At 45.2% G+C, this 72089-nt stretch overlaps 2 protein-coding genes and 1 long non-coding RNA gene across 4 annotated transcripts; 1 reads left to right on the top strand and 2 right to left on the bottom strand.

Moving 5' to 3' along the window:
- Nucleotides 30036–34241, bottom strand: LOC8066145 (PRA1 family protein B3). The gene is made up of 2 exons (XM_002464642.2): nt 34185–34241; nt 30036–30491 (listed from the first exon to the last, which is right to left on the bottom strand). Exons 1-2 carry the CDS (start codon nt 34239–34241, stop codon nt 30036–30038), a joined length of 513 nt encoding a protein of 170 aa, XP_002464687.2.
- LOC110431889 lies at nt 35685–36762 on the top strand. 2 transcript variants are annotated; one of them, XR_002449373.1, is made up of 4 exons: nt 35685–35864; nt 35987–36040; nt 36150–36381; nt 36569–36762. It is a non-coding gene; the product is annotated as an uncharacterized LOC110431889 (long non-coding RNA). The 2 variants fall into 2 exon arrangements; XR_002449369.1 differs by lacking the exon at nt 35685–35864 and having other exon boundaries at nt 35871–36040.
- Nucleotides 65193–65938, bottom strand: LOC8062786 (protein TIFY 11b). Its single transcript, XM_002464641.2, has one exon. It carries the CDS (start codon nt 65870–65872, stop codon nt 65366–65368), a length of 507 nt encoding a protein of 168 aa, XP_002464686.1. The 5' UTR covers nt 65873–65938; the 3' UTR covers nt 65193–65365.

The raw sequence follows: 72089 nt of genomic DNA, 5'->3' as shown, positions 1-72089 counted from the left end.
TCGTCAACAATGCGCCCCGTAAAGTTATCAAGTCAGAAGCCCTGGTGGATTTCGTCATGGAATGGACAGACTCCCAGCTCCCTCGGCTCAAGTTTAGGCAGAGCTGTGGACGATGTATTTCGACGGGTCTCTGATGAAGACGGGAGCTGGGGCAGGCCTGCTATTCATCTCGCCCCTGGGTGTTCACATGAGGTATGTCATCAGGATTCATTTTGCCGCATCCAACAACGTCGTGGAGTACGAGGCCCTTATCAACGGTCTGAAGATCGCCATCGAGCTAGGAGTCCGATGCCTCTACGTTCGAGGCTACTCCCAGCTCGTCATCGACCAAGTGATGAAGGCCTCGAACTGCCACGACCCTAAAATGGAGGCGTACTGCAGGGAGGTTCGTCGACTCGAGGATAAGTTCCACGGCCTCGAGCTCGTCCACGTCGCCCAATGCTACAACGAGGCGGCCGACGAACTCGCTAAGATCGCATCGACACGAGGCACGGTCCCACCTGACGCATTCTCGAGAGACCTACAAGAGCCATCCGTCAACTTGGGCTCGGGGGTGGTGTCGGAGCCACCCCCACCCAGCAAACCGACACCATCGAAGCGCTGCTAGTGGCAGTCGACTGGCGCACGCCGTTCCTCGACTGCCTAATTCGTTGCGAGCTACCAGAAGATCGATCCGAGGCCCGCCGTATCGCTCGACGGGCCAAATCATATGTAACCTACAACGAAGGCAACGAGCTATACCGACGAAGCCCGACAGGGATCTTGCAGCGTTGCATCACCATAGAAGAAGGCCGAAAACTCCTCGAGGATCTACACCCGGGGGCTTGTGGCCACCATGCCGCTCCGCGGACCCTCGTAGGGAACGCTTTCTAACAAGGCTTCTACTGGCCAACGGCCGTAGCAGACGCTATCGAGCTCGTGCACTCGTGCCATGGGTGCTAATTCTACGCCAAGCAGACGCATCTGCCCGCCCACGCTCTCTAGATGATCCCCATCACATGGCCGTTTGCGGTGTGGGGGCTCGACTTAGTAGGACCTCTACAGAAGGCAGCAGGGGGGTACACCGATTTGTTGGTAGCCGTCGACAAATTCTCCAAATGGATCGAGGCTCGACCCATCACGAACATCCGCTCCGAGCAGGCCGTCCTTTTCTTCACCGACATCATCCACCGGTTTGGGATTCCCAATGTCATCATCACCGACAACGGCACTCAGTTCACCGGCAAAAAGTTCTTGGACTTCTGCGATCGGCATCACATCCGTGTGAACTGGTCCGCAGTGGCCCACCCTCGAACTAACGGCCAGGTCGAGCGTGCCAATGGCATGATTTTGCAGGGGCTCAAACCGAGAATCTACAACCGTTTGAAGAAATTCGGCAGGAAATGGGTCGAGGAGCTCTCCTTGGTCCTATGGAGCTTAAGGACGACGCCAAGCAGGGCCACAAAATATACCCCTTTCTTCATGGTCTATGGCTCTGAGGCTGTGCTCCCAACGGACCTCGAGTATGGATCCCCTCGACTCAAAGCATACAACGAGCAATCAAATAAGGAGACTCGAGAGAATGCGGTTGACCAACTCGATGAAGCTCGAGACATGGTGTTGACACTAGCTAACACCACTTAGATATTAGGTTGTCATCCCTAGCATGGCGCCAGAGTGTACAAAGGTATTTATAAATGTAAAGGCTCTCTAGAAAATAATCTATTCTATCCACAAGCACACAGATAAAACACCTCATTGTAGCATTTCACCAGGATAAGTATTCTAGGTATCGTTATTTATAATTTTGCTCAAGGGATCTCAAGAGGATGAAATTAAATCAAGGGGGCAAAATCTATCAAGGCATAGACTAGAGATAAACTTGCAAGAACATGATTACTAATGAGAAACTCGTCACACAGTCACTTACTCTAGCAGGGGGTAAACCATAAAGATAATGATAATAAAGTATAAGTTCATGGGTAGATAACACAGCGATTAGAAAATAGACTACTCCTCATATATGTAGGTGATGTCGGATTAGCTAGAGAATGGATTCTAAGTTATCTACTAACTACTAAGTCATAACCTACTCTAGTTATCTACAAGATCATGTATAGCATAAAAGACTCTTCATTCATGTATAAGGAACATTGATAAAGTAAATCAGAGCATCGCATGACTTACTCCACAATACCGGTTCTGCCTGTCCTATCAACGGAGGGTGGACTATATAAGAATCAACGAAGCTGTCACTATCGCGAACTACCACACGACCCGGCCAATAGGATACATTTGCAGATAAATAATATCTAAGCACCACGCTCACATGTGATCTATCACCTAACTCCCTCGCGTCAAGAGCTAAGCGCTTTGCAAACTTATACATAAACTCATTATCAATTAGAACTATATCAAATATAGAACTAGAGCAAACTAAGAACATAATAATTAGAGACATAATGCAATTAGAACAATAGAATTAGAGAAAGATATGAATAATACCAATCTTTATTACCGAAGATCCGAATCCAGAGCGTAGTGCTCTACTTCTCTAATTGCTATCTAATCAAACCTCTAAACTTGAAGGATTAGGGAGTAGCTATTTCTTATTCTCTGTGGGAGAGAAGCTCTAAACCCTAACTTTGATGGCTACCTCTGAATAATGATTTCTCCTCTTCTCCTCCAGGGGCCAGGGGGTCTGGTTTTATAGTCCCCTCAAGTGAACGTGAGCCATTGGATCAAACCGACATAGATTGTATGGTTTAGATTGATCCCTTAGGTCGGTGGAGTCTTGCCCCGAAGCAGAGTCCTGATCCAGCTCCAACCCTGGGCGGGCGCCCAAGGGGGGTGGGCGGGCGCCCTGCCCCCGAGCCCGAATCTCTTCTCGTTCGTTCCCGTGGCTTCTGGACCCTTCTAGATTGAGGAAAATTGCGCGGCACGTAATTATCTCGTTGTAAACATGACATGTGGGCCTTCTCTCCATAATTCCTGATAAACCCCTGCAGAAATAGATAAACACCAAAATTCGTGGAATTCTGTCAGATAAAACCCTAATTCTAGATGCTTGTTTCATATTGATCCTTTTTCATGTTTATTTGATTATTAATTTTAGTACTTAAGGACCGTCAACAAACTCCCCCAAGCTTACCCTTTGCTCGTCCCTGAGCAAATAGCTAAACTCAGATGAATCAGAAGTTGCTTCGATGTTTTCTTTCCTGACAGGCACACATGCTTTTACATAAAAATTCTTCCAGATTAAAGTGAAGTGTTTTGGAGTTTAGTACCTGCACTTAAATCTTAAGTAATCGAAAGACAAAATAGTTAAGTCAAGCACTATCCCTCCTGTCTATACTTCACCTTTGTTCTAAAGTTTTTCATAGGTTTTCAAAATAAAACTCAGAGTTCCCAGCAATGATTCTCTCAAGTCTCTCTATATGTGGTATTTGTGGATCCTTACCATAATGTCACTTACCTATAGCTAATGGAATATTTAAGTGGAGCTCATAGGAGTGGAAAACAGCTCATACATATATTGTCTAATCGAGCCATGGATCCAAAGGAACTCAGCATATAATTAAATCAAGATGTGCATGTGTGGTGGAGTAAATGATAATGATGGTGGAAATATATAAGTGTTAATAAATCTTAGTTCTCATTGCTCCTCATATTGCTATCTCTCCTCTTCTTTGATCTTTGCTTTGGGAGAACATGGGCTCTCTTTTTATTTCTTTTTTTTTTCAGGTGGGTAGTAGATACCCCTAATTCTACTGTCGGACACTTGTCCATTTTTCCCGCTCAAGTGGGCATCTTTGTACGCCTAATTCTACTTCGGACACTTGTCTATTTTTACCTCTCGTCTCACTCTTTTTCTTTCTTTTTCGAGGTTCCGGGCACTTGCCCCTTTTTATTTCCTCGTATATTTTTGCATAACCCATGCCTCTTCTGCATTGAATCTTTTTAGAGAGAATAACAATATTCGGGACAGTGAGTGAAAATATTTTTAGCAATTTTAATGATTGGTGATGAATGATGTGGTAGATGTGTGCAAGTGAATATCTTAATTTAACCACATGAAAAGCTCCTAAGGGTCTACACAGCTCGATCAAACTCAATGTGAATATAGTAAAAGATGTTATAGCGAGTATGGCTGTGGTAGGTAGTTTGTTATGCTAGGAACTCATCATGCGATTTGTAAGTTTTCAAAATAAATCTCCAGAACTTAGTGTAGTAGAAACAGGATAAACAATAGCTCAACTTTATATCATGCCTTTCTCTTACCTAGACTTTAGTTTTATGCTTCCCAAAGATAGTAATTTTAGTTTTAGTAATTCCTGGAAGAATTCTAATATAAAAGCTAGGTACTTGTAAGTAAGCAAACAGAGCAACTGTTCATCATTTCCATCATGCATCTTTTTGGTCTTTTTATTTTTTTTCTAGAGATTAAACTTAGCAGAAAAATAAAGCACACTTATCTACACACTCTTTTTATTTTGTTTTCATGTTTATTAAAGTGCAGTGAATTAAAGCAAGAAAATATTTATTTGGTTTTCTAAGTTTTTCCTTTTAAGATAAATTAAATACTAAGACAGAATAGAATAAATAAGAAGAGCAAATAAAAACTTACTTGATAAATTTGGGAGGAACTCCCCCAAGCTGGATGTTGCCGTCGGTCTTACCCGATGTTCCAGAACCGCATCATGGTTGTAATGTTGTCGTTCATTGTTGTTGTATCTTGTCTCAGCTCTTCTACTGCAGCTGCATGGTCCTGGTTCCATTTTTGTTGTTCTTCCAGGAGTCTTCCATGTTCTGCTTGCGTGTTCTGGATGTTGAGAAGGGTGTTGTCGGTACGAGTGAAGAAAGCACCGGCCTCTTGATAGTAGTCATTCGTGAAAGCGTAGGAGGTGTCGGAGTATCGTCCTGCATCAAATTGGGGCGGAGGTCTGGATCCTGAAGCTCCATATGGATCAGTGGAGTACCTGCCCGTATGAAAAGGTGGGTTTGTCCACTGGTGATCTTGGCTCTCCGGCCATGTCTCTTCTGTTGGCTCTTGTGGTTGCGCATGACGAACCCATGGGTCTCGAAGGTCTCGAGGATTGTAATCGCAATAATGCAGGTGCACTGCTTCTTCTGGTCTAGGGTCAGCTCCATACCAGGTGCGTTCTCGGTGAGTGGTTATCCTTTCAGAAGCCACTCGCTGTGGATTCTCTGGTTCACTGGTGTTGCTGCAATCTCAATCAAAAAGTTTTGCACAACGTAGAGGCCAAGGTTCAGGTTAGGTAACCGAATCTTGCCTTTATCATCATATAGCATATACATTATATTTCCCTCTTTCTTTAACATCCGAGCTTGTCTAAATGTGTCATAGCCATGATAAATTCTTAATTCTTCTATGAAATCCAACGATGAGTTTTCTAGTAAGTGAAGATTAGAAGCTAGACGAGTGATAAGTGAAGTGCATCCTACTGGTCCCTGAAGACTAGGTATACTAAGCCAATGTGAAACTAATAGTGTAACAGGTGAAGTGGGTACTTTATTAATAGCAGCATATAAAAGTTGTAAATCTCCTACTCTTACTTTCCTAATATCATCACGATAGAAAAGATTGTACCCAAGCCATTTGTGGAACATCCTAAGAGTGGGGTGTTCCATGTCACTGGTTCGGGCTTGACTATAAAAATTATCTCTAGATATTTCTCTCCAGAACTGGTGTCTCTCAAAATTGGGTAAATCGGAGTCAATGTTCAGGATGCATCTTGAAGAGAAACCAAGATGGTCGCTCAGCTCTCTCCAAGACAACATAATTTCCTGTTTGAACATCCGAAAAACAATTCCCCCCTCATAGTATTGTAAAGTGCAAAGAAATTCGAGGGTGAGAAGATGAGAACCCAGCTCAGTTATGTTCCAAAAATTTGTCCAACCTAACATCTAGAAAATTATGTCAAATTCAGTGTCCATACCTGTTTCTTGTAGTAAGATTGGATCGATAGTAGGGGTGTGAATGAAATCTTTGTTCTTCAACTGCTGATAGACTTCCTTCTCTCTTCGAGTCTTCAGTCCTAGGTCTCCTATCTTGAGAAGGACCTTAACTTGCTGACCTGATGAAGATGACGGAGCTTGTGTGGGTGTCAGGTCGACGCTCATCTCTGATGGCTGTGAGGAGTGTCGGGATGAACTCCTTGTACCAAGGTTCTTGATAGCCTTCCCTGCATTCTTTACCTTCTTAAACATCCTGCAAACAAAAGTTGGCAAAAACACAACTAGTGGAAAATGTGAGAGAAAATGTTAGTGGTCAGCTGTCCGGAGTGTCAGTAGTCCAGGGGTTAATCGTTCAAGACAAATTTCTATTTTGGTAGAGCCTCCCCCTAAACAACTTTTGCTTCCGCTTAGACAACTACTTACTAGGTGATAATCACTCTCTCAAAAGAACTCCAACCTTCCCTTCCACTCTCCTCTTTCTCTCTACTCTCTTCTCTTCACTACAAGAACTCCTTCTCGGGAAACTGAAACTTGTGTGGTTTTCTGGAGTGTTTGTGTGAAGAGAAGGGGAGCTGGAGGTGGCCTTTTATAGGAGGAAAAGGGGACAGGGCGGGCGCCCTTGCTAGGTGGGCGGGTGCCCACTTGTGATGCCCATCCTGGGTGTGCCTCCTCCACTTGCTTCCTTGCTTTGATCTCACGCAGAATAATGTTGTGTTGGTAGTGGTTGGTCGGTGGAAAGATGTCAGGTGAGTGGAAACATATTGGTGGATGTAATTATGTGATGGGATGTATGTGAGGTGTGGTGTATGACATGTGGGACCCAAGGAGTGTGGGTCATGCTTCTAGAAGATTAATATAGTTAAATATAATGCAGGAAACTCTATTAAAACTTAATTAAAATGATAATGGAAAATATTTTTGTGCCTCCACAATAATTAATAAATATGGGTTGTTACACACCATGAATATTATTTATATGGGGCTTTTCATTATTATAATAATGCTATGAATAAATATGACTAATGCAAGATTTAATTATGCAAGAATTTAAATATGAGAAAATTAATAATGCGGATAAATACCGATTTACCTCTCGGTGAGGGTTTGGGATTTTTAGGTCCCCCAAGCTGGACCTCCAAATCTTTTAATCTTCAATTACCTTCCTCTGGAGATGGTGTCTCCAGTGGTTCTTCATGAACTTCCTTCACTGTAGAGTCTCTCTCTGGTCTGGGTTTGAATGTGAAGTGTTCTTCTTGACCATTTATGTTGAACTTGATTTCTCCTTTCCCGACATCAATGTTGGCATTGGCAGTGCTCAGAAATGGCCTTCCAAGGATGATGGACACTTTCGAGTCAGGACTCATGTCCAGTACTACGAACTCTATTGGCACAAGGAAATCTCTGATCTTGACTGGAACGTTCTCGGCGATACCCAGCGGGTGTCGAACTGATTGATCCGCTAGTTGTAGGCACATTGATGTTGGTTCTAAGGTTGCATGATCAAGCTTTGTGTTGACTGATGCTGGCATCACACTGACACTTGCTCCGAGATCACAAAGTGCATTGTTGAAGTGTTGGTTTCCGATCGAGCAATCAATAGTGGGGCATCTGGGATCTTCCTTCTTCTTTAGTGGTTTATTGAGGATGGTCGCACTACATTCTTCTGTCAGCTTGATAACCTCAGTGGTGGGCAGTGGTCTCTTCTTGTTAAGAATATCTCTGGTTGCTTTGCCTCCTCTAGTAGTTATATTCTTTACCTGCTCAAGGTTAGTAGCAACAGGCAGTGCAGCAGCTAATTTTATTAATTTAAGCTCTACCCTTTTATTAAGAGTGTTTTGCTCATCAAAGGCAGTTAGTAGAAAATCCATTTTATTGTGTATTTCTTTTAGAGATGATTCATTTGTATCTAGCCTTTGTTTAACTTCATCATTAATTTTGGTTTGTTGAGCAATTATATCTTTTAATGAAAGTTGTTTGACAGTATTACCTGAATTCATACCTTTGCTATTGGGTTGACTCGAAGTTGGTTGATATTTGTATGCTGTCTCAATGGCCCTTTGATCTTCTTTGAACTTGGCCCTCTGGTCAATCCAATGGAGCAAATTTTGCATCTTAGTTGATAATGCATTTACTTCTTCTGGTATTTCTTCAGTTTGATGACATTGTTGAGCTTTATCTTGGAACCAGCTTTGGTTTTCTGCTACCTTATCCAAAAGTATCTCTGCTTTTCCAGTTGTAAGCTCCAAGAATGATCCTTTAGCAGATGCATCTAGGCACTCACGAGCCTTCTGGGTTAATCCATGGTAGAAGGTCTGCATAAGTAACCATGTGGCCATTCCATGGTGAGGACAATCTGATATGTATCCTTGAAAACGCTCTCATGCTTCTGAAATGGCTTCTGTCTTCTGTTGTTGGAACCTGACAATATTTCCTCTTAAGGCAGTTGTTTTGCCTATAGGGAAAAACTTTGATAGAAAGGCATCTGACAAGTTCGTCCAGTTGTTGATGTTATCTTGATGAGTGTAGAACCATTTCCTCGCTTTTCCTTCTAGTGAGAATGGAAAAAGACGAAGTAGTATGACGTCTTTGTCAACTCCGTTGATGTGGATTGTTCTTCCAATCTCTAAGAAATTCAGCAAGTGTGCACTAGCATCTTCATGTGCCTTTCCACTGAATTGATGAGGCTTGACTTGAGCTCAAACTCGGGTATTCCTTCTTCTACTGCAAATCTTGGACCGGTTGGAATGTTGTCAAGACTTGGAGCAGAGAATTCTTGCAAGGTCTTTTGTGCCATAGCTTTAGCAATTGGTAGCTAGCTTCTTCTTCTCTTGATTGCTTTGGTTCTGATGATAAAGAGTTGAATGTACCCAAAGTCAATCCTGATATACCCTGTATAGAAATATAAACATAGAAAAACAACAGGGTGAACCTGCCAAAGCAGAGGTGCCTTGTTATAATTTCTCACTTAGTAGCTATTTTATGCAATTATTTCTCTATAGTCTAGTCTAATGTTTTATGTGAATAACCTTGATTGATTTTCTGGCTTTCCTTACCGTTCCTATGTGTTACCCTTTTGTTCCCCGGCAACGGCGCCAGAAATGCTTGTTGACACTAGCTAACACCACTTAGATACTAGGTTGTCATCCCTAGCATGGCGCCAGAGTGTACAAAGGTATTTATAAATGTAAAGGCTCTCTAGAAAATAATCTATTCTATCCGCAAGCGCACAGATAAAACACCTCATTGTAGCATTTCACCAGGATAAGTATTCCAGGTATCGTTATTTATAATTTTGCTCAACGGATCTCAAGAGGATGAAATTAAATCAAGGGGGCAAAATCTATCAAGGCATAGACTAGAGATAAACTTGCAAGAATATGATTACTAATGAGAAACTCGTCACACAGTCACTTACTCTAGCAGGGGGTAAACCATAAAGATAATGATAATAAAGTATAAGTTCATGGGTAGATAACACAACGATTAGAAAATAGACTACTCCTCGTATATGTAGGTGATGTCAGATTAGCTAGAGAATGGATTCTAAGTTATCTACTAACTACTAAGTCATAATCTACTCTAGTTATCTACAAGATCATGTATAGCATAAAAGACTCTTCATTCATGTATAAGGAACATTGATAAAGTAAATCAGAGCATCGCATGACTTACTCCACAATACCGGTTCTGCCTGTCCTATCAACGGAGGGTGGACTATATAAGAATCAACGAAGCTGTCACTATCGCGAACTACCACACGACCCGGCCAATAGGATACATTTGCAGATAAATAACATCTAAGCACCACGCTCACATGTGATCTATCACCTAACTCCCTCGCGTCAAGAGCTAAGCGCTTTGCAAACTTATACATAAACTCATTATCAATTAGAACTATATCAAATATAGAACTAGAGCAAACTAAGAACATAATAATTAGAGACATAATGCAATTAGAACAATAGAATTAGAGAAAGATATGAATAATACCAATCTTTATTACCGAAGATCCGAATCCAGAGCGCAGTGCTCTACTTCTCAAATTGCTATCTAATCAAACCTCTAAACTTGAAGGATTAGGAAGTAGCTATTTCTAATTCTCTGTGGGAGAGAAGCTCTAAACCCTAACTTTGATGGCTACCTCTGAATAATGATTTCTCCTCTTCTCCTCCAGGGGCTAGGTGGTCTGGTTTTATAGTCCCCTCAAGTGAACGTGAGCCATTGGATCAAACCGACATAGATTGTATGGTTTAGATTGATCCCTTAGGTCGGTGGAGTCTTGCCCCGAAGCAGAGTCCTGATCCAGCTCCAACCCTGGGCGGGCGCCCAAGGGGGGTGGGCGGGCGCCCTGCCCCCGAGCCCGAATCTCTTCTCGTTCGTTCCCGTGGCTTCTGGACCCTCTAGATTGAGGAAAATTGCACGGCACGTAATTATCTCGTTGTAAACATGACATGTGGGCCTTCTCTCCATAATTCCTGATAAACCCCTGCAGAAATAGATAAACACCAAAACTCGTGGAATTCTGTCAGATAAAACCCTAATTCTAGATGCTTGTTTCATATTGTTCCTTTTTCATGTTTATTTGATTATTAATTTTAGTACTTAAGGACCGTCAACACATGGCCCTCAACTCCGCCAGGTACCAGCAGAAGCTTCGACGCTACTACAATAAGCACGTGCGCAAGAGAGATCTGAACATGGGCGATCTTGTCCTACGGCGGCGGCAAAGCAACCAAGGACGCCACAAACTGACTCCGCCCTGGGAGGGCCCATACGCGGTGGCCGAGGTCCTGAAGCTAGGAACGTACAAGCTTGCGGACGAAAAGGGGGCAATCTTCACCAACGCATGGAACATCGAACAGCTATGTCGATTCTACCCCTAGAATTTCAAAGCTTTATGTTCCCATGTACATTCTGTACCAAGGCCTTATGAATGAATGCATGAATGAATAAGATCTTTCCCTCGAGTAATTTACTTTTTCACAAGTCAAAATCTCGACGTTAGAAGGGAGTACCAACTATGACACATCATAGTCGATACCCCCTCGGGGGCTAGCAGGGGGATCCCCACCAAGCACCGAAAGAACAAAGCAATTATTTCGTCCCTACTTAGTAAACCTCGCACGGTCGAGAAGTAGAGGCACCTCGAGCCCCTTAAGGGCTGAGAGACAACGAGCCTGAGAACTCCTACGCCCCCGGGCTGCGGAAACTCTACTCGCTTCCTCACCCTTGAGGCGACCGAGATTGCCTTAAACAAAAGACCAAACGAGGAATACAAACATAGGCGCAAAAGGAAACAAAGGAGCCTCTAGTGGAAAGACAGACAAACATTCAGAAATCTTACAAACCATTTAAAGACACAGTATTACTTAAGATAGAATAGCAAGTACTGTACAAGGGGCCTTAGCACCCAGAGCTGGCTCATAGGCCTCAGTCTGCATCTCGGCCCTCACCACCGTCGTCCGCACCCGAGCTAGTCTCGGGAGGAAGCACTTCCGGCTCGAACAGCTTGGCCAACCTTTCCCCAGGGACCTCCGCGTCGTCGATCAAGGCGTGGAGCCTCTCCTCATTCTCCGCATCAGTCTTGGAGATGTCGGTGACGAAGCCGTGGGACACCACCTCCATGTCGTAAGAAAAGCCTGAGCAGACTACCGCCATCTCCCGCTTCACTCCGACATGAAGAGCATCCCACACTCGATCCCTCAACATTGCGCCTAGGTAGCACAGCTGATCGACCAGTGCGTTGCCTCGAGCCTCCTCCCTTGACTCATCAACAGGCTCGAGCTCCCAGGAGGCCGAGAGGTCGCTTATTGCGATCCGTAGCCGACCATTCAAAGCAACCTCCCCCTCAAGCTGAGCCTTGGCGGAACGGGCCTCGACTTGGGCGGCCAGCAGCTCGTCTCTAAGTCCTGCAAAGACCAACACAAAGAAATTAGATAACACCAAGCACACCTCAGAGAAGAAACTCAATAGTAGAAAAGTACCATGAATGCTCTCCTCCAGGGTTGTATTCATGCCAACCAAGTTAGTATTGGCCCTCTCGATCTCTTTATTGGAGCGCACCAGCTCGGTGTTGGCGACGCGCAGATCCTCGATCACCTTGCCAGCCTGCGCGATGGCTCCATTTTTCTCCAGCAGCTCTCCCTTCAGACGGTCGACGTCGTCAGAGAGGCCGCGAGATCGAGTCCGCTCAGCCTCGAGATCTTCGAGGGTTTTCTTCTTGGCCTCCTCCGTGGCGCTCCGAGCGATCTCGCCATTCACGCACTCAACCTTCATCCTTTGGAAGGTTTCTTGGGCGAAGGCAAGTTCAGTCTGGAGGAGGCCCTTCTCCTTGTCTAGGTCAGGAGCCGCATTCTTGTAAGTCAAGGCCTCGTCCTGGGCCTTGGACGCAGCCTCCTCGACCGTCATAGCCCGTTCCCTCAGCAGCACAGCCTCTTCCACCGCCTTCCTCGAGGCCTCTCGAGCCTCGGCCAGAGCAGCCTCCCTCTCCTTCTTCTCCTCCTCAAGCGCCAAGAGCTCCTTGTAGGCCTTGAGGAGCTTCTCCTGCGATTCTAGGAGTTTGTCTGTGAGAATAGGGAGTTGCTCCCAGCTGCCTCTCGTGGCGTGGATGAAGCTCGATTTGATGCGGGAGGTCTCTTTCAGGTCCTGTGAGCCAGCGATTGGGTAATTAGAACACAAAACCAAATGTTCTATAAAGATTAAGGCCCGAAAAACACTTACAAAGTAGGCCGGTCCGAGCCCGTTGTTAACAACGTCAGACAGGAGCCCCACCGTATGCTTCATCCAGAGGCGAAGCTCCTCGACGTGCTCCCACTTTTTGGCCTCCTTCCGGTCGTCTAAGAAGATGTTAGGTTCGGACGGATCGGTGGAAGCCCGCATGCGGATCCGGTCGGGGCACCAGTTCTCCATCTCCTGGTCGGCGCGCGCCTTGACGCCTCGGATGAGCTCCTCGACGGTCTCGAGCGACCCCCCGTGGCGCAGGAACAAGTCGACAGGGAGGGGAACCGCCCGTTGTCGTCCACTGTCTTCCAGGTCCCGGTCTCGCTGCTGCCACCGCCGCCCGACGTCCCGATCTCGTCTTCCTCGGCGGGGACGCGGTCCTCCCACGATCAACGCTCTCGGAGGAATCCCGAAGCAATCCCGTCCATGCCGTAGATCGTACCCTTGATCTCGGACTGAGGGTCGACCGGGGTGCGCATCATACAGGCGAGCGCCACCACACCGTCCGCCTGCCCTGACTCTGCTGGGATCGAAGCGGGCGCCCCTGGACGGAGCCACGCCGGGGTCAGAGGACCGCAAACTGGCAGACTCTCCTCCCTGTTTCCAGGCTCTTGCGGCGCTGGTGGCACTGGTTGGGGTGGACTGTGAGAGGGAGGCTCGAGCAGATCCTCTAACTACTGGCCCCTCTACTGCTGCTGCTCCTGGAGCTCCTGCAGCTCCCGTTAACGGTCCTGCTCCAGTGCTCCTCAAGCTGGGGACCCGCTGGCGGCTGCCCCTCCTCTCCTTCTTTCTGCTGCGGCTCTTGCTCCTCTTGCGGCTGTCGCCACGTCTCCTGCTCACGCTCCTTTTCCTCCTTCTTCCTCTGCTCCTCGACAGAGTGGAGCTCGATGGGCTAAGGTGTCCGCCTCGCGATGGGAGAGGCCTCGACCTCCTCGTCCATAGGGCGAGCGTCCCTCGGAGGTCCGTCGCCGCTAGACCCGTCACTTATAGTGATAGGATCTGCCTCGACCCCCGATCGAGGAGGCTCGGGGGCTCACTCCGGCTCTTGGAGACGGGGCGCTTCAACCCGCTTTGGTGACGGCGGGGTGGACTCCACCACCGATGGGCGAGGCAGAGCGCCCTCGATGCCTCTCGACAGCCGAGGATCGGAGGAGCCTGCAAGCACTCGATAGCAAAAATCAGTCGCCATAACAACCAACACAATGCTAACACACAGTGAGGAATGAACCGCTAACCTAAATCCTTGGAGGCCGCTCCCACCTTGAGCCTTTTAGCCATCTGTTGACGGTCCTTAAGTACTAAAATTAATAATCAAATAAACATAGAAAAGGATCAATATGAAACAAACATCTAGAATTAGGGTTTTATCTGACAGAATTCCACGAGCTTTGGTGTTTGTCTATTTCTGCAGGGGGTTATCAGGAAATATGGAAGAAAGGCCCACACATCGGGATTACATAGAGATATTAACGTGTCGCACAATTATCTTACATCTAGAAGACTCTAGAAGCCACGGGAAGGAAGCGGAGGCCGAACAGGGCCAGAGGCAGGGCGCCCGCCCTCCTGCCCTGGGCGCCCGCCCTCTGTTGGAGCCCAATCGGGACTCTCTTTCGGGACTACGCTCCACCGACCTAAAGGATCAATCTAAACCATACAATCAATGTCGGTTTGATCCAACGGCCCAAATTCACTTGAAAGGACTATAAAACCAAGGCCTCTCCAGCCCTGGAGGAGAGAGGAGAAGACAAGAAATCATTATTCAGAGGTAGCCATCAAAGTTAAGGTTTAGAGCTTCTCTCCCACAGAGAATTAGAATTAGCTACTCCCTAATCCTTCAAGTTTAGAGGTTTGATTAGATAGCAATTAGAGAAGTAGAGCACTATGCTCTGGATTCGGATCTTCGGTAATAAAGATTGGTATTATTCATATCTTTCTCTAATTCTTTGTTCTAATTGCATTATGTCTCTAATTATTATGTTCTTAGTTTGCTCTAGTTCTATATTTGATATAGTTATGATTGATAATGAGTTTATGTATAAGTTTGCAAAGCGCTTAGCTCTTGACACGAGGGAGTTAGGTGATAGATCACATGTGAGCGTGGTGCTTAGATGTTATTTATCTGCAAATGTATCCTATTGGCCGGGTCGTGTGGTAGTTCGCGATAGTGACAGCTTCGTTGATTCTTATATAGTCCACCCTCCGTTGATAGGACAGGCAGAACCGGTATTGTGGAGTAAGTCTTGCGATGCTCTGATTTACTTTAGCAATGTTCCTTATACATGAATGAAGAGTCTTTTATGCTATATATGATCTTTTAGATAACTAGAGTAGATTATGGCTTAGTAGTTAGTAGATAACTTAGAATCCATTCTCTAGCTAATCCGACATCACCTACATATATGAGGAGTAGTCTATTTTCTAATCGCTATGTTATTTATCCCTTTAACTTATAATTCATTATCATTATCTTTATGGTTTACCCCCTGCTAAAGTAAGTGACTGTGTGACCAGTTTCTCATTAGTAATCATGTTCTTGCAAGTTTATCTCTAGTCTATGCCTTGATAGATTTTGCCCTTAATTTAATCTCCTTAGTTCTCTTGAGCAAAATTATAAATAATGATATCTGGAATACTTATCCTGGTGAAATGCTACAATGAGGTGTTTTATCTGTGCGCTTGCGGATAGAATAGATTATTTTCTAGAGAGCCTTTACATTTATAAATACCTTTGTACACTCTGGCATCATGCTGGGGATGACAACCTAGTATCTAAGTGGTGTTAGCTAGTGTCAACAAGCATTTCTGGCGCCGTTGCCGGGGAACAAAAGGGTAACACATAGGAACGGTAAGAAAAGCTAGTAAATCAGTCAAGGTTATTCATATAAAATATTAGACTAGACTATAGAGAAATAATTGCATAAAAACAGCTACTAAGTGAGAAATCATAACAAGGCACCTCTGCTTTGGCAGGTTCACCCTGTTGTTTTTCTATGTTTATATTTTTATACAGGGTATATCAGTATTGACTTTGGGTACATTCAACTCTTCATCGTCAGAACCAAAGCAATCAAGAGAAGAAGAAGCTAGCTACCAATTGCTGAAGCTATGACACAAAAGATCTTGCAAGAATTCTTTGCTCCAAGCCTTGAGAACATTCCAACTGGTCCAAGATTTACAGTAGAAGAAGGAATATCCGAGTTTGAGCTCAAGTCAAGCCTCATCAATTTGTGCAAGCTACACAATTCAGTGGAAAGGCACATGAAGATGCTAGTGCACACTTGCAGAATTTCTTAGAGATTGGAAGCACGATCCACATCAACGGAGTTGACAAAGACGTCATACTGCTTCGCCTTTTTCCATTCTCACTAGAAGGAAAAGTGAGGAAGTGGTTCTACACTCATCAAGATAACATCAACAACTGGACGGAACTTGTCAGATGCCTTTCTATCAAAGTTTTTCCCTATAGGCAAAACAACTGCCTTAAGAGGAAATATTGTCAGTTTTCAACAGCAGAAGACAGAAGCCATTTCAGAAGCATGGGAGCATTTTCAAGGATACATATCAGATTGTCCTCACCATGGAATGGCCACATGGTTACTTATGCAGACCTTCTACCATGGATTAACCTAGAAGGCTCGTGAGTGCTTAGATGCATCTGCTAAAGGATCATTCTTGGAGCTTACAATTGGAAAAGCAGAGATACTTTTGGATAAGATAGAAGAAAATCAAAGCTGGTTCCAAGATAAAGCTCAACAATGTCATCAAACTGAAGAAATACCAGAAGAAGTAAATGCATTATCAACCAAGATGGAAAATTTGCTCCATTGGATTGACCAGAGGGCCAAGTTCAAAGAAGATCAAAGGGCCATTGAGACAACATACAAATATCAACCTACCTCGAGTCAACCCAATAGCAAAGGTATGAATTCAGGTAATACTTTCAAGCAACTTTCATTAAAGGAGATAATTGCTCAACAAACCAAAATTAATGATGAAGTTAAACAAAGGCTAGATACAAATGAATCATCTCTAAAAGATATACACAATAAAATGGATTTTCTACTAACTACCTTTGATGAGCAAAACACTCTTAATAAAAGGGTAGAGCTTAAATTAATAAAGCTAGCTGCTGCACTACCTGTTGCTACTAACATTGAGCAGGTAAAGAATATAACTACTAGAGGAGGCAAAGCCACCAGGGATCCCCCATACCCAAAAGAGAAACAAAGAACATCAGCACCAGTGCAACCAGGAGTGATAGAAGAAGAAAGCCTAGTTGAAGCAAAAGATCTGCTACAACCACCAAGAACTGGAGAAATGAGGAAAGATTTTTATGACACCAACTATTTGCCATTTCCCAGAAGAAACAGAGGACTGCAGTCGGATGAGCAGTTTGGTAAGTTTGTAGAGGTCATTCAGAAATTATATGTCAACATACCTCTGCTGGATGCCATACAGGTACCTACATATGCAAAGTACATCAGAGATATTCTTAACAAGAAGAGACCACTGCCCACCACTGAGGTTATCAAGCTGACAGAAGAATGTAATGCGGCCATCCTCAATAAACCACCAAAGAAGAAGGAAGATCCAGGATGCCCCACTATTGACTGCTCGATCGGAAACCAACACTTCAACAATGCACTTTGGATCTTGGAGCAAGTGTCAGTGTGATGCCAGCATCAGTCTACAAAAAGCTTGAGCATACGACCCTAGAACCAACATCAATGTGCCTACAACTAGCGGATGAATCAGTTCGACACCCGATGGGTATCGCCGAGAACATTTCAGTCAAGATCAGAGATTTCCTGGTGCCAGTAGACTTCGTGGTACTGGACATGAGTCCTGACTCAAAAGTATCCATCATCCTTGGAAGACCATTTTTTAGCACTGCCAATGCCCACATTGATGTCGGGAAAGGAGAAATCAAGTTCAACATAAACGGACAAGAAGAACACTTCACATTCAAACCCAGACCAGAGAGAGACTCTACAGTGAAGGAAGTTCATGAAGAACCACTGGAGACACCATCTCCGGAGGAAGGTAATTCAGAAGATTAAAAGATTTGGAGGTCTAGCTTGGGGGACCTAAAAATCCCAAACCCTCACCGGGAGGTAAATCGGTATTTATCCGCATAATTAATTTTCTCATAGTTCTTGCATTAGTCATAGCATTATTATAATAATCAAAAGCCCCATATAAATAATATTCATGGTGTGTAACAATCCATATTTATTAGTTATTGTGGAGGCACAAAAATATTTTCCATTATCATTTCAATTAAGTTTCAATTCTCATAGATTTTTCTGCATTATATTTAATTATAGCAACCTTCTAGAAGCATGACCCACACTCCCTGGGTCCCACATGTCCTACACCACACCTCACATACATCCCATCACATTATTTCATCCACCAACATATCTCCACTAACAACACTTTTCCACCGGCCAACCACCACCCATGATATATTATCTTGCGTGAGAATTAAGCAGAGAAGGGAGTGGAGAAAGGACAGCCAGGATGGGCATCACAAGTGGGCGCCCGCCCACCTACCAAGGGCACCCACCCTGCCCCCTCTTCCTCCTATATATAGCCACCTTCTACCTCCATCCTCTCCACACAAGCACTCCAGAAAACCACACAAGTATCAGTTTCTAGAGAAGGAGTTCTTGTAGTGAAGAGAGAAGAGAGTAGAAAGAAAGAGAAGAGTGGGAAAGAAGTTGGTAGTTTTAGTGAGAGAGTGAGTATCACCCAGAAAGTAGTGATCCCGCTGTCTAAGCGGAAGTAAAAGTTGTTTAGGGGGAGGTTCTGCCAAAATAGAAACTTGTCTTGAACGACTAACCCCTGGACTACTGACATTCCGGACAGCTGAACACTAACATTTTCTCTCACATTTTCCACTAGTTGTGTGTTGACGGTTCTTAAGTATCAATTTTAATTATCAAATAAACAAGAGAAAGGACCAATATGCAACCAACACCTAGAATTAGGGTTTGATCTGACAGAATTCCACGAGGGGGTTATCAGGAAATAAGGAAGAAAGGCCCACATGTCGGGATTACATAGAGATATCAACGCACCGCATGATTTTCCACCATCTAGAAGACTCCAGAAGCCATGGGAAGAAGACGGAGGCCGAAAGGGGCCAGGCCCAGGGCGCCCGCCCCCTGCTGGATGTCAATCAGGACTCTCTTCGCTCGGGATATTCCACCGACCTATTGGATCAAGAAAAACATAGTACCACCTCGCCTATCGACCCAAAAACGCATAGAAGGGGAGGACTATATAAGGAGACCCCCCTGGCCCCTGGAGAAGACATGAAGAAATTATCATAGAGACTGAGGGGTGCCCTCGAAGGAAAACCTCTTCTCTAATTAATATTTCTTTTTAGGCTTAGCAACCAATGTAAGGTAGAAATAGATCTTCTAGTTTCTACTAGATTGAGAGAGATAGAGTGGAGGTGTAGATTGGAGGAAGCCCGGCCTGTCGGTGTCTACTTCAAGCTTGTACCTGCGGGATCAAGTTCTCCTAACCCGAAGCTTGCTCCTAGGATTCTTCAGTAATTCGACTTCTAAATTCTAGTAAGTTCTTGTTTTATTGTTCTTATGGTTTATGAGTTTACTTTAATCTCTTCGCGTAGAGTTTAGAGTAATCATTGCTGGCGTAAACGTGGTGTTTAGGCTGGGGTACTCATAGATATTCCCTGACTAGCTGGACCGTGGTAGTAGTGAGGAACGTGACAATTCCAAGCTACCTTTGTAGATCACATCTCGTTAGCAGGAAGGATAGGGTTTATAGGTGCGGGTTGAACATCCTTTGTGGTGTCTAGATTCCGTTAGCCTCCCCATTAGAACAGTAGATCATCCTTACCAAGGTTAGAAGGAGACTACGGTTGCAGTCTTCTCTATTTATCACTCACATCGAAAGACATTCTTTGTGCCTAAAGGTTAGTAGTAATAGACCGGTTAGTCAGATGCACTCTTTCTCCTAGTGGTAAAAAAAATAAATACGATACTCTGGATAATTTCCCGGGTGAAGTGCTCACCGATATCCGTGCGCTTGCGGATCATTTCCTTATTGCGTTCCCAAATATCAACATTGTGTTTTTGCCAACTTTTGTTTACAGGATGTTTAAGAAGGTGAAGAACACAGGGAAGGCTCTCAAGAACATTGCTACAAGGAGTTCAGCCCGACACTCCTCACACCCATCAGAGATGAGCGTCGACCCGACACCCACACAAGCTCCGTCATCTTCATCTGGTCAGCAAGTCAAGGTCCTTCTCAAGATAGGAGACCTTGGACTGAAGACCCGAAGAGAGAAAGAAGTCTATCAGCAATTGAAGAACAAAGATTTCATTCACACCCCTACTCTTGATCCAATCTTACTACAAGAAACAGGTATGGACATTTTCAGATGATAGGTTGGACAAATTTTTAGAATATAACTGAGCTGGGTTCTCGTCTTCTCACCCTCGAATTTCTTTGCACCTTACAATATTATGAGGGGGAATTATTTTTCGGATGCTCAAACAAGAGATTATGTTGTCTTGGAGAGAACTAAGCGACCATCTTGGTTTCTCTTCAAGATGCATCCAGAATATTGACTCCGATTTACCCAATTTTGAGAGACACCAGTTTTGGAGAGAAATATCTAGAGATAATTTTTATAGTCAAGCCCGAACCAGTGTCATGGAACACCCCACTCTTAGGATGTTCCACAAATGGCTTGGGTACAATCTTTTCTATCGTGATGATATTAGGAAAGTAAGAGTAGGAGATTTGCAACTTTTATATGCTGCTATTAATAAAGTACCTGTTGATGGTCCTTAAGTATCAAATTTAATTATCAAATAAATAAAGAAAAGGATCCAAATAAAATCAACATCTAGACTTAGGGTTTTATCTGACAGAATTCCACGAGTTTTGGTGTTTGTCTATTTCTGCAGGGGGTTATCAAGAAATACGGAAGAAAGGCCCACACGTCGGGATTACATAGAGATATCAACGTGCCGCGCAATTATCTTACATCTAGAAGACTCCAGAAGCCACGAGACCGAAGCGGAGGCGAAACGGGGCCAGAGGCAGGGCGCCCACCCTGTTCCCCTGGGCGCCCGCCCACCTCTGGAGTCCAATCAGGACTCTGCTTCGTGGGAGATCTCCACCGACCTAAAGGATGAATCTAAACCATACAATCTATGTCGGTTTGATCCAACGACCCATATTCACTTGAAGGGACTATAAAACCAGACCCCCTGGCCCCTGGAGGAGAGAGCCTCTCAACCCTAATTCATTGTTCTTCAAGGGAGAAGAAGCCTCTGATCAAGATTAGAGCCACCACATCAATTAGATATCTAGATTAGCATAGCTACATAGGATTAGAACTAGAAGGAGTCAATCTTCGATTGGTTTCCGGATCTGTCAAGAGGATTCTTGGTAATTCTCTAATTGTGCTTCTAATTACTTTCTAATTATCTTTGTTCTTCAATATTATGAATATGACTTTGTTCTACTTCAATATATTGCTTATGACTTTGCTCTACTTGCTTATATTCAAGATTATATTGTTCTTAGTTTATCATAGTTATGTACTTGGCTTAGTTAGATTGGATCTATATACATGCTTAGGATCGTATAGCGTTTATCCATCGGATCCATGGGTAAATGATAGATATTGTGTAGGCGTGGTGCTTATACCGTATTTATCTGCGATTGTACCCAATATGCCAGATCGTGGGGTGGTTCGTGATAGTGACAGCTTCATTGATTCTTATATAGTCCCCCTCTCGTGTATTGGGCTGGCAGAGCAACATTATTACAGGGGAGTGATTGCTATGTTTCTCATATTCCTTGCTAATATCACTATGCATGGGCGTAGTCTTGTCTCACAATGATTGCTAAGTATGCTTGCACTAACTATGATAATGCTAGACTATATAGTTGAGAATAACTTAGGGAATATTCTTGTAGTTTGTTCTAATACCATGCTAATGACTTTCTAGAGTATCTAATTGAGGTGCTTATCATATTTATTATGTGGCTAGATCAGATTAATTATCTTTGTCACTATTATTATTTCATATATCTTTTGTGTGACACTTATCCCTGTATGAAGAGTTAGATATAATGTTCTCAATTATACATGCAATGATAGATGCTCAATCTCATATTCTATTCTGTAATCAATATTGATGATTGTTAATCCCTTCCCAGTGGTAAAAATATAAATAACGATACATGGAATACTTCCCGGTTAAAATGCTACATCGGTATTAATCTGTGCGCTTGCAGATCCCATTCATTATTTATTTAGAAGAGCAATTGCATATTTCAATACCGCGTCTCTTATATCATACTGGGGATGACAACTTGGCTTAAGTGGTGTGAGGGATAGGTTTGGCATTTTTAGCACCGTTACTAGATTTAGAGAACTTAGTCTACTTTTGGTAATGATGTTAAGAATACCCAACAGTACCCACTTCACCTGTTACACTTTTAGTTTCTCATTGGCTTAGTGTACCTAGTCTTCAGGGACCAGTGGGATGTACTTCACTTATCACTCGTCTAGCCTCTAATCTTCACTTGCTAGAAAACTCATCGTTGGACTTCATAGATGAGTTAAGAATTTATCATGGCTATGACACATTTAGACAGGCTCGGATGTTAAAGAAAGAGGGGAATGTAATGTATATGCTATATGATGATAAAGGCAAGATTCAGTTACCTAACCCGAACCTTGGCCTCTACGTTGTTCAAAATTTTCTCATTGAGATTGCAGCAATACCAGTGAACCAGAGAGCTCCACAGCGAGTGGCATCTGAAAGGATGACCACCCATCGAGAACACACCTGGTATGGAGCTGATCCCGGACCAAAAGAAGCAGCGCACCTGCATTATAGTGACTACAACCCTCGAGTTCTTCGAGACCCGTGGGTTCGACATGCGCAACCACAGGAGCCAACAGAGGAGACATGGCCGGAGAGCCAAGATCACCAGTGGACAAACCCGCCTTTTCATATGGGCAGGTACTCCACTGATCCATATGGAGCTTCAAGATCCAGACCTCCGCCCCAATTGGATGCAGGATGATACTCCGACGCCTCCTACGCTTTCACAAATGACTATTATCAAGAGGACGGTGCTTTCTTCACCCGTACCGATAACACTCTCCTCAACATCCAGAACACGCAAGCAGAACATGGACGACTCCTGGAAGAGTAACAAAAATGGAACCAGGACCATGCCGCTGCAGTACAAGAGCTGAGACAAGATACAACAACAATGAACGACAACATCACAACCATGATGCGATTCTAGAACATCGGGTAAGACCGACATCAACATCCAGCTTGGGGGAGTTTCTCCCCAATTTATCAAGTAAGTTTTTATTTGCTCTTCTTATTTATTCTTTTCTGTTCTATTTATCTTAAAGAGAAAAACTTAGAAAACCCAATAAATATTTTCTTGCTTTACTTTACTGCATTTTATAAACATGAAAACAAAATAAAAAGAGTGTGTAGATAAGTGTGCTTTATTTTCTTGCTAAGTTTAATCTCTAGAAAAAATAAAAAAGACCAAAAAGATGCATGATGGATATGATGAACAGTTGCTCTGTTTGCTTACTTACAAGTACCTAGCTTCTATATTAGAGTTCTTCCAGGAACTACTAAAACTGAAATTACTATCTATGGGAAACATAAAACTAAAAGTTTAGGTAAGGGAAAGGCATGATATAAAGTTTGAGCTGCTGTTTATCTTGTTTCTACTACACTAAGTTCTGGAGATTTATTTTGGAAACTTACAAATCGCATGATGAGTTCCTAGCATAACAAACTACCTACCACAGCCATACTTGCTATAATATCTTTTTCACATTGAGTTTGATCGAGCTGTGTAGACCCTTAGAAGCTTTTCATGTGGTTAAATTAAGATATTCACTTGCACACATCCACTACACCATCCACCACCAATCATTAAAATTGCTAAAAATATTATCACTCACTGTCCCAAGTATTGTTATTCTCTCTCTCTAAAAAGATTCAATGCAGAAGAGGCATGGGTTATGCAAAAATATGTGAGGAAATAAAAAGGGGCAAGTGCCCGGAACCTTGGAAAAAGAAAGAAAAAGAGTGAGACGAGAGGTAAAAATGGATAAGTGTCCGGAGTAGAATTAGGGGTACAAAGATGCCCACTTGAGTGGAAAAAATGGACAAGTGTCCGACAGTAGAATTAGGGGTGTCTACTACCCACCTGAAAAAAAAGAAGATAGCCCATGTTCTCCCAAAGCAAAGATCAAAGAAGAGAAGGGATAGCAATATGAGGAGCAATGAGAAGTAAGCTTTATTATCACTTATACATTTTTACCATCACTATCATTTACTCCATCACACATGCACATCTTGATTTAATTATATGCTGAGTTCCTTTGGATCCATGGCTCGATTAGACAACATATGTATGAATTGTTTTTTTTACTCCTATGAGCTCCACTTAAATATTCCATTAGCTATAGGTAAGTGACATTTTGGTAAGGATCCACAAATACCACATATAGAGAGACTTGAGAGAATCATTGCTGGGAACTCTGAGTTTTATTTTGAGAACTTATGAAAAACTCTGGAACAAAGGTGAAGTATAGACAGGAGGAATAGTGCTTGACTTAATTATTTTGTCTTTCAATTACTTAAGACTTAAGTGCAGGTTCTAAACTCCATGACACTTCACTCTAATCTAGAAGAATTTTTATATAAAAGCATGTGTGCCTGTTAGGAAAGAAAACATCGAAGCGACTCCTGATCCGTCTGAGTTTAGCTGTTTGCTCAGGGACGAGCAAAGGGTAAGCTTGGGGGAGTTTGTTGACGGTCCTTAAGTACTAAAATTATTAATCAAATAAACATAGAAAAGGATCAATATGAAACAAACATCTAGAATTAGGGTTTTATCTGACAGAATTCCATGAGCTTTGGTGTTTGTCTATTTCTGCAGGGGGTTATCAGGAAATATGGAAGAAAGGCCCACACGTCGGGATTACATAGAGATATTAACGTGCCGCGCAATTATCTTACATCTAGAAGACTCTAGAAGCCACGGGAAGGAAGCAGAGGCCGAACGGGGCCAGAGGCAGGGCGCCCACCCTCCTGCCCTGGGCGCTCGCCCTCTGTTGGAGCCCAATCGGGACTCTCTTTCGGGACTACGCTCCACCGACCTAAAGGATCAATCTAAACCATACAATCAATGTCGGTTTGATCCAACGGCCCAAATTCACTTGAAAGGACTATAAAACCAAGGCCTCTCCACCCCTGGAGGAGAGAGGAGAAGAGAATAAATCATTATTCAGAGGTAGCCATCAAAGTTAGGGTTTAGAGCTTCTCTCCCACAGAGAATTAGAATTAGCTACTCTCTAATCCATCAAGTTTAGAGGTTTGATTAGATAGCAATTAGAGAAGTAGAGCACTACGCTCTGGATTCGGATCTTCAGTAATAAAGATTGGTATTATTCATATCTTTCTCTAATTCTTTGTTCTAATTGCATTATGTCTCTAATTATTATGTTCTTAGTTTGCTCTAGTTCTATATTTGATATAGTTATGATTGATAATGAGTTTATGTATAAGTTTGCAAAGCGCTTAGCTCTTGGCGCGAGGGAGTTAGGTGATAGATCACATGTGAGCGTGGTGCTTAGATGTTATTTATCTGCAAATTATCCTATTGGCCGGGTCGTGTGGTAGTTCGCGATAGTGACAGCTTCGTTGATTCTTATATAGTCCACCCTTCGTTGATAGGATAGGCAGAACCAGTATTGTGGAGTAAGTCTTGCGATGCTCTGATTTACTTTAGCAATGTTCCTTATACATGAATGAAGAGTCTTTTATGCTATATATGATCTTGTAGATAACTAGAGTAGATTATGACTTAGTAGATAGTAGATAACTTAGAATCCATTCTCTAGCTAATCCGACATCACCTACATATATGAGGAGTAGTCTATTTTCTAATCGCTGTGTTAATTATCCCTTGAACTTATAATTCATTATCATTATCTTTATGGTTTACCCCCTGCTTAAGTAAGTGACTGTGTGACGAGTTTCTCATTAGTAATCATGTTCTTGCAAGTTTATCTCTAGTCTATGCCTTGATAGATTTTGCCCTTATCTTAATTTCATTCCTTATTTTTCTCTTAAGCAAAATTATAAATAACGATACCTGGAATACTTATCCTGGTGAAATGCTACAATGAGGTGTTTTATCTGTGCGCTTGCGAATAGAATAGATTATTTTCTAGAGAGCCTTTACATTTATAAATACCTTTGTACACTCTGGCACCATGCTGGGGATGACAACCTAGTATCTAAATGGTGTTAGCTAGTGTCAACACCATCGAGGCCTGAGCCTTCTCGAGCGTCCGCTTCAACCTGAGAAAAAGGAACAGGCGTAAGCGAAGCAGGGAAAGTGCAGAGACATCGAGGGACAGGAATCATGACATCAAAACCTTACCCCACAGGGAGAACGGCCCGTCTGTCGGTACCTCGACCGGCGGGCCTCGAACCGCCCCACGTCAAGGCTCCAGGCCCCTCACGAACGGGCGCAGGCCTTGGCTCGGCATCTCCCGCCTGGTGAGTGCCAGGGCTAGCGCTCCTGTGGCTTGTTTCCCCCTTGCCGGAAGCCGCAGCACGGCCACGGGTCAACGGCTTAGCCCGATCGCCCGCCTTTGGCGTAGGGGGAGGCTGGGGGCGCAGGACGGACCGACCCCTCACAGGCGCGGGAGGGGTATCAGCACGGGAGCGGCGAGGGGACGACTCCCTCTGTTGCCTCTCAAGAGACCTGCTTGGCCCCTCCTTTGGTGCTCCCGTCCGTGGGGCGTCGGCGTCGGCTCGAGGCGGACCCTCGAGGATCCTGTCAAGCCGGGACGCCATCCCCTCGGAGTCATCGCTGCCGTCGTCACTGTCGCCGCCATCGTCCTCATCAGAGGACTCTTCCTCAGGCTCCCCCCTCTGCCTGGATTTCGCTCGGCGCGTCTCCAGCGCCTGGCGCTCGAGGTTATTTTTCTTCTCATTTTTCTTTTTTAAGTCCAATGCAGACTTCTGCTTTTCCGCGGACTCTCGCCGCTTGTCACGATCGACCTCGTCCTCCTTCACTGGAGGCCTCGAGGATCGAACGTCGATCGATCCCTGCGCAGACAAGGACAAGTCTTAAGAAGGACCGACGAAAATCGAGAATCGAAGTCGTAAGAAGAAATAAGACTCACCAAGTCGATCGATCCCTCATCAGGCCTCATAGGGAAGCCATTAACATGTTCCGGCTAGAAGCCACCGGCGACAGCCGCCCTGACCCGGGCCGTGACCTCATCGTCCGCCGGAGCCTCGTTGGACATCCGGCACGCCTCGAGATCCCAGGACGAAACGTCGGGACCCATCTCGTCCATCCTCAACGGCCGAGACATCAACGGGAGAACCCTCCGATGATGGACAGCCGAGAGGACGAGAGCGGCGGTAAGGCCTTCCTCGCGTAATTTCTTCAAGGCGTCGAGGAGGGGGTCGAGCTGCGCCTGGTGAACTTGGACGACGCCATACTTCCAGTGCTCGGGACGCTCCGAGATCAGACGCCCGGTGTAGGCCGGGAGGAGGTCGTCGTCGTTCCGCAAGTAAAACCACTGGGAGTCCCATCCGGCGTGGTTCGGCGTCAACCCCACCGGAATGTACTCACGCGGCCTCTCCGACTTCCCGGTCTTGAGCACCAGGTTGAGGCACCCAGCTCGAACCGGCTTCCTTACTCCTGCGCTTCCACCGGGGGCGTTGAAGAGCTCGCACCGGTACAGATGGAGCCACAAATCCCAGTGGGGCATCATCCCCAAGTAGCCCTCACACACCGCGGCAAAGACCGCCGCGGCGGTGACGGCGTTTGGGGAGAAATGCTGGAGCTCCACCCCGTAGTGGTGGCAGAGCGCCCGCATGAAGCGACTCAGAGGAGCGCCCAGGCCGTGGCGGTGGAATTTGGCGAAGGAGACCACATAGCCCGTGGATGGCCTTGGCTCCCGATGGTCTGCCGCCGGCGCGATCCACTCCGGCCGCGATGACGACGTGCGGGGGCGTAGGAGTCCCTCCCTCTCAAGCTCTAACAGCCGGCGCTCCGTCATCGACGACGGGCGCCAGTCATCGGCGGCGATGAGCCTCATAGGCATCTTCTGGTGGGAGAGAGGCGACTTCACTGGTGCTCAAGGATGCGGGCGCGTGAGATGGCAAGGGAGCTGAGGCGAGAATGGAGGCAGAAGGCGGAAGGGAAAACGGCCGCAAGGCCACAGGATATTTATAGACGGCAACCCACCAACGGACAGATCCAATAAACACGGTAACTCCCCCCATGAATGTGCCGCCTAACGGTCTTTTTTCCTCCTCACAGACGGGACGCTACAATTTCTGCGCCGGTACAATGTCGCAACGGCTCCCGCCTGAAAAGACGCGCCCAACGGGCAGAAAGGCGAACCGTCGTGGTCCTTTTCCTTCCCCTATAAGCCAAGGTATGTACCCATGAAAGTCTCGAGAGGTTGCAGGCTGACCCGCCGAAAGGGTTCGACAGCCGATCTCGAGTACCAGAGTCAGGGATGCCCGGCGAGTGGTCGAAAATCGAGGCCCGCCTCGAGAACTCACTGGGAATGTCCAAGGTAGGGTTGTGACGGTCGAGAGGAATCCCCCCCGAAGGGAGGCATCGAGCCACTGGACTCTATCGAACGAGACCAGTATCCCCGACCACGTCGACCCCGCTTTATGAGAACGCCCCTAGGCTGCAGCTGACCCCCTCGAAAGGGGCACAGGTTCTCACTTGGATCACCCGCTAGGAGCTCAATCTGGGGTAGATGACGCTCACTCTATCGAGAGTACGTCGAGACCCCTGCGCAAAACGAGCCAATCAGAACCTTCCACCACAGGTGTCGAGAACGTTTCTGCAAATTAGGCGATATAACCCTCGAAGGAGTCAAAAACTCCTCCAAGGGCTCGGGGGCTACCCCCGCGGGGTCGCTCGCGCGCCTGCACGGAACCTCGACCACAAAAATATAGCCTCCACTCGAGCGCAAGCGCTCAAATGGAGACTCGGGGGCTACTGTCGAGGATATCAGCAAGGGGTACTCTAACTGATGTGTATGACGAGAATACCCGTACGCAACTCGAGGCCTCCAACTCGACGCTCTACCCAGTCATACGTACGGTCCTCGACGGCCATAGCCTCGAACACGGAAAGAGTGTCCTGCGAATCGATCAGGGCTCGAGCGCCGGTTACTGTCGAATATGGAAACAGGCTCAAGCGAATCGGAAGGCGTCGAGAGCAAGGACGCCGCCCGCCGCCTGACGCGGGCACGGGAACCAGGGCATTTAATGCGCCTGCCGCGTTCTCACCTAACCCGCAAGTCACGGGAAGCGTGATAGGGAACAGGCACCCGTCCCGTCATTCTTTTTGCAGCCTTCCCCACCAAACAAGCCAGAACGTGGCAGGACGCAGGGAGTGGGTCGGAATGTCTAATCAAGACCCCCCTCGAGACGTCTAAGGTCAGCGCTCTGGCTGGCAAGGCATTATACAGCACCAGACCCTCGAGTAGGCACATTTCCTTCCTGGAGAAGAGTTGGGCGACGAGTGACAACACCTCAACCATTCCGACGCAGACGCTGTCGCGACGTACAAGCATACAACGGATAAACCAGCCCAGGACGGCGCGCAGAGCAGGATACCGGGGCACGTGTAATCATCATCAAGCTACCAGGACAAGATGGCTCGAAACCACGCCGGTACAGAGGCCTCGAGTAGGTCAGCGCGCCATACCTCTATCGATCCCTACTCTGACGCCTATACATGTACCCTAGGTCTCTCCTTGGAACTATAAAAGGGGAGGCCTGGGAGCGGATACAGGGGACGCGATACAACACAACACACAAGCCATACGTAGTAGAGCGAACTCACTCCATCTTCATCCATACCACGCTTGTATTCACCCCTGTACAAGCACTTAGGTGCAGAATAATACAAACTCTCCCCCCGCTAGACGTAGGGTCTTCTCTTGCCTAAACCAGGATAAATTTTTGTGTCTTCTTGCATCACCATCTGGAAAAGGGAGCACGCATACAAGTTTTACTCGTTGGTGTGACCCCCCAGGGGGAAAACACCGACAAGCAGGGCAAAACGAAGTGATTTTTTTAAACTAAACATGCCCTTGTCTCGTCGGCAACATGGAGAAAACACGCGTGCGTGCGCGCGCCCGAGCGGAAACGGACAAACCAGCAAGAAAAAGCAGCCAGATAAGGGTACTGGCGAGAGCAACCGGACGGATAGGCACGGCCGCACGGGCACCGTTCCGCCTCCGTTCTCAGCTCTCACCCGGCAGCCGGCACACCATAGATGCGAGCTGAGCAGAGAGCCACCGCGGTTGTCGCGCAGGCGCACAGCAACGGGTTCCTGGCGCCACCAGCAGCCTGGTCAGCCTCGTCGAGGAACAGGTCCTCAGGCACGCGGCACGCGCCGTGGGCACACACGACCGCCGCACCCAGCGCGAGCGCGGAGAAGATGAGCGAGCCCACGGACGTGAGGAAGACGACGAACGCGGACGCGGCGACAAGGCCACCCAGCACCTCGCGGTCGGAGAAGGTGCGGCAAAACGCGGCGACTGGCGGCGCGTCGGCGGGGCGGAGCTCGTAGAGGAGGCACCACGCCGCCAGCAGCATGGCTAGCGAGAACGGGTGCGCCAGGAGGGACGCAGCCAGGCACAGCGCGGTGACCGCGGCGTAGTTGACGCGGAAGTAGACGAGGTTCTTCCAGAGGCGGGAGGTGGCCTGGAGAGCGACTCGAAGGGCAATAAGGACATTGTCTTACCTCGGACCTATGTGTCAGACCCTGTAAACGAAAGAAAATAAACGGAACGAGGACGGAATGGCACATGGGTATAGCCGAAGATGAAGTTGGGTATAGCGGTGTGAAACAACTTTTTGGTCGATCTTTCATAATGGTATATAGGTAAAAGGCTCCTTTTTTTTCGGTTTTGGGGGCGCACGTAGACGCAGCGTCGCAGCCGGGGATCGGAGGAGGGAAATGAGCAGCGTTTTGGCCGTGCGCGCACCGCGTTTTTGGCGGCTTCGGTTCATTTCCCCGCGCGCGGTGCGCCTTCGTGGTCGCCCCTTAGCTTTGCTTGCTTTCGACGCGGGTATATATCACGACACAAGCGAGCTGGCACGGGCACAACTGGAGTGCACTTCTCTTTTACGCGCACAAACACACCTTAAATTGCGAGGGCTGTCTGTCACTATCACTCAATCCGGAGACCAGCGGAAATTATTATCATGAATTATACGTGTACTTACTTACTCTGTCGACGAAAGAATTAATTTCTAGATAACTTTTTTTAAACTTTGACTAAATTTCTAAAAAAATAAAATTTATAGTATCAAATTAGTTTCATTAGATTCATTATATAATATATTTTCATATGATGCGCATTTTATGTTATATATATGTTGTTATTCTTTTTTATAAAGTTAGTCAAACTTAAAAAAGTTTAACTGACATAGATTTTAGAAATCGATTGTTTCGTAGATAGAGGAAGTATATCTTAGTTGTCGTGAAACTTGTCCATTGGGTTTCTAAGTCTCCAATCTATCACGGCGTTTTGCATTTTTTTATGATAGTATTTATATTTATGCTAAGTACGTAGGTTCTTATTTTTGAACCTATAGAGGGTTTACACTTTGGTAGGCGTGTTAGGGTACCTTTCTTATACTCATCGCATATGTTGAGATGTTATTAGGAGATTATTAGTTAATATTTATTTTTCAGTCGGCAACGTTTAGAACAAGTACAATGGCGTTAAGTGACTGTCTAACCTCTCTTTTGGAACCTAGGGTGCAAATGTCTTTTTGTGTTTGAGATAGCAACACTTAAAAAAACTAGTGCACATTTAGATCGAGTTTGTGTCATTTTTATAAGTGGGTTTTGTCCTCCATTTTTAAGTGACCAAATTTATCCTCCCATCTTCCACGCTATGGTCCCTTCAGTTGAATATAAAGGTCATTACGTACGCAGAATGCATGTCACATAAGTAATGCAGAAACTCTACAAGAGAAGCTGGCTTTTATAGGCGATTTTTTCATGAAAAAAATGTGCTAGGTCATCACAACATTTTTTTTATAATGTTCTCCAAAAGTTAGTTATCGTGTGTCACTGATGCCAACCCAAAATCATCATAAGATACTTCAATCTCATACTTGTGATGATTATTATGATGATTCTTGTCTATCATAATTGTCATCCAAAATACTTCGATGTCATGATACAATAGCATCTTTATATAAAAATATTTTGCCATAATTTATATTTTGATATGTGGTTTTCATATTTCCTAAATCTATCACCTTGTTTGATGCATCCATGTCGCATCCCAAATAATTTTTTTCTTGTGATACAAGACATAAATAAATCAATGTATTTTTTTCTCAAGTATTTATTTTTATCAATATTTGGTTAAAAAGTTGTAATAGCCCAAATAAAAACAAGTTTAAGAGAACTATTGTTATATGTCAACCACATTTGTCCACTTCTTTTTTCCTTTGTTTTACACCTCCTATTGATGCATGCAATAATCCTTCGTCATGTGATAAAATTTGCAAGAAGAAATATTTAAATCATTTGTCAAATATTTTGGCCACCAAACTATTTGAAAATGTTCCCATAATGTCTTAATCAAGTTTGAACTAAGTTCGACTTCATTTGGATTTGCAAAGTTCTAAAAAAATGAAAAGAACTTTGTTTAGTTCGCAAAAATTTTCAAGATTTCCCGTCACATCGAATCTTTGGTCGCATGCATGGAGCATTAAATATAGACAAAAATAAAAACTAACTGCACAGTTTACCTGTAATTTGTGAGATGAATCTTTTGAGCCTAATAACTCCGTGATTGGATAATGTTTGTTAAATAAAAACGAAATGCTACAGTATCCAAAAACAAAAAATTTTGCGGACTAAACAAGGCCTTATATCCAAATCTTGACTTTGGGCTGGTTTCCTTTCGTGGCCGATCTTCTTCTCTCCTCTCCGGGTGGCCTAACCTGCTTCTTTTCCTTTTACTAGGTGGCATGCTCGTGCGTTGCTATGGGATAGCTAACAATTTATATTAAAACACACATGGATTGCATGATAAAATAACAATACTGCAAGAATTAAGTAATAATATTAAAATAATATTTAATCAAAAAATAAAGTTTGTAAAATTAACACAGTCAGGAAGAATATAGCGTCGCAGGCTCGCAAACTCTATTATATACATCTTTTCGTGATATGACTAAGATAATGTTTTATATCGACGAGAAGAAATCTCTGATATCAATTCCTTTCATGCGCCAAAACCTAGCACAATTTCATCTACTGTTGTCAACCTTTTTGCTTTAGGCCTTGTTTAGTTCACTCCGAAATCCAAAAAGTTTTCAAGATTCTCCGTCACATCGAATCTTGCGGCACATGCATGAAGCATTAAATATAGACGAAAATAAAAACTAATTACACAGTTTGTCTGTAAATCACAAGACGAATCTTTTGATCCTAGCTAGTTCATGATTGAACAATATTTGTCAAATAAAAACGAAAGTGCTACAGTAGCGAAATCCGAATTTTTTTCGGAACTAAACAAGGCCTTACTATTGTCCCCCCTTTAGATTGATGAGGGATTCGTAGAATGCAGTATCTCATATTATGTATGTTTATTTGGATTTTGAAATTTTGAATAGAGTAAAATGGATGCATTTAACTTAGAGCATTTACTATAGTTTTAAAAAAACAATTGGTAAATTAGTGAGTTTTCTAAGTGGCTCAAAAAAGTTAGAAGACATTTTGTAGTACGAATTCCGGATTATTTCTAAAGGATAGAAGACATTTTGTGGCAGGAATTCTAAATTATTTTGAAATTACCATGACCATTTTTCTTTCTCTTGTACATTTGTATTGGGAATCATATTCTTACTTATTGTTTTCCACATCCTTCCATCTCTAGATTGGCCGATGAAACACGTGTGAATTTCCATGCCATTAGATCAACTTTTGCAAGTGCGAAAGATTATAAATCATTGGAAGCAGTTTTGTTCAAGCTTGCCAAAAAATCAAGATTGGGAGTGAGTTTTTACAAACTCTTACAGACGCTCTTAGGAGGTGTTATGACTTAGGTCCATCAACTCTAAAAATATAAATATATTTGCAATAGGGACAAAATAATGTCCAACTAGTGAGAAATTGACCATTATAGGACTCTAAACAAGTGTTTCTCTATAATAGGTAATATTGGTTTCTCCAAAATAGGACTCCAAACATTTGGACTAAGCTATAATGACATTTTGTGTCTTTTTAATCTCTTTTCTTATCTAACTGCATATATTTGTTCCAAAATGACCTTTTTACCCTTCAGTCATTAGATTGTGAGGTCGACTCTGTATGGGAAAAAAATTCACCATAGTTTGGCTGGTTCACTGTCCGTCTCCTTAGCTAGCCTTGGCTAAGCTGGCTGGCATGGTCACGGCTGGCCAGGGATGGCTGGCTATGACCATAGCTGACTGGCCACCAAATACGCCATGCTAGCACGGTCGGCCGGCCAGCACACACAGCTAGCCAGCACGACCAGCCAACTGCACGCACGGCCAGTCGGCCCGCACGTACGGCCAGCCAGCTAGCCAAGGCCAGTCAAGAAGACGGTAAGGTAGCGAACCAATCAGCCCGTAACAGAGTTGATCTCACGATCTAATGACCGAAGGGTAAAAAAATCACTTTACAAACAAATATATGTATTTAGTTAAGAAAAGAGATTAAAAAGACACAAAATGTTATTATAGTTTAGTTCAAATATTTAGAGTCCTGTTGTTCGGAGAAATCAACGTTAGAAAATCCTATTATAGAGAAACCACTTGTTTGGAGTTCTATAATAGCCAATTTCTCCGATGCAATCTATACAAGCGGCGATAGATCAACACGTGTTGCCACGATAGGATTTAATGACGGAAGTGCAACTTTAGTACCATCTCCTCACCGGAATCCAAGGTAACACAACTTAGAAACAGAATGCTATACCACACAAATAACACGATCTGGGCAAAGATCGACATGAGATTGAGAACGACTTCACTACCACCTTTCACAACTCAAATGACACTATGTAGGAAACAAGCGACACAAGATCAAGGAGAGCGAGTCTCTATGCCGACACAAGAACACAAGCGACAACGAGTACAATTCTCTACAACTAAAAATTATAAAAAGGACCCATCTACCACACCCATGGTGAAGCCACAACTCTCGTAAGAAACATCATAGAACATCATATATATATTACGTAAACATGACATAACACAATATAGAACACTAAATATATACTACATAAATATCACATATATAGAAAATAAAAATAAAAAATAAAATTACTAAGAAAAAATATAAAAACAAACATAATTAACAAATGATAAAAAGTGCATAGAGCAAATAAAATTAATGAATAATTCAAATAAAGATAAAAATAAGATTAAAAGGAAATAAAATATAAAATAAGAATGAAGAAACATAGAAAATCTGAAAAGAAAAAAGAAAAACAAATAGAAGCAAGGAAGAACAATAAAAATAAAACCAAAACAAAAAGAAAATAAAAGGTAAAATTAAAACAAGAAAAGAATAAGGAAAAGACAGAAAATAAAATAAAATCGAAAAACAAAAACTAAAAAAAATGAAAAAAGAATCTCTACAACTAAAAATTATGAAAATAACCCATCTACCACACTCATGGTAAAGCCACAACTCCCGTAAGAAACATCATAGAACATCACATATGTATTACGTAAACATGACATAACACAATATAAAACACTAAATATATACTACATAAATATCACATATATATCTCCTACTACAACTAAAAATAATAAAGTGTGGACATTTTTTGGTGTAACATTTGCTTTGGTTCGTCCGTCTGCCTCCTCTGCGATCCCCTCCTCCCGCTCCTGCGCAAGGAAGGTAAAAACGGAAAGCCAACGCAATCACCGCAAGTTGGCATTCCTCCTACATCGCAAGGCTTGAAGGCACCCTCCTGCGACATCCTCGCTTGATTCGTCCGCCGCTCGGCGTCCTCGACCTCGCGAGCCCTCGCCTTCTACCTCGCGCCGTTGCCAATCGTCGCCCTCGCCAACGTGATTCGTTCACCGCCCAGCGCCCTCGCCCTCGCCAGCCCTCGCGAGGCGTTGCCTTCGGCCTCGCGCCTCCTGGTGCTTTTTATTGGTCTCACTGGTTGGTTTGTTTCTTGTGTCTGCAGTCAGAATGAGAAATCCGGCTTCCTCAGGCTCAGCCTCGTCGGCTGCTATCTCAGGTAAATAGCTCGCATTGCGCATCATTAAGAACTGCTCGAACTAGAAAAATGACGGTCGATTTGACTGCGTCTGCGTGTGTGCGTTTGACTCTTTCGGCAAAACTTAAAGCAACGACGAAGATCTCATCGAATGGGCCAAGATCCACACGGCCAGAATGAGGTGGTGGTGTCGTATGACATCCTGGAAGCCCCTGCTCTTCTGCGTAATCCTAAATCTGATGCATGAGACTAGATTGATTTGTCTAAGTAACAAATGCAGACATTAAGGCAACCAAGAAGCTGCTTGACAGTGCTCAAGCTCAGCAGCGGCCTTGGGATGACGATGGGTGCACCAGACCCAAGTAAGTAATGTATAGATTAGACACTTCAGGAGTACAGGCTGTAGAAATAAATTTGCTTTTATTTTAGATTCAATACCTGAATTAAGTTGTAACATTCACTTCCATATGTCGTTGGCATCTTACCTGAATATCAGTATCATGTTCATAGAGCTCTCAACATGTTGTCTCAATCTAACATTATTTGCAGATCGGTCATCGGCTGGCTAAAACATCATGACTAATGCAGCGTTCCTACAAATTTCACCAGTCGATCTTGTTTCTATCTTTTATGGTGACATCTATCTTTTATGGTGACACTTGGTAGCAACATTTTTCTCGTACAGTTAGTATGGCAGAAATAATCTTATCATGAACTCCAACACTCATGAACTCCATTCATAAGTTCTTCCTCTTCACATTGGAGACTAAAAGCTAACAATTATGCTTGCCTTATAGGTTAATGAGAAATATGAAAGTTTAGGCATTGAATCCATGCATTCAACCAATTGCACTAGGCAAAAAAATTGTAGATGCTGGACAGTTACTTTTTTAATCTTAATTTACCAAATTCACTCTGAAAATTCATGTGTTTTCTCTGAAGAAACATACCGTAACAACGTACGGGCATTAACCTAGTATCAAGATAAAAGACTACTCATTAGTTGCAAACCGAATTTTTAGTGCTTAATAAGCAAAGTAAAATCATGTCAATAATAAGCAGATCATGGTAATATCACCAAGATGGTTTAGTTGCACAACAGAATAGTTCATAATTCTAGAGCATATATTTTGATATGCAAAAACACTTTTGTTACCTTAGAGTGGAAACGCTCATCTGAATAGGCAGTAAAAGATTGATGCTGCACCACTGGTCAAGTGGTTGAAGCCTATTGTTGAAATATTGATAGACTCTAGAAAATGCTCAAAGCCTTCTACAACTGCAGACTAATTAGAGTATTCAAACTTCAACTCAATGGAGAAATGCTATGATGCTAATGTCGTCTCAACACATATTCCACTGGGCATTATCTGCTTCAGCAAAAATATTAATCTACAACGGTGACCATGCTATAATCAGTACCTACTGAACGTTAGAAAGCCACTCAACAAATAAAATGAGAATTAGAGAAGGTCCTGGTTTTGAAGGGCTGCAAAGAGATTCTGTTGGCTTCCTACTTGCTCCTGTTCAAGTATGATCCATAGCTTAGCAAGAGACCATTCTATGGTAGCTATCCATCTGTCAACGAGAACTATATCAACCGATGAAAATTTCAGAAGCAAGTCTAGTGCCTTGTAAAACTCCGAGCCGTCCATATATAATGTCGTTGACTTGCTGGAGAAGAATCACTGGCCCAAATATCAGAACTGCAGCGGACAAAAATTTAAGAGTATGGACCAACAGAAAAGTTGAGACAGGGATATCCAAAGAATGGCATTCTCCAGTGCAGTTAACGCCTCAATGTACCTCCAAAAGATCACCATCGAAGTCTGCCTTGGAGATTCTGCCAAAAGCATAAGGGATCCAACAGTTAGCCAATCTCTCCATTCAAGTACACTTCATTTTGTAAATATCCTCAATTGTAGTAATATCTGAAGTCTGATTTTTCGGGGGAGCAATGTGTCAACAAAATATCAATATGATCCATGATGATGACAATATTTGCTACATTATTTAAGCATCTTAAGTAAGTCTAGCTTAATGATTACAATTCAAATCATAAGGTGATATTATCAATAAGCCCTGAAGCCTCTAAAGAAAGATGTTCTACTTCCCAATGCTAAATACCGAAGATTCAAGAGCAAAACTTCATGATAAAAAGGAGAAAAACTGCTCTGCAATTCAACAAGCCTGAAAGTATGGCTATGCTAGGTCGGTGTTTGTGGGGGTATAGACCCCTATACCCTTACGGCTAGACTTGGGCCAGGAGGCTTAGCCCATTACGAGACAAGCTCAAGGTTTGATCCGACAGCTTGGAGTTTCGCGCAAGGAAACAAGACGTGGAGATGAAGCAGGATTCTAGTCGGTTAGAATAGGAATTGATATCGAACTATCTATGGCAATTGTAACCGACTAGGATTAGTTTCCAGATCTGTAACCCTGCCCTCCGGACTATATAAGGAGAGGCAAGGGACCCCCCTAGGACATCATATTCTCTCAACACAAATCAATACAATCAGACGCAGGACGTAGGTATTACGCCAACTCAGCGGCCGAACCTGGATAAAAAGCTTGTCCGTGTCTTGCGTCACCATCGAGTTCGTAGTTTGTGCACCGTCTACCGATAAACTACTACCGTGGGTATACCCCAAGGTAGACTGCCGACTAGCTTTCGTCGACAGTGGCGCGCCAGGTAGGGGGTGTGCGTGCAATTTCTCTGGCGAACAAGATGGTTACGATCCCAGCTTCCGCGACCGTGCCTGAAGGCCTCACGTTCACCGTCGGCCAGATCATGTGGACGACGTGCAGCGACGGCCTCACGACCACGGTTTCGAAAGAAACTCAAATCCGATCTGAGACCACGCCGTCTCCGACCACTCGCGTGGCGGCACCGAGCGCCCGACCACCGCTCCCGCACTATAAGGGAAAGAAGATCGGCTGCTCGGACCTTCTCCAAGCGCTCGACCGCGCTGATTCCAAGCTACTTGAAGCCTCCCAACTAGTGGACGGAATCCTGCGTCAGCCTGATCAAGCTGCTCCAACGGATTTTTTCAAATCCCGTCGGCCAACTCGTGTCGTTACACACGAACGGCTGGGAGCGCCCCTGACGATAACCTCAACTCCCTCAGGACGATCCGTCAAGCTCAAGAAGGGAGACTATCCTTGCGGCCTGAACAACTCGGCCTCTCTCTACTCGCGGCACATCCAATCCGTTTTCAGCAAAGCGGGTTGGTCGCCAAAAAGGAACGATCGTCACTACGTCAACATGGTGACAGTTCAAGAACCACGGGACGGCCAGGCTTCCAGCACCAACTCAAGCACCGGTTCCGTCCCCACCGAAGTTATAAACACCGAAGACGAGGACTACGACCTGGATTTGCCCTCACACCCTCCGGGTTTCCCTCGTTTCCCGGTATTCCCCCCTCGGCGAGGAGATATTGTCTTCAACGTCAGCGCCGACGAACCGGTCGTCGATGGAGAAACGGACGAGCAGAGGCAACTCCGCGAGCAGCGCAACGCCGATCGCGCCCGACGACGTGCGGACGAGCAACAACAAATTCCACCGCATAATCTCAACGACGCTTTTGACATGGTCGGGGACCAGCCAGTCTACAAGACGCCAAGCGCCAACGTGGCTGTGGCCATGGCTAATCTAGATCGGCTCCCTGATACCCCTGAATGCCAAGGAGTCCAGACCAGCATCCGAGCACACCTGATCGCCGCAATGGGACAGACAGCCACTCTACTCAAGAGAGCCCAGGACGTCTCTTACACGGAAGCCACCTCCGACCAGACCAATCGTAGCCGGACCTCACCACCTCCAAGCAGGCGTCGCCATAGCCGCTCTCCCGACAACCATCGAAAAGATTCACGGCGCGACGATGGTGGTCGGGACACTGACGGTCACCGTGAGCAGAACCGCAGACGCGGTCAAGAAGTAAACCAACACAGGGATCTCCGGCACAACATCCCTCCCAAAGATGCCCGGGACCGCATCAACAGGCGTGCCACAGAGAGAGCAGCCCACGAAAACCTGCGCCGTATTGAGTACGATGCAACACACGGCCCCCCGGGCCTAAGGCAATTCTCCTCACACCTCCGCCAAGTCGTGTGGCCCCGCAACTTCAAGCTCGAAAAACTTAAAAAATACGATGGCAAGAAAAATCCAGAGAACTGGATCACTCTCTATGAAATCGCCGTCCGATCAGCAGCGGGAGATGAGCACGTCATGGCCAACTACTTTCCCGTAGTCCTCGACCAGGCTGGTCATCAATGGCTTCTTGGCTTGCCCGAAGACTCCTTCGACTCTTGGGAAGAGCTACGCCAGACTTTCATCGACAACTTCATCGCCACATGCGAGCAGCCTGGAAATAAGTATGACCTCGAAAGGATAAGGGACAGGAAGAACGAACCTCTGCGCGATTACATCCGACGATTCTCGGATATGCGCCTTAAGATCCCGAAGATTTCCCACGACGAGGCCATCTCTGCCTTCATCAAGGGTCTGCGCTTCCATGAAGCGCTAAGGAACAAGCTGTTGCGTAAACGGCCAACAACGGTGGCGGAGCTCCTCGCCACGGCCAAAAATTATGCCGACGCCGACGACGCGGAGAAACTAATCCGAGACGATGCGAGAGGTCCCGACCAGCCTCCCCGGCGAGATGACGGTCGCGGTCGATACGACAACAGGAACAACCGCCGCCCCGACAACCGTGATCACAGAGAAGGTTGGGATCGGCGGCGCGAAAACCGCGACGATTTCAGAGGAAAGCGCCCCCGAGACTACGACCACGAAGTAAATACGGTCAAGCGTCCCAACGGGCGGCGGGACTACCAAGAAGACTACAACAAAACGTTGAAGGGACCGTGCCAACTACATCCAAAGTCTAATCATACCATGGAAGAGTGCCGCGTCCTCAAAAGCATCTATACACGGCGGGCCGCCCAAGACGACTCCGCTAAGAAAAATGGCAAGCGAGACGGGCACGACCACGAAGACGAGGATGAGGACCAAGATAGGGACCCCCGACACCAATACGTCAGCCCCACTGACGTGGTCCACTCCATCTTCGGGGGCAAGGTCTCCATCGAATCTAAGCGAGAAAGAAAGCTATTAATGAGAGCCTGCCTCAACATAGACAGTACGGACGGGCTGATCGCAGATCCAAAATTTCCCCCGTGGTCGCACAGGGAGATCTCATTCAGCAGGAAGGACGAGTGGGCCGCTATCCCAGAGCCAGGTCGTTTCCCTTTGATCCTGGACCCTTGCATCAACAGCATCAGATTCGAGCGCGTGCTCGTGGACGGGGGAAGCTCCATCGACATCCTCTTCCGCAACAGCCTGCCCGCTCTCAAGATATCTCCTCCACAACTAAAACCCTACGAGGCCCAATTCTGGGGGGTTTTGCCAGGTCAGAGCTCAGTGCCCCTCGGACAGATAACATTGCCTGTCCAATTCGGTACACCCGACCACTTTCGGACAGAGTTTATCAACTTCGTGGTCGCGGACTTCGACGGGACCTACCACGCTATACTGGGCCGACCATCACTGACAAAGTTCATGGCAGTCCCGCACTACTCATACCTGGTACTTAAGATGCCTACGGAGAAGGGTGTCCTAACCATCAGAGGCAACGTCTATACCGCGTATACCTGTGAAGAAGAGAGCTTCAAGATCACCGAAGCAATAGACCTCTCAATCCGCATGGCAGAAACAGCAACCCAAGCCGCGCAGCTACCCCCCGACCAGCTTCGACTACCAGAGCAGGAGACAGCCAGGAAGAATTCAAAATCCAAGGAGTACAAGAAAGTACAGCTGGTCAACGGCAGCCCTGAAAAGACGGCCCTCATCGGGGCCAATCTGGATCCAAAATAGGAAGACGCGCTCGTCAGGTTTCTAAGGGACAACGTGAGTGTTTTCGCATGGAAACCCGCAGACATGCCCGGCGTCCCACGAAACCTGATCGAGCACTCCTTAAATGTCTCGAAGACCGCAAGACCAATCAAGCAAAAGCTGCGACGGTTTGCTCGTGACAAAAAGGAGGCTATTAGGACAGAAATAACACGGCTTCTAGCAGCCGGATTCATAAAAGAAGTGTATCATCCCGATTGGCTCGCCAATCCGGTTCTTGTACGCAAAAAGAATAATGAATGGAGAATGTGCGTTGATTACACTGATCTCAATAAACACTGTCCTAAAGATCCTTTTGGTCTCCCTCGCATCGACGAGGTGGTCGACTCAACGGCCGGATGCAAACTCCTCTCTTTTCTAGATTGCTACTCTGGTTATCACCAGATCTCGCTAAAGGAAGACGATCAGATAAAAACATCCTTCATTACTCCTTTTGGCGCATACTGCTACACGACCATGTCCTTCGGACTCAAAAACGCCGGAGCCACTTATCAACGGGCTATCCAGCAATGCCTCCACGACGAGATTCGTGATGACCTCGTCGAGGCCTATGTAGACGACGTGGTCGTAAAAACAAGGGACGCAAGCACCCTAATCGACAACTTAGACTGAACTTTCAAGGCGTTTAATCGGTACAAGTGTAAGCTTAACCCCAAAAAGTGCATCTTTGGTGTTCCTTCTGGTCTACTACTCGGCAACGTTGTCAGTCGTGACGGCATACGACCAAACCCTTCAAAAGTAAAAGCAGTACTCGACATGCGGCCACCCAAGAATGTCAAGGATATTCATAAGCTTACCGGATGTATGGCCGCCCTCAGTCGCTTCATCTCAAGACTAGGAGAAAAAGGCCTCCCTTTCTTCAAACTCTTGTAAGCGTCGGAAAAATTTTCTTGGACAGAGGAAGCCGACGCCGCATTCACTCAGCTCAAGACTTTTCTCACTTCGCCACCTGTCCTTACAGCGCCTCAGCCCGATGAAGACCTACTCCTTTACATTGCTGCAACTGACAGGGTTGTTTCCACAGCAATAGTGGTCGAGCGAGATGAACCAGGTCATGCCTTTAAGGTCCAGAGGCCCATTTACTTCATAAGCGAGGTCTTAAACGAGTCCAAGGCCAGGTACCCACAGATACAGAAGCTCATATACGCTATCCTAATAACGTCAAGAAAGCTGAAACATTACTTCGACGGCCATCGAGTCTCGGTGACCACCAGTTTCCCTCTCGGGGACATTCTGCGCAATAAAGATGCCAACGGCAGAATCGTAAAATGGGCAATGGAGTTATGCCCATTTTCCCTGGAGTTCCAGAGCCGCACCACAGTTAAGTCTCAGGCCTTGGTCGATTTCATTGCTGAGTGGACGGATCTCAACGAGCCTCCCGTTCCCGATGTCTCCGACCACTGGTCAATGTTCTTTGACGGGTCCTTGAACATCAACGGTGCCGCGCTGGGATACTGTTCGTGTCGCCTAACAAGGACAAACTGCGTTACGTCCTTAGGATCCTCTTTCCGGCGTCAAACAATATCGCCGAATACGAAGCGTCCCTGCATGGCATAAGGCTAGCCGTTGAGCTAGGAGTCAAACGCCTCTATGTCTATGGCGACTCTGCTTTGGTTATCAATCAGCTCAACAAGGAGTGGGACGCAACCCACGAAAAGATGGATCTCTACTGCAAAGAAATTCGCAAATGGGAAACCAACTTCTACGGCATAGAGTACATCCATGTGGTCCGGGATAAGAACCAGGCAGCAGATGCGTTGTCAAAGTTAGGATCATCTCAGGCCCAGATCCCGCGGGGTATTTTCGTCCAGGACATCCATGAGCCCAGCGTAGGCTCCTCCCTGGTCGACAAGCAACCCACTGAGGCAATGCTCATAGACGATGCCACTCCGACAACCGGTGGTCATGATTGGCGTACCCCGTTCATCAAGTATATAACGGACGGGACAGGCTTTCAGGACAAGACAGAGAACGAGCGCCTCATTCGACGGTCAAAGAACTACATCCTCGTCGACGGCAAACTTATGCGAAAAAACGCAAGCTCTGAGGTACTGCTCAAATGCATATCCCAAGATGATGGTATCAAGCTCCTAGAAGACATACATGCTGGATCCTGCGGCAATCATGCCGCATCCAGAACGTTGGTCGGAAAAGCCTTACGGGCAGGTTTTTATTGGCCAACCGCGGTCAACGACGCAGAAAAATTAGTCTGACACTGCGAAGGATGTCAGTTTTTCGCTAAGAGGACCCACGTACCTGCTCACGAAATTCAAACCATCCCGTCGTCCTGGCCCTTCGCTTGCTGGGGGCTTGACATGATCGGGCCATTTAAACCAGCTCCCGGCAACTTCAAGTTTGTTTTCGTATTAATCGACAAGTTCTCTAAGTGGATTGAATACATGCCTCTGGTCAAAGCAACCTCCGAGAAGGCTGTAGAGTTCCTCAATCAAATCATACACAGATTTGGTATCCTGAACAGCATAATCACCGACCTGGGTACTCAGTTTACTGGCACCACATTTTGGGACTTCTGCGATGACAGAGGCATAGTCATAAAATATGTGTCAGTGGCTCATCCACGGGCCAATGGTCAAGTTGAACGCGCAAACGGAATGATCATTGACGCCCTAAAGAAAAGGCTATACACCGAGAATGACAGAGCACCCGGTCGATGGATGAAAGAGTTACCTGCCGTGGTCTGGGGCCTCCGAACTCAGACCAGTCGAAACACAGGAGTATCTCCCTACTTCATGGTCTACGGCTCTGAGGCAGTCCTGCCGTCTGACATAACCTTCGGATCTCCTAGGATCGAACACTTCGACCAGGCGACAGCCGACAACGCCAGAGAACTCGAAATCAACTGCATGGAGGAAAAGCGTTTGAATTCTTGTCTCCGAACAGCAAAGTACCTCGCGGCAGTTAGGCGATACCACAACAGGAACGTCAAGGACCGTTCCTTCGTGGTCGGCGACCTGGTACTTAGGTAGAGAACAAGCCAAGAGGGAATGCACAAGCTCTCCACTCCCTGGGAAGGACCCTTCGTGGTCGCCGAAGTCACACGACCCACGTCCTACAGATTGGCATACCCAGACGGGACACGCGTGCCTAACTCTTGGCATATAGACAAACTTCGACGATTTTACCCATAAGTTCTAATAACTTTCGCTTGTAAATATCTTATAATTGTCAATAATAAAGTTTTCTATTTTTTGCCTATACTTTGTTGCACGCAGAACTCTTGGCAAACCTTCTGCAATGGAAGCTCCTAGCGACTACAAAGTCGAATACGGTGACACGTCACTCAGAAAATTGTACAGCGCTCAAAATAACAGTCATGACAAAAGCAAACTTTATTACAAACTTTACATACAAAGTTTACAATAAATACCCTGACGGGCAGACGCTAGTCTATTCCTACAGACTACCCTATCGGCCTAACTGCTCGGGCTCATCACCCGTTTGGCCCTGCTGCCCGGACGAAGGGGTCGGGGCCCCCGGCGCTTGGCTGGTCGAGACCGCAGGCGTCGACCGCCCATCTCCCGCAACGGACGCGCCCGACAGCTCCCTGGCCGACCTGTCTGAGCCTGGCTGGTCGGGGGGAGTGGCCGTTCCGCATAGATTGATGTCGCCGATCACCATCGACGACAAGTCCAACAGACCACCCCGAAGCTCGTCCGCCTCCTGCGGGCCGACCTCCTTGGGGTACACCTTCTCCAGCCTGGACAAGTCGACCAAGGGGTAGTGGGCGCGCACCATGCTAAGGACATGCGCGCCAGCGAACTCCCCAGCGTCCTTCACAAATTGCTGGAGCCAGTCCCACGCCCGTTGCGCCTTCTCCACCGGAGTCAACTTCGGCGCGCGGGGCTGGCTCTCCGGGAGCTCGGGACTGATCAGATCCAGGACCGGGGATACTCCCTTCCAGATCTTACAACAGTTGACCTTCCAGGAGTCCCGGTCCTTGACCAGCTCATCCAGGTGTTTCTTGGCGTTCACCTTGAGCACTGCAAGTCAAAGCAGGACGTTATCTTCGACATATCAAAAGACAAATGGGGTGACAAGGGGCAGATAACGAGGCGATGCGTATTACCAGATAACTCCCGGTCCTTACGACCCAACTCCTCTCTTGTTCGACGCCCGGACTCCAGCGCACCAGCGAGATCTTGGCTGAGCTGCTCTTTCTCCTGTCGGAGGCGCGTCACCTCCTCCTCCAAGTCTAAATAAATCATAACCTGGTCAGCAAAGCAAACTACACAGATACACGCAGGTGCTCGGAGCACGTGACTAACCTTCTCGCTGACGGTACTGGTCGGCCAAGCGACGGGTAAGCTCGAGACGATGCTCCTCTTGGGCATTCATCTCGGCCACTTTCTCCCCAACCTCCGATCGCAGCCGGTCCACCTCCGCGGCCAGGGCCTTGTTCTCGGCCACAACGCCTTCTATCTGGTCGAAGCACCGTTTCCGGTACTTCGTCGTTTTCATCGCGCCCTACAAAATGAACATATGACAACCAAGCAAGACAACGCACAGAATGTACAACAGCGCAAAGAACCGCTTACCTTGACTTCGTCGACGAGGCGTTTGGCCGCGCGCTCGACCCTGGCAGCCTCCTCGGTCTCGGCGAGCTCCTTATGCCCGATGAAGTGATCTCCGCGTTGGCGCCACACATACACGTGTTGGCGGCCATCGCGGGGACGACCTTCAATCTCCTCCACCTCGTCGTCGGAGGCCGCCTGGGTTTCCTCCTCAACCGTCGTATTGCCCCCGGTAGCAGTCGAAGGCATTAGTGGCCCCCGGGCCAGACCCGGGGATCCTGCAGTCGAAGCGGCCCCTGCTCGGGGCGGCGTGGGGACTTCGCTCTGCTCGGCGGGAGGAGGGGTTGGGGCTCTCCCCTCCCTTTCTGTGGCGTTCGCTGGGGGAGGTGCCCCTGTAGCCTCCTCAGCCCTGGCCGGGCTGCTCGCCGTGGTCGGTGCCCCGGCAGGGGGCTCCTCGGTGCTCACAGGCACAGCTGCAGCCGCAGGCTGCTCCGTGGTCTGCGGCGCCGCGTCTTCAGCAGCGCAGGCAGGCTCACCCGTCCCCTGGCCGGCGGCATGGTCGGGGTTGACATCCGACGCCGCGCTAAAAGAACAAAAGTATAATAAAAAAATGCCAAAATATGTAAGTCGAACACTTACAGGTCCGATCGACGGTGGGTCGCGGTGAACCTCCTCCTCGTCCGGCCAGCCGGCACCTGCGCTCCCATCTCGACAACGCGCGGTGCAGGAGGGTCGCTGGCCACCCGATCAGTAGTGGCCGGTGCACTATCTGGGCGGCTCCGAGGACGTCGAACTAGCGACGGTGCGGCCTCCTCGTCGTCGTCGTCGTCAACAATCCGCACGAGCCGACGGCGCTTCGGCGCTTGGCTGCTCTCTGCCGGCAGTGTCGCCGCCGGCAACGGATCCGCAGGCATTGGCCTTTTCCCCGCCACCCTTTCCTCGGTGGTCAGGACAGGGCGGGCTTGTTCCTCCTCACTGCTGGTGTAATGAGTACACCGAGCAGCGTCCTCCTCTGGCGGGACTTCTCCCGCAGGATTCTCCATCCCCGGTGCCAGTGATATATACACTGTGCACCGGTCGACATCGCCGATCTGCAAAAGCAACAAAGATGAGTCAGCTGCAGACAATATACGCATGCTAAAACAAAATAATCTGCAACATACCTTTGGTGCTGGTCGTCCTAACTTGAAGGCTTGCACCCGATCACTGCCACGGATGAAGCCTCCGTCCGCGAAGTTGAACAGCTCGTTCAACAGCTGCTGTACCTCCGCCTTCTCCAAGATCTCCTGTCGCATCCTGGTCGGGTCCACGCTTCCGACATACTCGTACGCCGAGTGCACCCTCTGGCAGGGCATCACCCGACGACAAATGAAGTTGCCGACCACGCCAAGCCCGTCCAGGCGCGACCAGTCGATCAGCTTCATGAGATCCGCCACTTGACCGTCGAACTCCGGGCGGTCGGTCCAGCTTACCCTCTTCTCAGGAATGTATCCCACGTCGCAGAACGTGGAGCTGCCCGGTTCCTCCCTGATGTAAAACCACTTCCTATACCATTCAGTCAAGGAAGTGTTCCATGGACAGTGCAGGTAGCGGTTCTTCATTCCATCACGAAGGTTGAGGTATACTCCACCTGCAACCTTGGAGCCTCCAACCGCTCTCTTCTTCCTCAAGCAGAAAAGATAACGAAAAAGATCGAAGTGCGGCTCTATACCAACATAGGCCTCGCACAGATGGATAAAAGTGGAGATAAGGAGAATTGAGTTCGGGTGCAGATTGCAAATCCCGATCTCATAATACAAAAGAAGACCTTGAAGAAAGGGATGAACAGGAACCCCAAAGCCCCTCTTAATGAAATCCTCGAACACGACGATCTCACCGGCACGAGGGTCGGGGAAGCTCTCCCCTTCCGACGCTCTCCAGCCGCCGAGCTCCGAGCTATGCAGGAGTCCCATCTCGACGAGGTCACCGAGGGACTTGGTGGTGCTGCGGGACTTTTTCCACTCCCTGGCCATCAGTTCGGCCCTTTTCTTGGAGTCGCTCTTCGCCATTGGAGGTGAGGAAGTGGACTTGGGTTACGAAGATGAAGGTGATTGAAGGAGGCAAAAGAGGAAGGCCTGATGGCAATGGCAGGGTAAGCAGTGCAGGCGGAACTGTCCAGCTCTTATAACCCGCAGCTCCACCCCTCCCACTTCCTGTATTCTCGGGAAGTGGGCGGGCCATGCAGCGGATGCGGCGTTTCGGTTTTCAATGATTATAGACAATTAATGCGGAGGAGTTTTCGTACCAATTGATGGTTTCTTTTTTTCAAACCACGCAAAGGGCGGCCGCACAGTTGCCAGGCGCAACTTTTCATGCATCCATCTGACACACCATCAGAAGGTCTCGTCACGTCAACTTTAACTGGAAAGATTTTTTCAAAAACAAGAAGACAAATATGGCAGAGAGTCAACAATCCGGGGACTGCACCGACCACCGAGCACTTGATGCTCGGGGACTGGTCGCCCAGTCTATCAACTCGGATGCCAAGGACTGCACCGACCACCGAGCACTTGATGCTCGAGGACTGGTCACCCAGTCTATCAACTCGGATGCCAAGGACTGCACCGACCACCGAGCACTTGATGCTCGGGGACTGGTCGCCCAGTCTATCAACTCGGACGCCAAGGACTGCACCGACCACCGAGCATTTGATGCTCGGGGACTGGTCGCCCAGTCTATCAGCTCCGAACTTTAATATATCGCACCGACCACTGAGCGCTCGATGCTTGGGGATTGGCTGTCAAACAATTGTACACCCGGGGACTGGTCGATTAGTCTATTCAATTGCTGATGAACTAGTAAATTCAATTTTAATTTTTTAGACCTTGCTACAAGGCTCATACTTCGCCTTCCAGCAAGCTCGGGGACTACATCGGTACGACGCATCTCGCGATGCATCTCAGTTTCAGAATTTCTTTGAGGACTTTTCTTTTGACCCTGGCACCACGTGCCTACGTCACCTACTACCAGGCTCGGGGACTAAGTGGGCACACTTCACCTTGCGGTGAATATGCTTGCTTTTTTGAGGTTCATACTTTTCTTAAAAGTAAAGTGGGCACACTTCACCAGGAAAGAAATCTTTTTTAATTTAGAGCACCATGCATTCTTCGAACAATCAGCTTCTTCGATGTCAATATTGATCAACTGTCTTTTGAGTTGGTCAAAGTACCGTTGCAACTGTTTGGGCGATTCTTTTGTTTACTGAAGACGTCAAGCCTCACTGATCGAAGAAGCTCAAGACGACGTGTTACATCACAATACATGGTGCTCGGGGACTAGCTGTGGGGGTATAGACCCCTATACCCTTACGGCTAGACTTGGGCCAGGAGGCTTGGCCCATTACGAGACAAGCTCAAGGTTTGATCCGACAGCTTGGAGTTTCACGCAAGGAAACAAGACGTGGAGATCAAGCAGGATTCTAGTCGGTTAGAATAGGAATTGATATCGAACTATCTATGGCAATTGTAACCGACTAGGATTAGTTTCCAGATCTGTAACCCTGCCCTCCGGACTATATAAGGAGAGGCAAGGGACCCCCCTAGGACATCATATTCTCTCAACACAAATCAATACAATCAGACGCAGGACGTAGGTATTACGCCAACTCGGCGGCCGAACCTGGATAAAAAGCTTGTCCGTGTCTTGCGTCACCATCGAGTTCGTAGTTTGCGCACCGTCTACCGATAAACTACTACCGTGGGTATAGCCCAAGGTAGACTGCCGACTATCTTTCGTCGGCAGTGTTTCTTTGTCCTAAACTGCAATTTCTTCTTACAAGAAGGAAAATGGTAATACTTCAGTACCATTAAGATATTAATCATTCATTTTGGTGCAATAGGTGTACTGTCAAAATGCAGTACTAAAAAGGTCCGAGGTATTGTATAGTATTTTTTGAGTCATATACTGAAACTAATTAGTCACTTACCGCTGCTAAGTGACACTCCACAAATCAACCTCTAGATCCCCGGCTAGCAAATTATTTCATATAGCAATGAACACCAGTGACTCCTATATGCAAGCTATTATGACAAAATCAGTTTGCATGACCCAAAACTGAAAGCCTGGTATGCAGGTACATGCATTCAGTCCTAACCTGAAAGCCAAATAGTAAAAAAGAAAATTTAATACTATTATACCAAACTGAAAAATGCAGCATAAAACTAAACTGAGTTTAAGACTATGAATGATCTAAGTGCACGGCTGAATTACCTTATCACCGGGATTGGTCTGAGTGAATCAAAAATCACCATGAACTAAAGTCACCTAAGACCAAATTTGGAACAAGAGATACAGCCTGAGACACTCATAAGAGAATATATATAGCAATATAAAAAAGAACACTGAAACAACATCTGCTATTGAGCACAACACAACATCTGCAGCTTTAAGGATTCTAGATCTCTTGATTTTCTTGAGAAATAGAGACAGTTATTGAACTAAAGAGATTTCTTTTTCTTTTGAGAAATAGGGTCATTGAAGTCTTTTTTTTTGAGAAATATAGAGGCAGTCATTGTGAAGTACACAAATATACACATTTTAAAAATAGGCCTTTGTCAAGTTGCTATTGTTCATTCAAAACTTGCTCACATATAGATACACTTGAAAAGGGGGGTCTTTAAACAAAAATAAAAGGTAAGCCTTTGCCGATTAGGAGTAACTAAATAATTCCAATATCTCTCAAAGCAAAGTTTTAAAAACATGGATCAAACATATACTTGGGCCTTACTGTCCTCATCAACCCAAAAAATATACTGTCATGATCCTCACCACAAAAGTGCAACTCCTATGACTTTGTTTGTGCAGCCAATAGGGAATTTGGCAAAAGGGTGGGCGCCCTGATGAAACCAACTCCTGCACAGTTATTCACCTGAATGAGTCATTGGAATTAGTCTTATACCATACAACAAATAGGAAGATAGTATATTTACAGATTTAACAGATGCTAATTTATAATATTAGAAACTAAGGAACTCAATGGTGCTTCGTATGGAAAATAGTATATTTACAGGGTTTTCATAAAGATATCACAAACTGGTATTCTCTTTCCTCCTAGATCATGTCTAGTACAGCAAGTTCGTTCCTCTTTCCTCCTAGATCATGTCTATATTCTCCAATTATATCCATCTCTAGTTGATATGTATTCAGTATTCTTAAACATAGAGAAATATCCAACTTAGAAAAGTTGAACTTGTTTGTTCTAGACACAATTTTAACATGGAATCACTGAGGCTCACACATCTCAATACATGTTTACTCCAAATTATGTACCAACACAGTATGAAGACAGACCACTATTCACCTCAGTTGAGTCAGCTTGTCAATGCTCTATAATCACTAACTTGAGAAAAGGAAAGTATCTTTTCTGTTCGTCCATGCCTGAAAGAAAAAAATCCAGATCCAATAACGCAACATCCAAATTGTAGAGGACATGACAAAATTTATTCTTACAAAAATTATCTAGAAATGGAAGCAAGCATAATCATGTATAGATGTAGCTGCTACAGGCTGCAAGATTTAGTCACATAAGCATGCATGCTACTAACAGTTCATGCTTCATCATTATTAAATCATATAAAGGTTTAGATCATAGAAAAATTCATGATTTAAGTCACAGTGCTTTACAAATTAATAATGTTGAGGAAGCATGTTTGTTGCTTTGTAAGGTTCACTATTGGTTGATGGTTGTTTAGCAATATATAAACAATTTCAGGGTTCTGAATCAAACTATCTTTCAAGATATACAGGAACAGTACGCATCGGTAGCAACATTGTAGGAGAAAACCATAATTATTTCTAATTATCCTGTAGCTTATCAGGGGCATAAATCTACGATTCATTATTCCTCTCCAGTAAGTGAATCAAGTGTTCGTAGTTGCTAGAAGCCAGGAACTACCAATCATGAATAGTAATAGGGGGTACCTCCTGTAGAATCCCATCATTTGATCGTTGAGGGTCCCGGTGAAGTCCATGGTGAGCATGCCCTTGCCTTGGGGCAAGTCTCAGTCGAAGACGATGACCAAGATCCCATCATCCTTAAATTGTGTCACATCTGTCGGCGCCAACATGAGGGTTGGGGTCTGGCCATCGTGCTCGTCTGGAAGCGGATGGAGGAACGGGGTGAAGTCCTCGGCGATCTCATCCCAAGTGAGCGTGGTGGAGAAGGCTCTCTTCCTGGGCAAATCCACCACCGGTGGCAACGACAGGAGCTGCTGAGAGGTCCTCATATGGCTAGGGGGTGAATAGCCTATTTAAAAATTCTACAAACTCACTAGAGCAAGAGGTTAGTAAATAACAAAGCGAAGCTTTTTGCTCTAGCTCTAATAGGGTGTTTGCAAGCCACCTATCCAACAATTCTAGTTGATATAATCACTAGGCACACAAGAGCTATGTCACTACTTAAACTAGAAAGGTACCTAAAGTTTCTATACAAGTAAGTAAGCTACTCTAGTTTGCGGGAATGTAAAAGAGATGGTTTGAACTTTATACCGCCGCGTAGAGGGGATGAACCAATCAATAATATGAAATCCAATCACCGGGAGAAATGAACAATCACAATGGAGACACACAATTTTTCTCCCGAGGTTCACGTGCTTGCCGGCACACTACGTCCCCGTTGTGTCGACCAACACTTGGTGGTTCGGTGGCTAAGAGGTGTAGCACGAACCTCGTCCTTACTATGACACCACAAGAACCTACCCACAAGTGAGGTAACTCAATGACACGAGCAATCCACTAGAGTTACCTTTCGGCTCTCCACCGGGGAAGGTACAAGACCCCTCACAATCACTAGGAGATGGCCATGAACAATCACCAACTCGTGCCAATCCTCCTCCGCTGCTCCAAGCCGTCTAGGTGGCGGCAACCACCAAGAGTAACAAGAAAACCGCAGCTAGAACGATCCCCAAGTGCCACTAGATGCAATCACTCAAGCAAATGCACTTGGAATCACTCCCAATCTCACAAAGATGTATGATCTATGAAGGAGATGAGTGGGAGGTGTTTGCTTGGGCTCACAAGGATGTCAAGTATGCTAGAATGCCAAGAGAGTAAGCCCCAAGCCGACCAAACACGTATATATAGCCCCTCAAACAAATAGAGTCGTTGGCTCTTTTCAATGGGCAAACTGCGGGGTCACCGGACGCTCTTAAAGGGACACCGGACGCTCAACTCCTGCGTCCGGTGCTCCAACGTCAGCCACGTGTCGCCTTTTGAAACGCTCGTGTCAGAGTCTAACGGTCACCTGCAGTGCACCGGACGCTGAGCAAGTTAGCACTGGATGCGTCCGGTGCACACCGGACTCATGCGCAGAGAGTTTCGCAAACCTGCGGGTCACCGGACGCTAAGCACCGGTAGCGTCTGGTGCTCACCGGACCCATGCGCAGAGAGGGTCGCAAAACGCCCGCACACCGGACGCTAACCACCGGACGCTCCAAGCTGCGTCCGGTGCCTATCGTCCGGTGCCTAACCCTAACTGAGTCAGGCTGCCTACTCACCGGACGCACAGGAACAGCGTCCGGTGCTTCTGAGTCAGCGTCCGGTGAGTGTTCCTCAGTGAGAAACACTCCCGCGACTTCTCCAAAATTCTCACCGACGCAATAGAAAATATGCACTTCATTTTCTCGAAAAGCGCCGAATCCCGCCTCGTAAGCTCGGCGGGAGGGAGAGAGGAACCCATCCTCTCTCTACCCTTCAAACTCCACCTCCTTCTCAAAGCGTGCCAACACCACAACGTGTGTACCAACAAGTGCACGTGTGTTAGCATTTTCACAATCATTTTCTTCGAAGGAGTTAAGTTAGCTCACTAGGTTCTAAATGCATGCACATGAACAATGACACCTAGTGGCACTCGATAACCGCTTAGCCAAAGAATTTCCCTCTTTATAGTACGGCTATCTATCCTAAATGTGATCACACCCTCTATGTTGTCTTGATCACCAAAACCAAAACCCTAAGCAATACCTTTGCCTTGATCTCCATAGGGTTTTGTTTTTCTCTTTCTTCTTTTCCAAGTTGAGCACTTGATCACCTTGTGGTCATCACCATGATCATCTCCTGCTCCAACACTTGGCATCTACCTTATGTCTACACACATTTAGCATAGAGGTTAGTACTAGGGTTTCATCAATTATCCAAAACCAAACTAGGGCTTTCAGCTGCTGCGCCAGGTGGCCACCAACTGCCGACGCGGGCACCTTCACTGCGACGTCAATCTCACCGCCAGCGGCACGACAGTGGCAGAGCAGCTGGTGCAGATGTTCAAGGGGTACGCATTGAGATTGTGGCGGCACCCGGATTAGGGATCACGAGATTTAGAAACCAGGCACCCTGCTCCCCTCTATCGGGGATGGCATTTATTATTAAATCGTGAGTGTTACACGGTGTGAGGGAGTACGGCGGTGCGTGAAGACGGCGAGGGAGGAGAACGGCGGCGCGACGCGTTTAGGTTTGCCGAGGGCAGGCGTGGGGGAGGAAGCTGATGCGGAATCTTGCACGAAGGGAGAGGGAGGAACTTGGGGGAGGCATGATTGGGATCTCGCATGAGGAAGAGGAGTGATTGGCGCCGGGTCCACCGCGCCAAGCGAGACTAAGCGATTCCGCGCGGAGATCACAAGGAGGCGGACTGACGGAGCCAAGAAATTTGTGGCACCAAAAAATGATCTTACTTTTGTTCTTTTTAGTTGTAGGAGATTTCTTCATCGTAGGCCGGCAACTCCTCCCATCTAGCCTGCCAATAGCCTAAGCCAGCCCACCAATCCTTTCCGATACTGACGTCCTCCTTTTCGTGTGACATTCTTTTTGTGCGTGCGTGGAAGACCATCACCACAGGCCCCGTTCGCTTATCTTATAAACCGTATTTTTTTATCAGCTAGTAGTATTTTTTTTATAATAAATAAGCGAACAATACTTTCAGCTATAGTTTTTCAGACAAGTGAACAACCTTTAGGCCTTATTTAGTTCCCAAAAAATTTTGTAAAATTTTTAGATTCCCCGTCACATCGAGTCTTACGGCACATGCATGAAGCATTGAATGTAGATAAAGGAAATAACTAATTGCACAGTTTACTTGTAATTTGTGAAACGAATCTTTTGAGCCTAGTTAATCCATGATCGAACAATATTTGTCAATTATAAACGAAAATACTACCGTACTCTTTTTGCAAAATTTTTGAAACAAAATAAGGCCTTAGAGCATCTCCTCACTCTCTTGCACTATCTTGTGGCCCCACTAGCAGCACATCGAGAACGTGTGGTTCCTCCCCACCTAGTGCTCGTACCCATCTCTCCTCGCGTTCCTAAGACATTTCTTTCCTTGAACATTTAGACATTTATTACTACAACTAAGGGACTCCATTTGTATCAAATGAGATATAAGATTTTACCAAATTATATGATATTAAGTTTCTCAATTCATCTCTATATATTATGCTTAAGCTAATGGTTAAGCTGAGTCAAGCAATAATATTTTGATTAATCTTATCAAAAAGAAAATTAAGGACAATCAAAGAAGGTGGTATTAAGTGTTGTCTCGAGCTCTATGGACTTATCGTATATCCGAACATGGTGCTACTACAGTGACTCCTTTTGAGCTGGTATATGTTGGTAATATGCCCTAGAGGTAATCATAGAGATGATTGTATTACATTATATCCATGACATATTATGAGTATATTGAATATCCATTGAAAGGCAACTTGTATCGATTGACAATTATGTGAATTGTTTTGTGAAACTCTTTTACTTGTATGGTTATTCTAAAGTTGTCCCTGATCAATGTGTGTGAGACATACAAGTATATTAGATCAGCACAATATTAGTTGATGACCATGTTTCACAGGTCATGGACATAGAGATGTCAAACTAATATTGTGGGCACATGTATGACATAGGGCTGGATAGACCCAACGTGAGATGTTATAGTCTCTATTCACATCATATATGTTATGTCCTTAGACCTGAGATTGTCGTATGCATTCGAGATGTGAAACGACCTACTTAGAGACTATCAAACGCTACTCCGTAACTGGGTAGCTATAAAGGTAGTCTTCAGGTTTGTCAGGAAACATGCTGCGAGGCATAGTCAATCAAGATGGAATTTGCCCCTCTTGATTGAGAGAGATATCACTGGATCACTCAAGTGATTGGATCAACAAATGCATGGCCGTGCTTGGGTTAAGTGTTAACCCACGAGTTGAACCAAATATCATGAGGCAAGGGAGCAACATGTATGTGGTGTAGTGGTTCGTCTGATATGATCATTTGCGTGCATATAGGAGTTGTCACGCCTTGCTAGAGGCCGCTGTCAACTATTGAGCGAGTAGGAGTACTCGGCCCATGTCTATGTGTACGTGAACCCATAGGGTCGCACGCTTAAGGGGCTGGAAGCCTAATTCGGGTTGGACCCGAATTAGACAAGGCTTAGGGTTACTAATGGGCCTCCAACTCGGGAGCACATTAGGGACGCCTATATAAGTAGAGGGAGGGGCGCGGCCAGACTTGATCCACGCCTTTTGGCAGCCGCCGTCGCCCTCCACGCTCGCGCCTTCGCTTCTCGCGGACCTAGCAGTCCGGAGGCGCATCGCTTCTTCCCCGTACGTGTGGGACACCTCGGAGGTGCTGCATCTGGAGCACGAGGACGAACCGCAAGTGGTGGGAGGACTTGCTGGACGACCACGCAACTGCACGGCACTGCTACGACGTGTTCGACTACATCGAGTCGTCTTCCGCTGCATCTACACGTCGAGTGGTATATCCGTAACCTATCTCTAGCAGTAGATCCTGGATTATGGGGCGAAAATTTTGATTTTCTGGCTAGCGTAGCGTCCTCGTAACTCTACAGTGGTATCAGAGCTATTACTGCCTCGTTATAGGTTCGGTTTTGTTCATATGATGATTTGTGCGGTCGTTGATGAGTCTCTGATCTTGGTTCATCATCTTGCCGTGATTGGTCATGTAACGATCTACTCGTACCGGTCGGAATTCCGCCATCCGAGTTAAGTGATACATGTAAATCCAATCATGTCGAGTTAGAGATCAATTAGATTGATTGAATTGAACCCTAGGTCAAGTGCCGGGCGCATATGATGCGCGGCGGTGGTAGATGGGATCTACTGCTGGACGCCGGGTTACCGCTGTTCGGTAAAACAGCCATAACTCTTAAACCGTAACTCGGATTGAGACGATTCCCGCGTTGCCGCATAGGAAACGAAATTTTAGTCGGGATTTCGCACCGCTTCGCCGTGATCGCCGATTTTAGAATCGCGAAAAACCTCTTGGAAAATAGAGTTTTTGCCCCTGCAAGTTTATGTGTCAGAATCGCATAACTCTGTTTTGCAGGAATTCATGACTGGTATAGCCCTTATGTGTATGTGATGCATGTGTGTAATTAATTCATGGTTTGCACGTCATGAGGACAATATGGCAGGAGCCTTTTGATATTGTCAAAATTAATGTAATGGCCTGCGTGCCAATCTGTGATGATACAATCCGCGATTATGTAATTTTATTTCACTGCCTTGCGTTAGTGATTGATTAATCATGGCGGATTCATCACATGAAGGATGGCATACGTAAATCATGGAGATGGAGATCGCCATGGTGAACAGAAAGATGGAGATAGAGATCCCCAAAAGGAACCATGGGCTATACCAAGTCATACGTGTTTAATGCCGTTCTTACTACATTCTACTTTCATATGCGATGATGTTTTTGTCTACATAAGCGCGGTAGTGAAGTAGAACGATCCCTCAGCAATGTCTAAGTGGAAATGCTTCCCCAAACCTTGCACTGTCACCGGTCTTGTACAATTGGTGGTGGGTCTATGAAATTAGGGTACCACTAATTTTCTTTGACTAGACAGGTTTGTATCGGATACTTACTGCATAAGGGTTGGTTGCTTAGACAAAGTCATCCTAACGGTTAGGGACTTTGAAGCATGAGAGTTGGGCGTGAGGCATAGAGATGCTACCCAACAACAAGAGTCATATGAGATATGATTAGCAAGGAGTTGCTTACCGATTTACCATGCCTGCTAGCGGTGATGCTAAAGCTCACTAGTAGACATGTTAGATGTGGATCTTGAATCACTAAGTATCAATAGAGGGATATTGATTTTAGTGGGAGTAGATTAATAAATTGTTTATTTTGTTTTACTCCGTCTTGGATATATTGTCTTAGTATTTTGCATACTTTTGTTGTAGATCAATGGCTGCCGCTAACAAGCAACCGTTTTCATTGCGTTCAATTCTTGAGAAAGATAAGTTAAATGGAACAAACTACGCGGATTGGATCCGCAACCTGAGAATTGTTCTCAGGGCTGAGAAAAAGGAAGATGTTCTAGACACCCCACTTCCTGATGAGCCTGCTGAAAATGCACCCGCTGCTGAGAGAAACGCTTACAAGAAAGCATCTGATGCTGATCTTGAAGTGAGTTGCCTCATGCTTGCTTCCATGGAACCAGACCTACAAATGCAGTTTGATGGTCACTCGGCGAACGATATGATCGTGGCGCTTGAGGAAATGTTCCAAACTCAAGCCAGGACTGAAAGGTTCAATGTTTCCAAGGCTTTGGTTGAAACTAAGCTAGCAGAAGGCGCAGCGGTTGGACCACACGTGATCAAGTTAGTTGGTTACACAAACAGGTTGGAGAAGCTAGGCTTCCCAATTGGCGATGAGTTAGCCACTGATTTCATTCTTGCATCGCTTCCGCCTAGCTATGGGAACTTCATCTCGAACTACCATATGCATGGGGCCGAGAAGGGCTTGAATGAGCTGTGTGGGATGCTTAAGCAAGCAGAGGCAGACATCAAGAAGGGTGCTAGCAGTAGCCATGTGATGGCAATCCAGAACAAGCCTAACTTTAAGAAGAAGGGCAATGCGTGGAGGAAGAAAAAGGGCAAGGCTAAAGGTGAGACCTCTAAGCCAAACCCACCTGCACCTAAGGCTGGACCAACTGCGAGCACCAAGTGCTTTCACTGTGGTGGGGAAGGTCACTGGAAGAGAAACTGCAAGGTGTACTTGGAGTCCATAAAGGATCGTGGCAGTAAAGGTACTTCCACTCGTACATTTGTTGTTTATATTACAGATATTTTTCTCGCTCAATCTTATATCAATTCTTGGGTATTTGATACCGGATCGGTTGCTCATATTTGCAATACGATGCAGGGGATGATAAGAAGTAGGAGCGTGGAAAAGGGAGAAGTTGATTTCCGCGTGGGCAACAATGCAAGAGTTGCTGCGTTGAACGTCGGGATAAAGCAGCTTCACCTTCCTTCAGGATTTATTTTGGAGTTGAATAATTGTTATTTTATTCCTAGCTTGAGTCGAAACATTGTGTCGCCTTCATGTTTGATGGAGGATGGTTATACATTCGCGAGTAAAGACAATGGTTGTGTAATATCTCGTAATGGCATGTTTGTGGCTTCTGCTTCCATTGTGAATGGGTTATTTATTTTAAATCTTGATGATTCACCTATCTGTAATATAAGTGCTAAAAAGCCTCGGCTTAATGAGTTAAGTCCTACCTATATGTGGCATTGTCGTTTAGGTCATATTAGTGAGAATCGCATGAAGAGGCTCCATAATGATGGACTTCTAACTTCGTTTGATTTCGAATCTTACGAGACATGTGAGGCTTGCTTGCTTGGAAAGATGACTAAAACGCCTTTCACAGGTTTTCCTGAGAGGGCGATTGACTTGTTGGAACTTATACATAGTGATGTGTGTGGACCAATGAGCACGACAGCTAGAGGCGGATTCGAATACTTTGTAACCTTCACTGATGATTTTAGTAGATATGGTTATGTCTACCTAATGAAACACAAGTCTGAAACCTTCGAAAAGTTCAAGGAATTTCAGAACGAAGTAGAGAATCAACGTGGCAAGAAAATTAAAGCTTTACGATCTGATCGTGGAGGTGAATATTTGAGCCACGAATTTAGCAATCATCTAAAGAGTTGCGGAATTGTTCCACAGCTTACGCCGCCTGGAACGCCACAGAGAAACGGTGTGTCCGAGCGACGTAATCGGACTTTGTTAGACATGGTTCGGTCTATGATGAGCCAGACAGACCTTCCACTATCGTTTTGGGGATACGCTCTAGAAACAGCCGCTTTCACACTAAATAGGGTACCGTCTAAGTCCGTAGTTAAGACACCATATGAGATGTGGACTGGTAAGAGTCCCAGTTTGTCTTTTCTAAAAATTTGGGGTTGTGAAGTTTATGTTAAACGACTTATGTCAGATAAGTTAACACCCAAATCGGACAAGTGCTTCTTCGTGGGATACCCAAAGGAAACTTTAGGGTATTACTTCTATAACCGATCAGAGGGCAAAGTGTTTGTTGCTCGGAATGGTGTTTTCTTAGAGAAAGAGTTTCTCAAAAGAGAGAAAAGTGGACAAAAGGTGTATCTTGAAGAAGTTCAAGATGAGCCGACAGGAAACGACTCCAAAAGTGATGCTAATGTAGCAGAACAAGATGAGATACCTGTGGCACCACCACAACCACGAAGGTCTACAAGAGTCATAACCCCATCGGTAAGACTTCGTGAAGCACGAGGGGAGCTGTTGTTGTTAGACAATGACGAGCCAGCGACTTATGCGGGAGCAGTGATGGGCCCAGATTCTGAGAGATGGCAAAGTGCCATGAGATCCGAGATAGATTCCATGGATGCCAATCAAGTTTGGAACTTGGTTGATCCACCTGATGGTGTTAGACCCATCGAGTGCAAATGGATCTATAAAAAGAAAAGGGATATGGATGGAAATGTTCAAGTCTATAAAGCTCGACTTGTCGCAAAGGGTTTCCGGCAAGTTCAAGGAATTGACTACGATGAGACATTCTCTCCAGTAGCGATGCTTAAATCTATCCGGATCATTCTAGCAATAGCTGCTTATTTCGATTATGAGATTTGGCAGATGGATGTTAAAACAGCCTTTCTAAATGGAAATTTAGAAGAGGACGTGTATATGATACAGCCCGAAGGTTTTGTTGATCCAAATAATGCTAGAAAAATATGCAAGCTAAAAAAATCTATTTATGGGTTAAAGCAAGCATCTCGGAGTTGGAACATTCGTTTTGATGAGGTTGTCAAAGGGTTTAGCTTCCGTCAGAATGAAGAAGAGCCTTGCGTTTATCAAAAGGCTAGTGGGAGCGCTGTTGTGTTTCTGATCTTGTATGTGGATGACATACTATTGATTGGGAATGACATTTCTATGTTGCAATCTGTAAAGACTTCAATGAATAATAGTTTTTCTATGAAGGATTTAGGAGATGCAGCATACATCTTGGGTATTAAGATCTATAGAGATAGGTCGAAGAGGCTAATAGGATTATGCCAAGATACGTACATTGACAAGGTGTTGAAACGGTTCAACATGGAGCAGTCCAAGAAAGGGTTCTTGCCTATGTCACATGGTATGCGTTTTAGCGACAAGCAGTGTCCTTCATCAGATGAAGAGCGCAAACGCATGAGTAAGGTTCCATATGCTTCAGCAGTTGGTTCCATCATGTATGCCATGATATGTACTCGCCCAGATGTCTCATATGCTCTAAGTGTTGCGAGCAGGTACCAAGCTAATCCTGGTGAGAGTCACTGGACGCTTGTTAAAAACATTCTTAAGTACTTGAGAAGGACTAAGGATGAGTTCCTAATCTATGGAGGTGAGGAGGAGCTCGTTGTAAATGGTTACACCGATGCTAGCTTCCAAACTGATGTAGATGATTCACAATCTCAATCAGGTTTTGTGTTCACAATAAATGGTGGTGCAGTTAGCTGGAAAAGTTCCAAGCAGGAGACAGTGTCTGATTCTACAGCAGAAGCCGAGTACATTGCAGCTTCTGAAGCTGCAAAAGAAGGTGTTTGGATGAGACGGTTCCTCATTGAGCTTGGTGTGTTTCCTAATGCGGCTAGCCCATTGAATCTACATTGTGACAACAATGGGGCCATAGCGCAGGCTAAGGAGCCAAGGAATCACCAGAAGAACAAACATGTACTTCGGAAATTTCACCTCATTCGTCAGTTCATCAAAAGAGGTGAAATTAAAATGTGCAAGATACACACGGATTTGAATGTAGCAGATCCGTTGACAAAGGCCCTTCCACAGCCTAAGCATGAGGCGCACAAGAGGTCTATGGGTATTAGACATCTTAGAGATTAACTCTAGTGCAAGTGGGAGACTGTTGGTAATATGCCCTAGAGGTAATCATAGAGATGATTGTATTACATTATATCCATGACATATTATGAGTATATTGAATATCCATTGAAAGGCAACTTGTATCGATTGACAATTATGTGAATTGTTTTGTGAAACTCTTTTACTTGTATGGTTATTCTAAAGTTGTCCCTGATCAATGTGTGTGAGACATACAAGTATATTAGATCAGCACAATATTAGTTGATGACCATGTTTCACAGGTCATGGACATAGAGATGTCAAACTAATATTGTGGGCACATGTATGACATAGGGCTGGATAGACCCAACGTGAGATGTTATAGTCTCTATTCACATCATATATGTTATGTCCTTAGACCTGAGATTGTCGTATGCATTCGAGATGTGAAACGACCTACTTAGAGACTATCAAACGCTACTCCGTAACTGGGTAGCTATAAAGGTAGTCTTCAGGTTTGTCAGGAAACATGCTGCGAGGCATAGTCAATCAAGATGGAATTTGCCCCTCTTGATTGAGAGAGATATCACTGGATCACTCAAGTGATTGGATCAACAAATGCATGGCCGTGCTTGGGTTAAGTGTTAACCCACGAGTTGAACCAAATATCATGAGGCAAGGGAGCAACATGTATGTGGTGTAGTGGTTCGTCTGATATGATCATTTGCGTGCATATAGGAGTTGTCACGCCTTGCTAGAGGCCGCTGTCAACTATTGAGCGAGTAGGAGTACTCGGCCCATGTCTATGTGTACGTGAACCCATAGGGTCGCACGCTTAAGGGGCTGGAAGCCTAATTCGGGTTGGACCCGAATTAGACAAGGCTTAGGGTTACTAATGGGCCTCCAACTCGGGAGCACATTAGGGACGCCTATATAAGTAGAGGGAGGGGCGCGGCCAGACTTGATCCACGCCTTTTGGCAGCCGCCGTCGCCCTCCACGCTCGCGCCTTCGCTTCTCGCGGACCTAGCAGTCCGGAGGCGCATCGCTTCTTCCCCGTACGTGTGGGACACCTCGGAGGTGCTGCATCTGGAGCACGAGGACGAACCGCAAGTGGTGGGAGGACTTGCTGGACGACCACGCAACTGCACGGCACTGCTACGACGTGTTCGACTACATCGAGTCGTCTTCCGCTGCATCTACACGTCGAGTGGTATATCCGTAACCTATCTCTAGCAGTAGATCCTGGATTATGGGGCGAAAATTTTGATTTTCTGGCTAGCGTAGCGTCCTCGTAACTCTACAGTATATTGGACACGAAGCTATGTTGTCCGTCAAAGTGAATTTGGATTCATATAGATTGACAAAGCAAAATGATTTATTCGTTGTAATGTATCATATGATATGATGATAGACAATATTTGGCGATGTGACTGACAAAAAAGATACAAGCTTTGAAGGATATTGAGAGGGACAAAGCTTGAGTTGCCTAGGCTTATAACAATAAAGTAAAGAAGCAAGTCTTTCTTAGTTGGAGATTTAGTGTGAAAAACTATTCTACCACTTGGGATGAAGAGCAATAAGTTTAGCAAGTGGTCGCAAGTGGAAAGGTCCATTAAAGACGGTCAAAGTGATATTTGAAAAATGAAAATTCATATATACTAGAGACGTTGTAAGGTGGGGATCATCTACCAAGAGCAATTAACTAGAGGTATTTTTTTTAAAAAATAGTTTCAAGTGTTTGGCAAGAAGTCAAATTACTGCCTAATAAATAAGGACCGATCCATGTATCACATGTAGGACAAAAATGACTGATGTAACATTACCTTAGATGCCAAGTTACCAATGAGTTAGATATCGTTGGTATTTGATGTTTTATGTTTCTAGGTTCATATAAACCTAACCTAGAAAATAGGGCATACATTGATAGCAAAAATATGTTGTCAAGCGTAATGGACTCCACCACTAAGTTTTTAGCATCAAGACGATCAAGAAACATACTTGGATCATTGCATTAATTTGGTGTCCACAAACAAAAGAAAAGAGGGTTCTGAGCATAGTCAGCCAAAACAGATGCATGACCAGTTTCTATGTTCGTGTTCGGTATGGCATGACCAGTTTTAGGATTGGGCAATTTTTCCTGGTTCAGGTTTGAGTCTAACTCGGTCACGACTCATTTTTTATCATGAGAAATTTGTTAGAGTTGTTTTCTACTTAGACTAGATCACCCCCTCTTCTATATATATTGGATGATCATGACTAATTGAGTAATCCAACAACTAATCGATGAAAAACATATTTGCTTACTCTTTTTTCTATTATTCAAGCTTTTGAGAACCCTGTTATTCAGCGTATCTCTCGAGGAGATTTGACGGAGTTCTAGGTGGCCTTGCCTACACTAGGACAATCTCGACGTCCTCCTCTCTAACGGGTCTTCGTGGGATGCGTTCTCGAGCTTAATTTTCAGGAGAACATGTACCAAATCGGCTGTACCGACCCAGTGGTCGTACGTCCTCGCTAAGTGTGCTGTCTTACATATGCTAGCCCTTGCTAGTGTGTGATGCAAATCAAGGTGGATAGTTTCTAAGCTTAACATAATAGCATTTTGTGTTTTGTGTATACGTCAACGAATCGGCAAATTGTACAATATACAATCAATAAAGACAACACGCGGCGTCATTCACTGATGAGAAAGGAGAAAAAACGGCCAGTTCACGGCGGCGACGTCGAGACGACGTACAACAGAAGTCGCTTTATCCAGAGATACCCAGCCCAAGCCATATGTCAGCGTCTTTTTCCTGCTGCTCCTTGGGTGGCGGCGGGCGGGCAGGGGCGTACGGCGCGCGCGCGCCGAGCCTGTCCCGCCTCTTCCCCATAACCCGCTTCAGCGACGCCTTCCTGGCCACCTGCAGGTCGGCCAGTCCACCCGCCGGCGGCATGTCTTGGCGAGCGGCGACGCGCATCACCTCCGCCGCCCTGTCCGCGCTGACGTCGCTGAACGCCTGCACGCGCCCGCCGTACACGATGGTTAGCTGCGCTGGCGCTGGCGTCGGCACAGTCTCGTCGCTGACAACGTCGGCGCCCGGCATAAGAAGCATCGGGGACGCAGCACCAGCCTGCGCTTGTGCCACGGAACGAGAATGGGCTGCCGCTGCCGCTGCCGCTGTCTCAGCCCTGACGCACAGGCTCAGCACGCTGCACGCCACCGCGAACCGTCGCCGGCCGCTGCAACCGGCTTGTGCCATTGGAGATGGAGCCATCTCGCTACCGCCGCGGGCGCGGTCCACTGGCAAAATTCCCGGAGTTTGGTACGAGTTTCTGTAATGCACATTGGTGTTTGTTGCTTTGCTTTACCATTGGGGTTCCGGCACGACCGCACCAACTGCTTTAATAGGCTGCCAGAGAGGGCAACGCAAACTGGCAAAGCAAAGCAAGCAGCGTACGGCCTCGTGGAGAACGAAGGATTTTGGTGGCCAAAAACCCAAAACGGTTGCCGAGTTGGGGGGCTGTTTGGTGTGCTGGCAGCCGAACCCAGGCGTGCCGCAAGTTTTTAGCCGGGGCGGGGAGGGGTGGGGCGGCAGAGGAGAAAATAAACGCGTTTTGGGCGTGTGCGCGGGTGCTTTTCGGCCAGTTTTGCACGTTCGCGCGGTGCTTTTACAGCCGGCTGCCCGCCCCTTCCGCGCGGCGATCATATATTGCGCACGCTGGCACGAAAGACCAAACCTTGGATCTGTTCGTGGGTGCAACACGAGAGTTTAATGGGGAAAACAATGTGTATCTCTATTTAGCCACTAGAGTACAGCACTAGAAGTTATTATTTCCGGCCTGTCAATCGATTAGTTAAACCAACTTGGAATAATCAACTGAAATTGTTGACGTTTAGGACATAATTGTGCTTATCAAAGAGTGATTAAGGAGAGAGTATTTTTCCCTGACTGCTTCTAATAAATACGGTTGCGGATGCATCTTATATGAGAAAGGTAAATATCTTAGATGGCTAGTGCAGCAATGTCTGAGAAAGTTGAGCCAAGGTCAATTCGTAGCAGCCACAAAAGTTTTTGCTGGAGGCTTGATTTGCATGAAACTTTTTGCTGGCTGCAAGACTGCTAGGGAGAACTTTTTGCTGGCTGCGAGACGGAGCAGGGAGGCACGCGGGCTAGGAAGGAGGACAGCACGCATGAGATGCGGGAGCGGATCGGAACAGACGGGCGGCGGCGCTTGGCAAGGGCAAACGCGTCAAAACAAGGACCCGCGAAGCCACAATGTTAGTTTTTACGAAAACGGATTCTTATGCTACAACGTCAACAATTTTACATATAGAGAGTACTAATCTTCTAGCGCAGTTTAAAAAAAACATCAAGCGAGCTAGATGGAGCTGAGTGGTGTTTTGAGCAAGGCAACCAGTCACTGTCAGAGCTTCGAGCATATCGATGGAAACAGATCAAATATGAATGGATATATACATATACCAATATTTATAGCTAATCTTTTTCTCCGATCCATATTCGGATACGAACATTGTCAAGTGTTTCATATACAAATACAAATGGATAATTTATGCCCTGATTGGTACGTTTCACTAGTGAATCAATTTTTGTTAGTTTTAACTCTAAAAATAACTTTACTGGTGAAGCTGAATCGGTTCTAGTGAGCCGTTTAGTGAAACAGCTCTCTCCATTGTTGAAAAAGTGAAATACTTATAATATCTATCTCTTTTTTGTTGATTCTTTTCCCTCTTTTTTCCCCTTCTCCCCGCACCTGCCACAACACCGTTTGGCTCCACGACCCGCTCCGGCCTTGTCACCAGCGAGTTCGTCGTGGCCACCTCAACGCGACAGTACTGACCGACCCCTTCCTCGCACGCGACGGCGAGCCAGCCCGGCTAGCTCGTGTAACATCGTAAAATTTACTCTTTTTGAAATATAGATAAAATTATTTAATTTTATATTTTTGTACTCATGAAAATATAGGAAAAATAATATATATATTTTAAATTAAAATTTATTATAAGGCTTAGCAATATTATTATGCATACATGCTGGTGCATATGTTTTGATGTGATGCTTGTTGCTCCTTTATGTGTTGAGTGAGCAAAGTTTTTAAAATACGTTTAGTAGATCGATCTTCCTTGTTGACCAGTACGTCTTTATCTTTATCTTTATCAACAAAATTTCTTGTTTCTCAACTCAAGTTTTTATTAGGAGCTTCCTAAAATCTTTTCTTTGTCACTCAAAGCATTTCTTTTAGTTCCTCGTCCATCAAGCAATCTCTACAAACTTTTTGGGAATTTTTCCATCTTCTGTTCTCACTTTTCTAGCATGATCTAATTTTTAGATGCTCTAAACAATCTTATCATGAGCTCCAAAAACTTTATTCGGGTTCCCCATGTTCTATAATATCTCTGAGAATTTTTCCCGAATTTTCGGAGCTTGCAGAGTATTTTTCGTGGCTTAACTACTCATTCTAAACTTTTCTAGAATTATTTTATCAATGAAAATAATTAATTTCGAAAATAATAAATCTCTTATTATTTTTCCAACGTCAAAGCCCATAATAAATCCAAAAAACCATGTAGTTATTTACTAATGGGCTTTAATAATTAATTAGACCTATTAGTAAAGATGAAGGTTGAAAATCAATTAGTACCATATCGCTAGTTGACGTGGAGGTGGGGAGTTTTTCTCCCTATATATATACCAACCCCTTAGGCAAAGCACATCAAAGACTATCATATGGGAAGCCTCTAATTTGAGAATTCCTAAGGTAGTAAAATAAAAATTATATTTTCTTCTCTACAACGTGATCGCAATCGTCTCGCCTATATACGACATCTATGAGCGGTCGGCTGCTCCGGCGTTGCTGTAGCTCCAAGAAAGCGTCGCTGCCGGTGAACCTGCTCCCTGTCCACCAACGTAAGCCCCAATCACTTTGCCTTTCAGTTTGGAAAACGCAAACAGCTCGGTTTTAAATAAAAATACGTTTTCACTATTTACAAAATTGCCACTAACTTTCTTTTAGCCATAAAATATTCATCTTAACTCTGTTTTGACCCATTCAAATTGTGTTGGATTCGTATTAATGAGCTCTACATGTTAGTAACACTGTTTTCTCAGTTTAAAACTTTTTATTTTCGCGACCCTAATTAATTAATTATTTTTCTAAAGGAAATCTTAGAAAATTCATAACTTTTCCGTTCTAGCTCCGATTTTCGTGATCTTTACGTTTGTGTGATCGTAGCGATGCGTAGAATCTATTTATAAACTTTTCATACTATTTTTATATAATTGATGTACTGTTCTAATTGTAGCCTTGTTTACTTCGTGTATGTTTGTTGACGTATGTTTGTGATCGATGATCGGAATTAGTCGGTGAGCAATTCGTGGTGATCAAGAGTGCTTCAGTGATCAAGATCAGAGCCTTGGCAACTAGTAAGACCAGCAGGATCAACAAGAGCATTTGGATTGAGGCAAGTATAGCATTTGGGTTTTATTTCTGTGACCATGATCCTATGACTAGATTAATGTTAAGTAATAAATGATAAAAATGACTTTTTAGCCACTTGATGATTTATCTGTAAGTGATAACCGGGACAACAGTGCAACTATGAGGGCTATAATGGCTCTGGCTTTAGCTCAGTATGAAGACCATTTCTAGCTTGTTAGAGGTTACCCGAAAGGGCGGAGGGGCTGAACCGTTTTGGGTATAGTGTGGCCTCTGTCTGTATGTGTATAGGCTGCGAGTCATTGTGCCATCGGAAGGGGGGCTCTATATCTGCGCGCAAAGGAAACCTTGCGGCCCTAACATGTTAGACGAACTTTTGAAAGGCTTCATAGTGATCCTCACCTCGGGCGAAATGGTAAATCATGACTCACGGGTAAAGATGTACAACCTCTGCAAAGTGTTAAAACTAGTATACTAGCCGTGCTCACGATCAAGGGCGGCCTTGGGGATTCTTGCATCGACGATGATGATTCTTGTGTGTTAAATATGCTCATTATTTATTATTTAATGCTCTACATTATTTATGTCACATTGATCATGAGATTGTGGGATCTTTACAATCTAGTTGCTATACTTGTGGAGTTCGACATGGACTCACTCTTGCTATTTCCCCCACACCTCAGGAGTTGTTTAGGCTTGTGATCAACCAGTCAGTTGGATCCTGTAGAGTGGAGTTAATACCCGAAGTTGTAGTTGTCTATCCGTTGTTTGCTATTAAAGGTTATCTCTTTCATATTAAGTACGTTATATATTTATGCATTGTCTTTTGATATTACCCCTTATTTGTAGCTATATGTGAGATTTGACTTCTAAGACTCACATATGGTGCATATCTGGTTTTATCCTTAAAATTGGGTATTACAAAGTGGTATTAGAGCAATACTGACTGTAGGATGCAAGCCTAGTTAGTAATTGGCCGTCTTAAGGTTTTAAAATTGTTATAAAATCCTTGTTCTATAAACCTTGATATTTTTCTCTACACTATATCCTTTCCATTGCTATTCATCTTTACCTTATTGCTTATTTTAAAAGTACTTGTTCTCATCTTCACTCCTTGATTTGATAAGATTTTAAAATCTTCTCTTATCACCTGCTTACGTAGTTGAAAGGGAATCTTAGGATCTTTACCCTTAATATGAAGAGAACGATAGTATCGCAAGTTGACTTGTTTGACATGTGAACCTTTAATGCTTAGTTGGTTTGTCATTATGCTTATGCTTGATTTGGATTTTTGTAATGATTGCAATGATCTTGTGGGATTTCTTCACAATTTAATTAGTTTATAGGCCTAAGGTATAAGGATTAATGACATAAGTAGTTGGATTTGGTGATATTCTATTTATGTCCTTTGCTGTTTTCTGAAGCAGTCTGCAATGATTCTGGTGTATCTCAAGATTTGATCGTGAAAAGTTTATCAAATTTCTCTGGGAACAACTAGACTTCAAGATCTTTCTCGGACCGCAAGAATCACCCTCATAGCTATTATGGTTTAGAAGTTACAAAAATCACAAGATGATACAACTGTGCTGCCAAGAATCTGGATCAGTTTTGCTTGCTTACTGTTTGAGACAAATATAGCTATAGAATTTGGAAAAGTTTTCTATAAAAAAGTTGTAGACAATTTTCTAAGATTTCCAACAGTATAAGCTGGAACTCATTTGGATAAGTAGAACCTGAGATATGACATTTACATGTTTCTGTTCTGTTTCAAAATCTAGACAGATCTAGCATTTCCTATTTTCGGCCAAGTTAAAGACAGAATCTGGGAAAACGTGGTATACAAAAGTTGTAGTGGATTTCCTTTTCAAAAATGTATGGATCATCTCCAGATGAGTTAAGTAGCTCGAGATATAATTTCTGGAAATTACTGCACCTTTGCTGAGACATTATCAGGATGGATAATATGTTTGGCTATTTTACCTAAGTTTAAAGACAGAATCTAAGGAGGTCTTCTACATGAAAGTTGTAGGGAATTTCATAAGTTTTCTAACAGTATAAGCTACAACTCTATTGGATTCACAGAATAAGAGTTATGTCTATTTTACTACGCTGGTGTTTTTCATATCATGAGAAAGTTTCAGGATATTTGTTCTTCTCTTACACATAAGTGCCTCGGGATCTCAGAAGTTCTCAATGTTAGTTAAATTGGTTGGGAAATATGCGAGATACCTTTCTTGTGTCCCCTAGTTGACCCTTTTAAGGGGGTAGCTTAAATAAAGAAGTTACAAGAGAAGAAGTGGTTAATGACTGGAACATCTACAAGGACATCAAGTGCTTGGTATGTTGGTTTGTTTCAAGATATCATTCCATTTGGAGTGTGCTAATACCAATGGAGGTTTATGTTATTACTGATACTCATGGATTAAGAGTTGTGTATGAGGATCAGATGACACCAAAGTCTACAAAGTCATATATACAATAGGAGAGTGAAACAACTTGACCGTGATAAAGGTAATTGGAACTTAGTGATGAAAGTAACCTTGGATTAAGAGACTTGGTACAAGGAATTTAAAAGACTATGATGTGTAGCATCTAAAAAGGATAGGAGAATTAATCCCTAATGTCCCCCAACCAACCTCGTCTTAAGGGGGGTAGTATCTTAATATCACTGGAAGATGCATTTTGAACTATCATGAAGTGATAACTGTCGTCTGAGATATCTTATGGTTATGTGCACATAAAGGAGTGATCTATGCTACCTAGTGGAAAATTTTCTTAACCGCACCATGAGGGAAAAGAATCGAGTATCAGGGTGGTCCACTCCTACCCGAGTAGGCATATCCATGCTAAGTTATCATGTCCTTGAGTTGTATAAGACAAAAGGTTGGTAGTCAAGATGGACCTTGAACAATTACGAAAGTAGACATTTTATGGAAGTTTTGTTCACAAGTTGTGATCCCGAGACATGAGTGTTTGCCTTTGGAGTGCAAGTGGTGAAGTTGAAATAGTTATCAGTATCTTTTCTTTTTTTTCTCT

Source organism: Sorghum bicolor, chromosome 1, assembly GCF_000003195.3.
Source record: "Sorghum bicolor cultivar BTx623 chromosome 1, Sorghum_bicolor_NCBIv3, whole genome shotgun sequence".
NCBI classification, from domain to species: Eukaryota; Viridiplantae; Streptophyta; class Magnoliopsida; order Poales; family Poaceae; genus Sorghum; species Sorghum bicolor.
Note: the sequence above shows the minus strand (reverse complement) of the source record. Positions and strands in the feature narration are given on the sequence as shown.

Coding starts and splice junctions, on each gene's coding strand:
- LOC8066145 (XM_002464642.2), bottom strand. CDS start 34,241: ATGGTCATAGCCAGCCATCCCTGGCCAGCCGTGACCATGCCAGCCAGC. Junction 30,492..34,184: donor TGCCAGCCAGCTTAGCCAAG/GCTAGCTAAGGA, acceptor GTCGCTCTCCAG/GCCACCTCCCGCCTCTGGAA.
- LOC8062786 (XM_002464641.2), bottom strand. CDS start 65,872: ATGGCTCCATCTCCAATGGCACAAGCCGGTTGCAGCGGCCGGCGACGG.